Raw genomic sequence first — 72,089 nt, forward strand, 5'->3', positions numbered from 1 at the left:
CCAATTTCCCGGCATTTTACTTCTAGTATGACGATTTACAGCAAGAGTCTCTTATTTCCATATTTCGTTACATTGTGAAAAACATGAATATGAACAGCGTTTTTCGATCAAAAATAATGAATATAACAGTTGTACTACAAAGTTGAACATATTGCAGTCGAATAACAATAAATCATAAAAACCTTCACAACATTCAGTTGTTTTGAATAATTATTCCCAAAGTCATGGACAACAACTTTAAACCAACAGAAGATAAATTATTTAAAATTAGTAGGCTATATAATCTTCTCAGAAGAGCTGTGCCCTCTATATAAGTGCTTTAGGGCAAATAAATTATTTGTAGGCTAATAACATTTCTGAAGAAGCAAGCAAAGAGTTCAAATCATTGTCAATGCGCTTCTATTTCACTATTCAAATACATAGGCCTGAATTGAAATCTTACCATCATACAGGAGAAACATATAGGCCTATATTAATCTTCTTGCCGCCCTTCAAAATCTCTTCAAGAGGCTCTCTTGGCCCACGTTTAGGTGGTGTAAGTGGTATGTCTGAGTATTCTAAGGACTTCCGGATAGGCGGACAACACAGTGGAGGCTTTCTTTCGTGGACCAACATCGCCATCAAGAGGCCATTTTAGGTGTGCCGCAGGGATTTCAGGTTATTACCAGTTCATGATTCTATGAACAGGACACGTACACCCACATAACGAAGGTATTTCACAACTAAACATTGAAAGTATAGGCCTTATTTCGAAATAAGAAAACATATAGGCTACAATGGCTGTTCCTCTGTCTATACATAGGCCTAATACCGTCTAGTTTAATTAATATTGCTAAAAATGTGTAATTATGTAGGTCTATTTAATTGACAACACATTATCAATTGAGGAATATCTATATGTAGCATACAAACATATTTTTGTAAGAAATATTCGCTGCCGTACATGGGCCTACATATTGTGGAAAATAATATAATACATATTTGTTTCATTTAAGTTGTTACACTATGAGCTATCTACCTAATAGAAAGCATACCTTATTGTATTTGATAATATGCAGACAACAAATGAAACATGTCATTTGAGATGCAGCAAGGAAAAAAATAATAACACAAAAATGTTAAAATATTTATGTAACTTTGTAATCATATGGCAAGTGAGGTTATTCATTATTTCTACAACGAATGACGTGTAAACACGAGGGTAAATTATGCTTCAACCATTTTCGAAAATAAGAATTATCCGAATATTTATTTTAAGAACTTTGAATCAAGCTCATGCTAGGAAATTATCATTTCCATACTTTTGCCAAAGTTGATGGAAAAACATAATCAACAATGTGAATAGAAACACTCATTAGTACACATATCTGAGAAGTCTAGCGTGCCGTGATTTAGAAGTCAAAGCAATTTAGAGACAATATAATATTCATTTTGCCCATATGAGTTATGCGACTTTCCAGATGAAGACTGTATTCTCTGCCCCCAGAGTACTCCTGGCACATTTACTCATATGATCTCTCGACTACATGGTGCAAAATTAGAGAATATTAACTTATGGATTACAACACTTGGCAGTAAAAAGTCATTATTTTAATATATGTACTTAAGTAAGCAGGTCCTGTGGGTTTGAAGTGGAGGGGGTGGGGGGATAAATGAGCATTTATGTTATTTCTGTTGGTTTTTGTTTTTTGTTTCACCTGTCAACCAATAATAATAATAAAAACTTGATCACAATAAAAATCTATATGGATAGAAACATTCATTGACTATGCACATATTTGAGAAGTGTAGCTTGCAGAGATTTAAATGCTAAAGAAATTCAGAGACAGCATAATATACATGTTTCTTATTACTATTCGTACATCTCTGGTTATTATTGTTGGGCCTAATTGTAGCCTATAATTCTGGTAATTTCTTTGAAAAGTGTCGTAGAGGTAGGCTAATTGTAGGCCTCATAGTGGTAGCAAATAGTGACGAGTGGTGATGATTGTCAAAAAGAGGTTGCAACGATCATAGTAATTTCAGATTTGGTATGATAATCTGGCATATGATAAAATTGCCATGATACATTTTATTTACTCTATCCAGGAGTTTGCCTTTTTACTCAATGAATGCCTGCAAAATCCGAGCATACTGTTATACAACATAATTACAAACTGAGAACATGGGAAAACAGAGCTTTAAAAAGTAAGAGAGCTGACCACCTATTATAACCTATTCCACGACCTAACAATGTAAGGTTCTGCCACAAAATGGCCAGCCTAGCCTGGGCGCGAGGTTGTAAACAGATTAAGGTTCCCCTATGTCAGACGTCTCGCCAGAATATTTTTCTGGCGTTTTATGGCACGGCTGTAGGGCGGCCAGGATGCGCTCGGAAGTGAAACAAAGGGAGGCTGCGAGAACACTGGACTCCGGCGGTTCATCTGGAAGTCCAGACCTCGCCACGCAAGCCCCCCCACTCCTAGTGGAATCCGTAAACAACAAACGCAGCAAACAATAAACGACAAACGCAATGGAACAACGTAAATCCCCAGTCTAGAACGTGGATTAGGCCTACCCCACGACACCTCGAAACAGCTATTAAGGAGGACTTGAAACTTTTCCTTCTCCCGGTGTTTGCTTTACAGCCGTTTAGTTCTTAACCTTCAGAAATGTATACCCTATAAAGTTTTATTGCAGTCATATTATTTTATTGCGGCACACCGCATTGAATTTTCTTTCTCTCTTTTATGACAGTCGGCTTCCCCATCTCCTCCTCCCCAAACGAAAGCCCACATCCTCTTTGCTGTTTGTTTCCTCCTGAAAAATATCATAACAGGCCCAGGGTTGGGTGGTACAGAGCCGTAATAACCAATATTGACCCCCTAGCCTACTTAAGAAGAAATAGGCCTTTCATTCACATATGCTTGGCCACGCAAAAAAACTTCAATGTCTCAGTTGCACATCTGCAAGCCAGTAGTTCTGGTTGGCCCGAACTTCAAGATATATTTTAATTACTACAGGCTGCAGGGATTCAGAGAATAACACCCAACAATGTTATTGTACATTCAACCTCACGTAGCCTATATTCAGTCTCCAGAGTTCCACGCCCATGTTGTTATTTTCCATTTCTGAAAATAAATCGATTAAACATTCAGCATAATAGTTTATTATAGGATGTGACAGGATGATATAGGGTGTGAATTGTACCATTATGCAACACATTGTACCAAAATACGCGCAATATATCTATAAAACTATTTCATCCAAGTTCATGGATAGACTGCTTTTTAGTTAAATATAATGCATGGACTTGTCATGCAAAGGGTTGGGCATTTGCTGGGCGTGCCATTTTTGGAAAGACGCATTCAAAAATCATACAGTTTTCTTTGCGTTCATCTTTGGGAAAAAAGTGAACATGGGCCTTAGAATCATAACCTACCTCACTAGTCATGTGTCACAGGCCTCATGAATAGTATTTTCCACGCACAATACAGCACAGCCGATTGGTTTCATTCCACGTCCTTCTCTAATTAGCCCCTTCTCGGGTTCTACCCAGAGTGGCACATTTTAAATACACATAACCAAAACTTTTAATTTTCATAAACGTATTAGATGAAGACTTCAAGATAAATATTGCCATAGGTTAATCTTAATGGATGCTAGGGTCTAGGGCTATCTTCTTCAGGGAACCATGTGCATACTTGGCCAAATTGACTCCTTTCCTTCAAGTACAATTCAAGACAAATGCTCCGGCGCACGAGACATATTTTGAACACATGCTCCTCCTAAAAGATGAAATGAATTTGGAAATATGAAAAGGCTCAAACTTGTTTTGTTCTCACTCACACGCAGAGAAGGCGCATATGCGCCCTATTTTGCGCGCTCTCGAGACCTTCTCACTGTCTAAAAGGAACTGGCTATCATAAATACAATTGCTTTATTTTCATTTTGATCTCATATCAATTCCATTAATTGGTATGCAGTAAAAAGTAGCAGTATATAGCAGTAAAATAGCATAGCAGTAAAAAGTGCCGAGACATTGTTCTAATGTAAACTATTTTTTAATACGAATCCAGCATCAACAGTTCTATCTCACAGATAAACAACACAGGACTGAATACAATTTACATGAGAGACACAAAAGATTAATGTGATATAAAAAAAAAAGACAGAGTGGGTTAGTAGTTTCTGGAGTCGGTCCTTACAGCGTTGTTGTTATTAAAAATGAAGGGTCCAACTGAGATGACCTGAAGGCCTCTATAATGAAAGCTGCGAGGCTCGAGCGCATGGAGAGACAATAGGGTCTAATGCTCCTTAGTATTCCGAATGAAGAACAGCCATGCGCGCGACTCCAGAAACGCCACCCATTTCATATCTCACTGAAAATGCATCATTAGAGTTTCCCAGGATGTTTGTAAGTACTCCCACAAACAAACAAACAAAAATACATGTACACCAAATAAGTACATCATTCCTTATTGTTTCGACAACACGGTTTAAATCAGTTAACGCTCAATACATTCTGGACAAGAACATGTAAACAATATCTAAAACTGGAGAAACGACGTCTGCTCATTCAACTCCGATGTCATTTCCCAAAACACCAATTTGTAACATATGCAACTCATTCCAATTAAAACCGTCGAGGTTATTCACCTAGGCCTATTTACAATCAATTAGAAATATTACCATCCAAAAACTGCTTTTCTTCAGATAGATTTCATTTTCAAAACACACAAACGTAAAGAAATAAATTACATTTCATTATGATATTAGGCATGCGCTAAAAATGTAAACATTTGTATTCTTAGACAATGTAGGCTTGTTTTTCTTCGACAGATGTTATATCCTGTATTTAAGCGCATATGAGTAAATCTTTTTATGGCATATATCAAAACGAGAGAAAGTGTAAACGGGCGGGTTATTGAAGGCCCTTTCATTTCCACGTAAATGTTTAAAAACGTTCCACTGTTAGAATGCACAGTCATTAGATGAATGCAAGTTGGCTACAGGCCAATGGGTCTTCTGACCTTATATTGGCAGACCGAACTATATAAAACTAGGCTTAACCCCAGTCGCTAACAAGGTTTCATATTGAATGTGAACTAACATGTTGCATATGATGCTTCAATGAAATATACCATGACGCGCTATTTACCCGAAAACACGTATTCCTGATTAATTTCCACATCAAAGTAGTCTAAAAGATTTACTCTCAGTAGCGGCTTAAACTCTTTAAGTTGTGTTTTTAGCAATTACACAACGAAATAGTAACATTGGCCGCAAGGAAATGTTAAAGGATAAATACCCCATAGACCAGGTTCATCCAACCCTGTTCCTGAAGAGCTACTGTCCTGTAGCTTTTCCCTCCAACCCTAATCTACCGTACCCGATTCTAATATTTAGCTGGTTGACAAACTGAATCAGGTTCATTACAACTGGAGTTGGAGTGAAAACCTACAGGAGAGTACCTCTCCAGGAACAGGGTTGGAGAGCTATGCCATAGACCTTTCCATATGAAACCCTTATTAGGTTATTACGCACTTTTACGCACAAGGAACTTGAAGGTAAAATGATGCACATGTAGAAAAAATAGATACATATAAGAGTGTACACATACCTGTTGAGTTAGTATTTAAAGGGATTACAACAAATACATGGAACCCTGATATTTTGCTAAATACGAGCCAGTCAAAGGGGCTCTGGGGGATGTGACTCTACAAGGAATTATAAATAATACACTAATAATAATGATAATAGGCCAACCCCTTTACACTAGCTTATTAATCGATTTACAATATAACATAATTGGGGCGACTGACTTGGGGAACTGCTGCTCGAATAATAAAATCATGTATTTTTCTTGAAAGACCAATTATGTACGGCGCATCTATGGAGCTGAAGAGAGGAATAGAGCGAAAGAACAAAAATAGAAGAATAAATGCAGGTCGCACACTCCCTTTAACTACAACCGTTCCTCTTATGTATTAATGACCACATGAAACCGACGTTTCAGCACCTCCGCGCCTCTCCTGATGAAGCGTTGGTGTCATGCGTAAAGCAATAAATACGTGATACAAGTAGTGCTTGAGAAAGAGCCGCGTGAATCCACCCTCCTTTCTACTGTATAATGTAATATATGCTATTTAGCAGACGCTTTTATCCAAAGCACTTACAGTCATGCGTGCATACATTTTATGTACGGGTGGTCCCGGGAAACAAACCCAGTACCCTGGCGTCACAAGCGCCATGCTATACCAACTCAGCTACAAAGGACCATAAGAGTTTTCTCTATTGGTCTGCGCTTCTATAATGTCAGGGGGTGTTTTTCACATCGATATGGAAAATAATAAAAACAAGCCTCCTGCACCCCCACTTTACCCATGACAGTCCATGTATGCCTCTTTAAGGAAAAAGTCACACGAAAGCAGACTCTTTGTGATGGTGGTATTTTTAATATAACTCCCTTTTTTTCTTAATCCTTGGGTTGGTCCTTATTCATTTTCTTCATTTTCATCCGTCGGTTTTGGAACCATATTTTGACTTGTCTCTCGGTCAAGTTCAGCGAGCGTGCTACCTCATGCCTTCTGTCCCGGGTGAGGTACATGTTGAAGAGGAACTCTTTCTCGAGCTCGAGGGTTTGGTATTTCGTGTAAGGGCACCGCTTCTTCCTGGAAGACCGGGCATGCAACCAGTTGGCAGAGGGGTCATCTACAAGGGAAAGTCAGACGGACACCTTTAGTAAATGGCAAACAAACACAGACCAGAATAGGCCCTAGACTAGCAAGCCTAATAACATAACTAAATACAAACATGCGTGCGTAATAACAAGATTTCCATGCCCATGCGATACATAATTGAGTTAAAGTGATATCAAAAGCCAAGTCTCATATTGCTCCAAATGGAACAGTGTTCGGTAATGTAATGGAGCAGAGGAGAGAGGAAAGTAGTCCATCACCTCCCCTCAGGCCGAAGGTGACCTTGGTGGGTCTTGTAAATGGGTTTAGAGGACAGGCAGTTCCTTCACTGTACATGTTTACCATGAAAGTACTTCCTGGACCACAAGGTGTCTTCTCATGTTACCATAACAATATCATACATGGGAAACACCAAGAGAATGGAAAAGGTACTCGTGTTCTTCACCCCACTAGACCCTGAAAATCACCCTGTTTCTGAGAAGTGCACTCTACATGGATGGAACACTTGGAATGTGATGTTATCTCGTAAACTATGATTCTCCGTATCCCGTAGTTTTTTGTTGTTGTTGTCAAAACCTCCAATCATTGCAATGCACTCCACCCTTCAGCTTGGTTAGCAGGCCTCAGCCGAATGCAATTAGGGAAGAAAGCGCAGCATGGTTATGAGAAGAAGCTACCCTCCCCCAACAGAGCCAAAAGCATTCGAACCATGAGAGACCTATAGTGAGCAACAGAGGCTAACCCAAACAAAAATGCAGTCCCCCTCAAATGCGGTTGCTTTGGAAAGTGGATTATCTCCTTTTTATGGGAAATGTTCCAGGGGAAACATTTCTTGCTGTCTCCGTGGAGACGCCTCTCCTCTCTGGTGGCTTTCTCGGGAATGCATGCTATGTATTTTCATGTAGGCCCATCTACATTTCTTCACAGTTGCTTTTGGTATAACATCACTGTGTAGAGCCTGCATGTTGGGCTACCATGGCATTCAAATGGCCTAGAAAAGATTAAACTGAGAATACCGTGATTACTCATAAGGCCGTGGGGATATAAATCTCCCAGGCATGGCATTGGAACGATTGCATCTGCAAGTGGACACCAATACCTGTTCCGGGGCACTGGAGGTAGAAGTGGGCTTTGTGACACGCAAAGTGGTGCTTCGCATTCCCCAAGTACATAATCACCTAGTGTCATTCATCCCGTGCAAAGTCCGGGCTTTTCCTGTCACTGCATGACAAACCATCCAGTGCTATCCCATAACGCGTATGGATATGTGAAGGGTTATAGCTTTGGACAATGGATCTGGGCATTTCTACAGATAAAAAAAATCTGGGCTCATTGGAGCCCATGGTCATTTCTCTTAGCCTACATACATGTAACCAATGTAGGGAAATCCAATCGGCCCATGCCCCTAGACACGCACTTTAATACCACATCAACTGTCTCCAATATCCTAAATCGTATGATGCAATCCTATTTTTATCATGAAAGGAAATAACCCCCCGGGGATGATTGATAACCCTGTAAACCTATCCGTTGCCGGCGGACACGTCGGAGATAGAGGTGTGCCATCTAAATACTTATGAGACAGCTCAAAGACATGATCTGCAACAATGCACGTTTAAGAGAGTATTGTCGCTGGATGATCATGGGGTGGGGGTCTGTTTTGTGACGAATGTTGGGATGGAAACACATAATGGCTGCAGACCGTTATAATACCATCGTGTCTCTTTGCAATTTCACCTTAATAGTCTGAGAAATTGACCTTTCGTATATGCCAAGAGAGATTCGTTATTGCATTTCTCTACGATAAGGTTGCATCGTATTTTATATATATTCTTTCCCGAACTGTCCTAGGGAGCCAACATACAACAATTAATAGTGATGTTGGCTGGTCTTATAACTTAATAAACTTCAGAGGCAATAACTTTTTTTTCACTCACGAGCGGCTGCTAGCACAAAGAGGGACGTGTAATTCCCAACTTCATTGCCTTTGCACGTAGTTTATTCTGGAATGCCGCCCAGGGCAACACAAAGGGGAATTCTGTTGCGCACCATCCATTACAGAGTTCACGTTTGCGTGAACCCATTTTGTGGATTAAAATCAATGTCCGTCTCCACCATCAGTCCATGCTACTCGAAAATGAGCATCAGTCAGAACATTGACCCATCCAATTAAGGTTAGGCCTCAGATAGCCTATATTTATGGTATATCTCTCAGTTTCCCGGTGTACCAAAACGTTACCGGGCGAGCACGCACAGCCTATTTCAACAAGACTGTGCTTTGCAGAGTAGCACACATAAATAGGTTTCTACTCCGGCTCGGCTCCAGGCCTGATTAATAGCCAGCCTGATCTTATGAGGCAGTGTTGGTAAAGGACAGAAAATTTATTTTATTCTGTCAAGGCAACCATAGGCATGGCAAGAACAGTGAGTCAACTGAGAGTAGTGACCAACATCCTCCACATAATGTCATATAGCAGACAAATGAGTCTGCTAGTAAAAAAAACAACAACTAAGAGTCTCACTTGGAAAATGTTTCAGATTCATTTTCTGGTGATAAAGAGAAACTCTTGCCCATTCAACAGTCCTAAAGGCATCAATAAAAGTTGCTTTCCAGAAAATGTCGTCAATGCGGTTTCTTTGCCAAAATAATAATTGCAAAAACGAACATATAGCCCAATCCCCCACACTCCACCTTCTAAACGACATTAAACGTCTACAAATAGACGAATGCCAACAGACGTGAATAAAATAAAAGCACGTTTCGCCTTAGAGAGGATATTTACACTCAAATATTGACTACAGTTAAGAGGGCCTTGCCCTGGTAACCCCTAATTTTACATTGGAGTGACTCTTGGCACATAGTTCAATAGAGGGACGTTTTTCTAGAGGTGTTGTTCAGTTATTACTGGATTAAAACAAGCTGCTGACAAAATGAACTGCACTAAAGTGCAATTGAGCGCAGAGAGCCTGTTCTCAGAGACTGTGTGCCAAAACTTACACAACTCAGTGTGAAAAGGGCTGCAGTAAAATTATATTCACTACCAGTTGGTCCCCAAAACTAAGGCAGGACAGCGCAGAAAACCGGGCACGTGAAATATCGCACTAATCCAAAACAGAGTATCATCCATACCTTGACCTGATGTATGTATAAATGTATGATAATAATTCTAACGTAAACATACATAGTAAGTTAGACGCACACTACGGGACCAGATTTGGTAGTGAGCCTCTATGACTCGCAATCTCTTTGTTCCTGTTTTATGACAGCATTAAAAGCTTTACAGACTGTTCACTTCCTCGTTTTATAACTTACTTTGATCTGGCCCGTCTTTGTCTTCGCTAACTTCACAAATATCCTTATTGTCCTCGAATCCGGAGCCCTGGCTGGAATTCATCTCTCTTGCCGAAGAGGATTCCAAAATGTACTCGTGTCCACCGATTTTGGGGGGTTCCCCGAGGTGTCCCAGTAGCGGCTCCATCTTGACCTGTCCCTGCCCGGGGAGGGACTCCGAGCGCGGAGCGCAGTCGAGCCAAGTGCGTATGTATCGGGTGTCGGTGGAAGGCACGGGCTGAGTCGGGATGTATGGATGGTAAACCGCTGGTAAGCCATTGGAGGCATGGGGGCTGAAAGGGCTCCAGGACGAGCTAAAAACTGGAGGTTTAGGCTGGAAGCTACAAGAGGGGAATTCGGGATGCTCGCCATGTCCCCCCGGTTGCCTGGAGTTGGAATACTGTACATTGGAAAACCTGGCTGAAGTCGGATCTTCGCTCTCGTGACTTATTATAGAGTCCACATAATAGTTGCTCAGAGTTCCAGAAATTGACATTCTCGGACATTATACAAAACACGGTTCATTGAATTCAAAACATGTAGGATAGAAGTCGTTTTTTTTACGCGACTCCCCTTCAACGAGCGCACGAACAAAGTAGAGCTGGGTTGCTGGGGCTGTGCGCTCGGAGCGAAATGATTGGTCAGACTTTTTTCACGACCCTGATAAAGCTTCAATGGGGCGTAAATCAATCCGCCAAGGGGCTGCACCTCTCCTAGCACTGTACATATTTTCCTCTCTAAATAAATGGTCTTGTTTATGCAATATGCAAAATGGGAGTGCGTCCATATATATGTGGGTATCTATAGGCTGTCGTAGAAATATCCAGTTAAATTATGGATCCCAAGGACATTATAAATGCATATTGGAAACAATGGACGACAAATAAGCGACCACATTATTTTCTTAATCAAACTGATACATGCATGCGTCTCATGGAACAATGCCATTGAATACAATAAGCCTTATCCAATATATTACGTGTTTGAATGCCCAATACAGCATCAGAATCAAAGTAACATCACAATACTATTAAGGCGCCATTATTTCTCTATCACTTTCATCTCTGGATGTCAAATCAAATGCACCTCTCTTGCCTATCACGTTTTATGTTTCAAATCTTCAGGTTTTAGACCTTTAATAGTTTGTTTTCTTCAAACTTCCGTCTGAGCTTCCTCTGGTGTAGGAAATGTCTATGTTCATGCTTTATTGGCAGATTAACAGTCATGTTTCTTAACGAGCGCATTAAACACTACTGCGTGCCAATCCCCTGTCTTTATAGAAGAAACTACTTGAACTTTTTTGGTCGTTTAATACTATAATAAAATGCTACATCAGGCAGCTTTGATTTTTATAGACCTGATATATCGCCTGTGGCGGGGACCGTAAACGACTCTGCTGTGGCATTCCTGCCACTGACAAAAACGCTCACTTCTCACTCAGACACAAAACGTAAACACGGAGGAAATGAGACTAATGAGACTACACCAGGATATTCTAAAACCCAGCGGAAGATAACCATTTTACTGATACAGGGGAAAGCAAAGAAGACTCGTAAGTTAACGGTTTGGAGACAGTTCATATTTATTTCTGGCGGCTTTCCACGTATTGTGCATGACTTGTCACATTCAAGCGGGTCAAAGCTTTGGCCTCGGCCTTCACTGCTCTCTCGGCCATCCATTGGCTCCGGTGCTAGCAACTAATGCATTTCAGCATCAGAACAACTTCTATCAAGTGCAAAAAGAACAGCAATATAGAAATACCTACGGCTGATAAAACTTTGCCTTGTGTTCGCACTCGAAAATATCTGCAGATTTATTGAGCACTAAATAGCCTAACAGCTGTTATGTTAAAAATATAGGCTAATTGCAAAACACGAAAACATGCGAAAAGGGAATTGGGTAGATGAGATTCATATGTAAGGTGATTTGAATGTTTTTCACTACATAACTTTGGGCCAGTAACCGAAAGGTTGCTAGATCGAATCCTCGAGCTGACAACGTAAAAATCTGTCGTTCTGCCCATGAACAAGGCAGTTAACCCACTGTTCCTAGGCCGTCATTGTAAATAAGAATTTGTTCTTAACTGACTTGCCTAGTTAAATAAAGGTTAAATAAAAAACACCATTGCATGTAGTCTTCCACTGGCTTGAATGTTGCAGTGATAATTTAACGAACTCCACCAAATACCCGCTGTGCAAAGTGCCAACAATTTAATTAGATACATTGGAGTAGTAAAACATGGAAAACATTATCTGCAAACCGCACGAAATGTAAAAAAATATGTCAAGAGCAACGTTTCATTAATTGTTGTAGACTATCGTAGTAGACTATAATGCATCGAGCATAGAAATGTACACACATTAGACTCAGACTCTTCTTAATTTATTTTGATAAGACATATTGGCAAATACAATGTAACATGGCAAATTGAGAAATACAGAAATCGTAACAAAATGTAATCATTGGTAAGCAGATAGGCCTACAAGTTACAATAATAAGGATTTGATAACACAAAATGGTTAAATCAACCAACCATGAAACAAACCATATTTATCCATACTTATAATTCATCATCAGATATTTCTTTCTACTACAGAGGCACTCACTTTTCAATAAGAAACCTGATATTGACAGGAGTTATATCAACTATCATGTAGCCTCTCCAAAGCTATGGGCAACACTAGTGACGTGGAAATTAAATGATACCTTATGATTATGCTCAGGTTCTTTATAACTGTTTAAAGACACTCATAAAGTCTCTTAAGTGGATTTCCGCACCAGAGAGCTAATCAAATACGTTTTGTGAGCAGCCTAAACTCGTAGAAAAAAGGTTCTGGATAGAACCAAAAAGGGTTATATTGCTTGCTTCATACACGGCACCCCTAAAGCTTACATGTAGAACCCCCGTAAGGTTCCATATAGAACTCTTGGGTTCCATTCCATACAAGGAACCAATTTTCTTCAAAATAGAACCTTACGGGGTGCCATATATGAAGCAAGCAGTAGCAGCAGTAGGCCTATATAGGTTAGTAGTAGAAGCCTCAGCATTAGTATAGCATGCAGCTAATATTAGCCTATATGCTAATAGTATGCAGTCTGCAGTTCTTTCGGGGATTGTTGCTACTAGCCTAAAGCAGTAAACAGTAACCTACACATTTGAGCAATAACTAGACACAATAAATCAGCGTTACATTTCTGTGGAATGTAAAGTACCAGCCTTTAAGATATTGGACTGCATTATCTATCCTGATCAGATAAAACATAATGACAAATAATATATATATATATATATATAAATATATATATATATATATATATATATATATTATGTATATATAACGCAGTATCATGAAGTTGTAGTTGAAGTGCAAATGCAAATGCCTTTAGCCTTTTCGGCTAGCGTCTGAATAAGGGTCATGTTTTCGTGAATACTTTGCTGAAATAATATTACAGATGTGGAAGTTTGAAAGTTTAACATGACTGCATACAAAGACACTATGTCTGTTAATGACCGCTCTGACATGCATATGTGTTATACTCTGTCATCTTTCTGCGAGCCCCCTCTGGATAAGCCTTAAAGGGATACTTCAGGATTTTGGCAATGAAACCCTTTATCTACTTCTCCAATGGCAGATGAACCAATGGATACCATTTTTATGTCTCTGCGTGCAATTTGAAGGAAGTTGCTAACTAGTGTTAGTGCAATTGGTAACTAGCATTAGCACAATGACTGTAAGTCTATAGTAACTGCTAGCATGCTACTCGAAACCATAGACTTTCAGTCATTGTGCCAGCACTAAATAGCATTGGCTTGCGAAACTACCTCTAACTTCCTTCATAATGTACGCAGAGACATACAAATAGTATCCATGAGTTCATCTAACTCTGGGGAAGTAGATAATAGGCTTCAATGCCAACTGAAATGCAGAATGCAAAGGCAGATAGGGCCTAACCTGTTTTAAATTCATTGCCATTGAACGTGTAAGAATCCGCCTTCAGATCAAGTTAATGAAGTTGTTAGGTTTCATGATGACAGATCTCTCTCTCTCTCAAACACACACACACACAACACAGAACTCACACACACACACCCCCCTGAGGGCCTCACTCTTTGTGCCAGTCCAAAAAGTCTATACTCTCACATGAAATCATCAAAACAAACAAGAGAAAGTCTATCAGCCATTCACATGTAACAGTCATATCCCCAACAGAGACATTCATGTGGTAATATTCATGGTAACTCTTAGGTTATATATGAAGATGTACTTACAGAAAGATTATTTACACCCCTTTACTTTTTCAACATTTTATTGTTTTACAGCCTGAATTTAAAATGGCTAAATTGAGATTTTGTGTCACCTGCCTACACAATACTCTATAATGTCAAAGTGGAAGTATGTTTTTAGAAACATTTACAAATTATTTAAAAAATGAAAACCCCATTGTTATGACAAGCCTAAATAAGTTCAGGAGTAAACATTTGCTTAACGAGTCACATGAGTTGCATGGACTCACTGTGTGCAATAATAGTGTTCAACATTTTTGAACGACTACCTCATCTCTTTGCCCAACATAAATAATTATCTGTAAGGTCCCTCAGATTCAACCACAAAGACCAGGGTGGTTTTTCATTGCCTCGCAAAGAAGAGCAACTTGTTAGATGGGTAAAAATAAATATAAAAAACATTGAATATTATTAATTGCATGTTGGATGGTGTATCAATACATCCAGTCACTACAAAGATACAGCGTATTTTCCTAACTCAGCTGCTGGAGAGGAAGGAAACCACTCAGAGATAGAAAATAACTCAGGATGGATCAACATTGTAGTTACTCTACAATACTAACCTAAATGACAGATTGACAAGGAAGCCTCTACAGAATACAAATATTCCAAAATATGCATCCTGTTTGCAATAAGGCACTAAAGTAAAACTACAACAAATGTGTCAAAGAAATGTACTTTATGTCCTGAGTACCACTCTTCATATTTTCTAGCACAGTGGTGGCTGCATCATGTTATGGGTATGCTTGTCATCTGCAAAGACTATGGAGTTATTTTTTAGAATAAAAATAAACGGAATAGAGCTAAGCACAGGAAAATTCCTAGAGGAAAACCTGGGTCAGTCTGCGTTCCAACAGACACTGCGAGACAAATTCACCTTTCAGCAGGAAAATAACCTAAAACATAAGGTCAAATATACACTGGAGATGCTTACCAAGACAACACTGAATGTGCTGAGTGGCCTTATTACAGTTTTGACTTAAATTGGCTTAAAAAAATCTATGGCAAGACTTGAAAATGGTTATCTAGCAATGATCAACAACCTGATATAGCTTGAAGAATTTTTAAAATAATAATATGCAAACATTGTACAATCCAGGTGTGCAAAGCTCTTAGAGACTTACCCAGAAAGACTCACAGCTGTATTTGCTGCCAAGGGGGATTCTAACATGTATTGACTCAGGGGTGTGAATACTTATGTAAATGAGATATTTCTGTATTTAAAATGTAATAAATCTGCAAAAATGTTGAGAATATATGTTTTTACTTTGTCTTTATGGGGTATTGTGTGTAGATGGGAGAAAAATAAAACATTTAATCCATTTTGAATTCAGGCTGTAACACAACAAAATGTAGTATGTGAAGAGTATGAATACTTCCTGAAGGCACTGTATATAGAGTACATACCATCAATAGTAATGCTGTAACATTTATCTGTAAGAAATAAACGCATTTATCAAAAGCATATATGGCTTCTGAGTTTGTTTTTGTTCATTGAATTTTATTGAGAAGTTTGTGTTCACAATGCAGAAAATATTTTTTTAAATTGTGAATGATATTTGTCTTGTATTACAAAGTTAAAACAAGATAGAAGTTAGAAAATGTATTGTAGACGGTAAATGTTAATGTGCTATTAAATGGCCTGCAAATTATATGAAAGCCTTGCCCCTGACGCAAAGTAAAAACAAGCTGGGGTGAACATGAGGTAGAGCATGGTGCTGGTGTCTTTTAATAGAGATGGTTTACAGCGTCTGGGCATGCTGTACTTCATAAAATTTATTATTTTAGAAGAAGCGTTCATCACACCCAAGTGTACGCAGGCATTTTGGGGGAGGCCTAAATTAGCCATTTAAATCTCCACACGCCCATGTGCAATAAATTGACTCTTGGGACGAAATACATGTCAACAATAACAACTCTTTTAGATAATATTGAATGCATTGTTTTTGTGTGCAATTACAAAATGTAGGGTAGTGCGCAGACATGTGGAAACGGCGTATTCTCGTTGTTGTTGCATTCGTCCATTACGCAAGAGCGTTGATGTGCAGTACTGGAGTAACTCAGGTAGTTTCAGGTTCCTGTGATACACGTCCAGCCCAACAACTTGAAACTACCTAAATCACACAACAGCTTGTCTCACATATTCTCTTCAAAGACCTTCAGAGAACCTGGTTGAGCCACTGGACAAGTTCCCCATAGCTTATAAACGTGGATGGCCATCCATAAACGTTATTCTTCGTTCCGCAATATGAATAACATAAACAAAACTGTAGCCTTTATTACATATACACAAGCCTACTGAAGTGATCAGCAGTTAGAAAACGAGACAAGATACAAACTGCAATACAGTCGGAATAAAGAATAGGAGCGGAAGTAGCATGCCCATGCCATTTCAATCATGCACAAAAAGGCCTATAACGCACGTTAGGACGTCTTTGTTAGCCACAATACCAGGCAATAACATTGGAGTGAAATGTACAGTACTATAATCCATGGGACACATCTGCTGCCTTGACTTCCTGAGTCTACAATAAATGCCCTGTCAATTGCCCCTGATAAAATCTGGAGGCCGCAGACAGCGTCACTAAAATCGTGCGCTCCTCAACATGGCGATGCTAGCAGGAGACGCTACACAGTCTCCTTTTGAGATAAAAGGCCAATAGCTGTATATTCAGTGTCCTGTGTGGGGAAGTTGCGGCATGTGTTTTCCATCAAATATTCATATTCAAACAATGTCAGAGAAAGTACATGCAGAATGAAACCATAGATCACTTCAATAACGTCGAATGAATACATAAATCTAGATAAAAATGGAATCGATTGGGATTAAATAATGTTATGTACACACTAAATACACGCACGTTATTAGTTTATTACTACGTGCAATGGTTATCATGATGATCTGGCATAAGGCTATACATTGCTTCTTATTTTTAGCCTATAAATGCCACAGACCAGGTCATAATTCCAGCTCGACCAATCTCTAACAATCTGGAAGACAAAAATAAGAGGAAATTCGATGTGGAATGCATGTAGGTCTACGCTGTTCCCAGAGGACGTGAAAGACTGGCCTGTGTGTTGGCTGACAACCCGCACATCAGCGGCGGAAACTCTGGCATCTGCAACTTGGCTTCTGTTGTTCTTAAAAAGGGGGGGGGGGGGGGGAGAATGTATTTTGAATTCAGAAGGTTGTCTACAGTAAATGGTGGCCACTGAACCCAGCTAGTGAAAAAAAGGGGAAATAAAGTTAAAGGCACAAGATACATGTGGGCTAACCTCAAAAAAGTATATTATATACATTATTCCTTTTTACAATGAATCACTCCTTAATCAGATTAAATTGTTTTCAATTAGACCTTGCATAAACCAAATATATGCATTGACATTGCTTGTTAGGATAAGGAAATTACACCATACAACTAGGCCACTGCAAACCACAAATACTAGCGTAATATTAATAGTTACAGCAATTACAATCATCATTACAGGAAGAATAATCACATTACTGGAGCTCATATGACCTGGTAGGAGAAGGCTACTAGGAAGAGGGATGGACTTAGCGTGGTAATAGGTGTCTAGAACTAGTAATTGTTGCAATGGGATGTACCCAACAATTACACTAAATGTAATGGGGGGAAAAAAATATTTATTTCAGTAGCTGTATGTTTTTCTCCATCTATCTACACATATCGAAATTGCAAACTAAGAAATATGGGAACTGGGGAATATTTATTCAAGCAGAAGTGATAGGCGAAACTATATCAAAACAAACATTGATAATACAAGACAAAAATATATATTCTATCCCAGGCTTGCCTTTTGGAACGTCAAGGGCTCATGTGCGGAAGAAAACGTTTCCCTATTTCACGGAAAGAGTAACCTTTAATTCAAATGCTCTCATTTAGAAAACAATTTTAGTTTTTTATACATCCAATCATGCATTATTGTAATCAACACATTCTTTGTTTCAAGTCAAGCTATCTGAAAAAGGACTCCGTATAAACAAGAAATCATGTTTTAAATCCTTCCTATTTTACAAAATTGAAGTTCAAAATATTGTGCTTACTGGTGCACATTTTTCAGAGCTTACAAATACAATTGCGTCCGCAAATAAATAAAATAGTGCTCACGTTATAAATAAAGTGATCCTTTCAAATTGGCTTCCCATAGCCTAGCATGAACTGTAAACAATACTCTTCGATTCAAGACAGTAGCCTATGCTGGCAAAAATACAAATTAAGCAACGTTGCAATCATTCTATTGAGCTATCAAGAAACAACTACAAGACAATAATCAAATAAAGTGCTTTTATGAAGGGTGTTGCGGGACAGGGGTATGGAGAAAGAAAAAGCTTCCCCGATATGTCTCCTCCATGGAAAAACTCAAGTGTAACCGGTAACAGCCACCATATCCTCATGCAAAGTGTATAGGACATAGACAGTACTTTCATCCAGGCCATCCTTCAGACCAGGGCCTCTACTACATCCTTCAGTATATGGTCCATCCTATTATTGACGTTGCGTCATCGCGTGCTCCTGCACTCAGTCACGTCCATGTAGGCCTGTCTCTGCGCACCATGTTTGTGAGGATTCAGATTGGGAAATGTGTGACCGAGTCCCTGGTTCTGTGTTCCCGTGTCATCTTCTTCATCTTCATGCGGCGGTTCTGGAACCAGATTTTGACTTGACGGTCAGTGAGGTTGACACTGCGAGCGATCTCCAGGCGGCGATCGCGAGTCAGATACATGTTGAAGAGGAACTCCTTTTCCAGCTCCAGGGTTTGGTATTTGGTGTAAGGACAGCGCTTCTTCCTCCCCGCCTTCGCCCACAGCCATCCACTGGTTGCATCATTTTCGAATGTTGCATCCTCTGTCAAAACAAGAAAAAACATGTATTTAGTGGTAGACTGGCCGCACGCAAATGATTTGTTCCAGGATATGCACATTTCTATAATGGTTCCGCGGGCATTACCTGGCTGAGAATTTCAGTTTACGACTGGATATAATGTCACATGGCATGCCTCTCTCCCCCTATGTGTGTGTATGTGCATGTGTGTGTATGTGTGTGTGTGAGAGAGAGATAGAGGTAGTACAATTGTTTTGTGTTCTATTTTCTCTTCTAATTCACTGATTGCTAGTTCTCTGGTAGTTCTCTGGAATGCAGGGTTTGTTATCACGTAGGCCTTAGCTAAAACGACGTACATTCTACTTGGGCGTGAATAGGGTATTATCAAAAGAACAAACTATTATCAAAAGGACAAATGGAAATTATGTAGGACTACAAATGCATAGGAGAGGCATAGGAATAGGTCTTACAAGTATGGTACTGAATCTAACGACTGTTGTGCCTACTGGAGTAAAATCAATTTGCCTAGCAACCCATACGTCAAACAAAAAACGATGCTAGACCCATGTTTGCATCAAATCTACTACACATCTCAATATTTTCCTATGTTTCGTTTGTAAATGGACAAAATGCTAAGTAGTAGTCTATCTGAATGTAGCAGATGATGAGAATGGTGTGTAGCCTTACAGCGAGGCATAGGCTATTGTTTGGCTAAATGACGCTAGCCTACTCCATAAATCATTATATGACAAAGCTCTATTCTGAGTAGGATGTAGAAATCAGAAGATTTCACACAAAAATGAACAAATTCATTGAAAATCTTAAGTAGAAATGGGTTGTTGTTGACCCATTCATCTGTTTCACTAGGCCTATAATGACAATTCATTTTTAATATGCCAAATGCCGTTGGACAACTTCTTTCGACATTTACTATTGACAAACATGGTATAGTTGTAAAGAAAATAAGTATTATTTTGAACAAATTACGTAATTTTTGGAAAATATTGTCATGCGTGATGACTTTACAACCTGAGTTGGAATATGTAAATATTTGGGTCATTGGTTAACGTCCGTGTTATATGACCCCCCTTTTAAATTTGATATTTTATGGCATCTCTCCGTGCTCATTTTACGAAACTATATACATGTTAGCTATAGCATCTAGCATTGCAACAGGCAAATAGAAGCTAGCATTAGCTTTAGCCTATATTTTATTGTGAGACTGAGTCAGTCGGTTATAGCCTACCCTCACATAAACCTGGGCCCACAGTCAATTGTAGGCTACACCTAGCTAACTGTCCCTAAACACAAAGGAGACTTCCGCTGTTTTGATGTTCAAAGGAGCGCACAGTAAAATTTAGTGCAATTTAGCCTGGCAGGGTAGTTCCGTGCAATAAATTCATTTTGAGCAATGGCTCCCTTTGTCCTCTCCCCTCTCTTCCCTTTAACAGCCTTAGTAAAAAAATCACCTTGTCTCGATTGACCGGATCATGTTTTCCTGTGGCTATTGCCATGGTCGCGTTCTATCTTTTCAGAGCTTTTTTACTTTTCATTCCATTTACCCACCTTGCGACTCCTGTCTGGGACCTTTATCGCCCTTGGGTAAGTCTGATGGGGGCTTGTCTCGCCGTAAACCTATGACTAAGTCTTCCGTGTTGGTCTGACTGCTGGCCAGGGTGATGCTGCTGCTATCGCTTCTCTGGGCTGGACACTCACTGCTGCCCAGCGCTAAGTCATCAATAACGCGCTTGATGTCCGTGTCTGGATATGGCAGCACCGGGAAGCTCAAGTGGTACAAATGGCTCGAGACTGAGTGGGGAGCGCGCGGTGGATTGGTCGTGGGCAAACCGTGCACGCTGTTGTTGTACTCCTGGACTTTGAACCCGGAGTATGACTGCTCCGGGCGGAAGTAGCCCTGAATTGGACCAGAACCGCCCGTCATGGAGCCCATCTCTGACATTAGTCTGGTAAAGGCAGACACGTCCGGTAACGGTTTTGAGTGGTTGTCTGGTTCCATGAGCAAATAGGAGTCGTCTTTTCTGTTTGACGTGCTGTAAGGGCACGCACTGACCTGCGGCACCCGGACCGGGCTCAAGTGTGGCTCGTCCCAGTTCAGTATTCCCTGGTGGTATTGGTATCGAGGCTGAGCCATAGCTTCTTGCGGCTGCAACGGCTGGTGCTGGTTCATTGTCCCTGGTATGGCCGTGTTTGGCACGGAACCCCAGTTATGTTGGACTCTGCAGTCCGGGTCAGAGCGGGCGGCGTGCTGGTGAGGGTGGGCGACAGAGGGGGGCTCCTTTGGACGGCAGTCCACGAAAGAGTTAACCAAGGACGCCGTGAAAACGAATCTCTCAGAGCATGACATTGCTAGGACATATTTTCGCGAAAAGAGTCTGGCGAGCAGCTTCCTGCAAGGGACCCAATAGCGTCTGGGGTTCACGGGCAGGCTCCTCCCCTTGCGGTGCTGGTTAATTCAAGCGCCTAAATCTGCGATTGCCAGAACTTCCTGTTTAATTGATTTCTGTAATAGGTTGCAGATTTCTTATCCATTCTCATATAGCCATAGCTTATCTTTAATTAAATGAAATGCATATCGCCAATGTGTCAATGGAAGTAGCAGAGTTGTTTTCAAAATGGCTTTCAAAATGGCAGAGATTGACATGTTGTTCACTGCTAGATGGAATATCTGCATTAAATTATATTTTGGACACAGTGTGTAATTCACTCACTCGGTTTAATAATATATTTACGCCTGGCTTGCCTCTATTCCAAGTTGTATGAGCATATTCATATCCGTTCCTAGCGTGTATGATTTTATAGGATTAAAGCTTTCAAACCTGTTGTCAAAATTAAGCAGCGTTTCGCTTCGGCTACAATCCTTTGTTAAAATGGCAAATTTATCAGTCAGATTTATGCCTATAAATTCGACGAAATGTGCAGCAATGTCATATACATAGCAAGAGTTATTAGCTCAAATGCACGCCTAGCAATAGCCTATCACTTACATCATTATGCACAGACATAATGACCACATATCTTATTTTAAATGGATGATTACTTCATACTTTGTACAATCACACACTTATTTCTGTTTTAGTACAGGTTATATACAGTACCTTAGCCATGGCTCCTTATAACCTAATGAGTCATTGCTGTTGATTATTTATATTCTGGTAAACTTTGTTTATTGTTTGTACATAAACCCCCCAGCTTTACAGACAATCTTGAATTTTTCCAACAATGGATAAAATATATAAGGATTAATCTTGTAAATGTATTTTTTTTAACGCTGTATTGTTTAGTAATAATACAATAATGATAACAATAGTAACAACTAAAGCCTATAGCTATAACAGCAATAGTTATAACGTTCTTACCTTCTTAGCGACACATCGCAAATCTACAGTTGTTGTCATTTTTAAAGAAATGTAAAGTACCCGTCACACACATTCCTAAAAAGTGGTGAAATTGCTTTATTCATTTATGTAAAGGACTATTTAGGTCACACCTATAGACACTTCAATAAAACAATAATTTAATGCTGGACTGTCTTTCATATTTGGTTAGAGGATAGGCCTATTCTGGGCACACGAACGAGCTGAAGTAAAAACTAATTGTAGAATTTTCGATATAGCCTACCTAGTATTGCATGTTTGAAATTACAAGAAATTAAATGTCATGGCCCATAATCAGGGTTACAACTAAGCCTCAAGTTGTAATAGTCTTGTATTTTTTTAAGCAGCAACATTTGACTGCATTAGGCAATATGGCCAAAGAAAACAGCTGGCATAGCAGGCATGTTTAAACAAAAAATCTAAATCAAATCAAACATTATTTGTCACATGCGCCGAATACAACAAATGCAGACCTTACCGTGAAAGGCTTACTTACAAGCCCTTAACCAACAGTGCAGTTCAAGAAGAGTTGAAGAAAATATTTACCAAATAAACTCAAGTAAAACATAAAATAAAAATTATCATAAAAAGTATCACAATAACATAACAATAAAGAGGCTATATACAGGGGTTACCGGTACCGAGTCAGCGTGCCGGGGTACAGATTAGTTGACGTAATTTGTACATGTAGGTAGGAGTGAGGTGACTATGCATAGATAATAAACAGCGAGTAGCAGCAGTGTACAAAACAAATGCAGGGTTTCATTTCGAAACACGTGCGTAAATTCTACATTTAGAAACAAATGAAAACACCTGTGTGTCTCAACGATAGAATTATATGTGCTCTTTGATGCCAAGTATGCGCAAAATATGTATCCTAAATAGACAGGCCCGGTGTTCATTCAACAAGGACCAATCAATGGAGAAGTCTACAGCATTGATGTGAAAGATTTGATGAAAAAAAAAAAAGTTAAGGGACAATGTGCATGTGGAAAATTGACAGAGAATACAGATACTTGCTGAATGCAAGTAAAGGTTATAGTTAAAAACGAGGTTTACTAAAACAAAAGGAAATTGGAACGTCTTGGAAATCTCCCCGAGTCCACATCCTTTGTGGCCTCCAGATGTCACTGTACAGTTGAATCATTCCAAGGGCTCATGACACGTTGAATGCACACGTTGAATAGTGGGCACAGATATAATATTGTGAATTTGTAAGGCATAGAGGTTTATACACCTTTGTTGATGCACTACATTTACAGGCTAACTAATACCATATGTTGACTTTGGACAGACAACAAAGACTGCGTGCAACTAATACATAAATATGTAGCCTACTTCTTACATTTCACTAAATTATAGACTAGCCAACTGATCAAAACTAAAAGGTCCGTATGCTATAACGACATTTCGTACATATGAAACACATAGCTAAGAAACATAACTAGCCTACATTCCAATCGAGTAACAAATAGTTTTCTTTCTCGTAAACCAATAGGCCCTTGCAACTGTCCATCCGATAGAAATGATAGATTCGTTGCAGGTAATCGTTTTGCTAAAAAGCACATTGGTCAACACAAGCACTATTGCAAACTGATAGCCTAATATTTCATGATAAAGTCTATTAGCCTACACATGTTAAGGTCAGACTTCGACAGAAGAATACATAAGCACCATGTCTGAGGACAATATAGCCTATATTTGAAGAAAAACAACGTTAAAACTGAGAAAGATGTAGACGGTTGTATAAAACGTTTGCATGTGCGCAGAAGGTACTACGGCTACGGCGTTAGTATTGCATAGGCCTGCACATGTGTCATTAACATAGGTCTATCTATACAACTTTTAAAGCATCACCTATATTTAAATTGTTTATATTCTATATAATGTACCTATTCTACAGTAGGCCTACGCTACGTCATTCAATGTAGCTTTAACTTGGACTGCACACGTAGCCTCGTGGGGTGAACTGTTCCCATATTTTTCTGTAAAGCCTGCCCCATGGGATGGTAAATAATAACAACAATAAGCAACAACAAATGGGAAGACGTATTAGCCTACAGTAAAACTACACTCAAAACAGTAACCAAAGCTTACCAGACTTCGAGGATATTGACGTGTGACAAACATCCTTGGATTAAAGCTATATGCCTCTTGATCCAAAACCAAACGAATTTGTATCTTCCTTTGCAAAAACTAATCCAATCGTTTCCGGCGGGCCTTTGGCCTCGTTTGTATTCCAGACACTGCAGTTTTGACGTTGACAACCCCAGTCTCATGCGGCTGTTTACTTTTTGTCTCGCGGGCTGCACTAAAGCAATTAAACATTTGTGGGGAAACTTGGAATGATGGCCATGTCCTAGGAGCCCAGATAGAAGACTATCTTATATGCAAAGTACAATTTTCGACCCAACTTTTTTTTGTGCAACCAAGGAACGACAATTTACATATTCCGAACATTCCTTTTTCATAATCACCAAAGAATTGCTCTCCAAATGGTGAGAGTAACGACCGCCAAACTCGTATAACTGTATCCATGACTACGGAGCCCCCAGATTGCTATAAAGTTTTACAACTGATAAAGGCTCTAAATACTATGCCGCTGCTCTGGAAGGTAATGGAATCGATCTTATGCAGATATTTCCTCTCAAAGCTGGAATGCTGTGCTTTTTTTAAAAGACAAACCCACGGGGCTGTCCATGCATGCATGAGTCGTTATCTATATAAAAAAGACTGTTTTTTATGAAAATAGAATTGTGAGTGCATTGCTTGCTGAGAATAGTAAAATACTGCATTAGTAGAATTAAACCATATTATAACGAGCTGATTAGCATATCTTATAATCAGCACAATGCAAAAGTCTAACCTTGAGGTTGGAAGGTCGAGCACGTGCACTAAAGAGTTGAGTGCACGGGCTACATTACTGGAAATCGCTATTCATAGGCTATGTGCAACACACTGCTTCCTCAAAGGAAAACGAGTCAATATTTTCCAGCATGGGGCCTTTGCCAAATTACCAACACAGGTATTGGTATACCTGTTTGTCTGGTATAGACGAAATCAGTAGCCTATTCGTAGGTCAAGGGTTGAAACAATTAGTGTAGCATAGTAGTCTAGGCCCGTGGCCAGACTATGGCTAATTTTGACAATAAGAGTTACAAATATTTTCCAGTGTGCTTACCCACCTCACATTTTTTTTGAGAATTCAGAATCTCCTCTGTTTATCTTCGTTTCGACTACTCACGCAATATATACAAAACAAATGGCTATTAGAACTGAACGTTTACCTTCAATACTGTAAAAAATCTTCAGCGGTGCACACTTTTGAAAGACTATCTAGAAATCGATGTAGCATCCTCCGTGCAAAATACAAGAGAAATAACCCACTAGGCAAAAATTGGTAGAATCAACGTTGTTTCACGTCATTTAAAAAAACAAACAATGTGATGACGTTGAATCAACGTGGAAAACTGATTGGATTTGCAAAAAATCATCAATGTAACGAAATTTCATATTTCTTTCACCCAACTTTTAACCTAAATTTAATGACGTGGTGACATGTTTTGTTGATTTCACGTTAAATTCAAGTTAGTTGACAACGAAACCTAATGTAAATGAAAATTACACGTTAAACTGACGTCTGTGCCAGTGGGAACGACAGTAAGTGGTTAACTTTGGGACATACGGACATGGACAAACCCATATGCAAGTTCTGCTATCAATTATACGTTTCCTGTGCCGTAAACCAGAAATGGAATGGCACATTTGAACTTTAACAAGTCTTATCTGGCAGACGACCATTTTGGCATCTAACGCATGAATGGAAGTGCAGAGCAGTCGTTCAATATGAAATCCTCATTTTATATTTAAAAAGCTGAACTAGTAGGGGGAAACTAAACAACACGGAATAGATTGCCTTGTGCGTAATGCAGGCTGTTTCACACATTATGAACATTATATTACATACCATAGTGCTATGTATTTCATCATTTTCAAACAGAACTTAAACAAAGTATCAACCTTCTGCAAGGACCGAGATACTTCAATATCCTGCGTCTAGTCACCAATAGGTTTTAGAGCATGACGCAGACGTGTAGCCTACCTTTACGTTTCACCTATCTCTACTACCAGATACCCATTAGTATTGTTATCACTTGTATTGTTGTGATACATATTACAATTTGAAAACAACAATAATAGCATTGTTGTTGATGTTAGTCGTATTGCTGGCTGTTTTTTTAAGGATCATCTTTATTGTTGTTATCGTCCTTATTCTTTTCTATTATTATCATAATTACTATTGTCATAACTCGAAAACGAGGAGAGGCGAGAGAAGAAGACGGGTAAATTGATTGATATTTGTTATTGTTATTTATTTATTATTAAGTTGCTTGCTTCTTGGTAATGGGGTGTTATAAGACTGATTTTGTTTCTTTTAATTGCATGTTTATGAGTAGATTTCAGAACAGCATGCTTTAAATCATTTGTATCGCATGATGAGTTATCCTTTCAAAAGTCAATGGATTAATTCTAGAACATTTGCATTGAAGACATCCGTTAGCACCATCAAAATGAGACGCTCTCGATCTAAAAGTCTTGTATTTCAAAATCGCTCTGTATTTTAGATTTTGTTGAAACCATCTTATTTATCCCACGAATATATGGACAAAGAGCAAAGAGCTATGCCTTTGAATTAATAGTTTGAGTTGAAATACTGTTTACCAAGTAAACTGAATGAGACGTGACAGTTGGAGAAAACGTCTGCCTTCGGTGTGCAACACTATCCTATGACCAGAAGGTGACAGTGTTGCCTAACTTTGACTCCTGTATTTATTTTTTATTTAACCTTCATCTTATCAGGGAGTCAAACTGAGACCAAGGTCTCTTTTACAGATGAGCCCTGAATTACATAAATGACAGAAAATACACAAATCAATATAAATACAAAAATGCAAGCAGAAAAACACGGTCATAAAAAACAAACACATTCATCAGTAATACGGTCCTCAATCAGCTTGCGGAATTGCCAGAGGCACCAGAGCATCACCTGTAAGAACATTTTGAAGACTGTTCCACAAATAAGGTGCAAGACAACTAAAAGCTGATTTATGTATGCAAAGGTCTGCAGTGGAGAGTACTGGTGTCTGCCCCAAAACAACAAGGCAGTGAGAATCTACTCTGTCTTTTCATTGCGACATTACTGATACATTTGTCACCATTTAAAGTTAGAACCCTTAATTGAAACAATTAAAAAGCTGTTACCCCGCCTCTGTTTTAGTAAAAAAAAACTTAGGGATGTGCCTGGAGAAATTCTACCACTATCAAATTCATAGACAGAGCTATGGATGCAAGGACTGACCATCCATAATATCAAAATGATTGATGTAACCATGTTTTAAAGCTATACAGTGTTTATTTACATTTACATTGTTTACAAACGTTGGAGTAAAACAAGCTCATATTTTGGGTTCTGGTGGGATACAACTGTTGAACAAAGCTCATGAGGCATTTCTTATATTTCTTATTTCTTATTTCATATATTCTTCAAGAATCAATGGGTATATATCCTCAATTTCCTCAAACCTCAAAAAGTCCAAAAATGGATGTAGCAACTAAGGATACTAGCTTTAATCACAAATGCCCAGATATAGACATTTAAGTTTCACTGCAGCATCTGTCTATAATGGGACCTATGATGGACACAGTGTACAGACTGTCCATGGAGAATAACAACCAAACATTGTTTTACACAAGAAGAAATGTGAAAAGCAGACTCATCACAGAATGTGTTTGTCTACTCCATCCAGGGCCGGCTCTAGCCTTTTGGGGGCCCTAAGCGATGTTTGGTTGGGGGATCATTTTTTTGTGACAGCAGAGAAAAATGTATGTTTAAAGTGAATTTCCTGCAATTCTACACCTTTTGCCATGACTTATGCCATGAGTGAGAGTGACTAACAAAATCAATGGGGCCCCCTGGAGGTAAGGGCCCTTGGGCACGTGCCCTGCATGTCCAGTTGGTACTCAGCTATGATTACTACAACTTTAGATAACTGGCTAGACTAACTTATCAATCTAAAATTTGTAAGCTGAAAGCTAATTGAGTGACTGTCAGTGACTGACAAAAGAGAAAAACTGCTGATGCACAACCAAATTGACTAGCTTACATACTTTTGGCCCAAACACTGATGATTTGGATGGTCTGCTTGCAATTAGCATATTAATCCCATTAATATGGTCAAAATCTGGCTTAACAATGACAACCTGTATAGAGTCCCTCTTCCAACATGTTGATATATCCGACCACAATAGACATGGTTTTATCAAGAGCACTTTCAATGTCATCCAAAAAATCTTCCTCTTTCCATCATTGTTCCATTCTCTATACCAGTCCACAGCCGTTAGATGTATTGTTCTGCTGTGCCCCTCTGCAGTGGGACAGAAAGATGCAATGATGGGTCCGCTATGCACCCTTATTCACGATCCCTCTGGAATCCGGGAGACGGAGACGTTGATTGGTTATTACTTCAGCCTAAAAAAGCCTGTGAGGAAATAAACATGCTGATAAGAGCATATTCATAAAGTATTTTCCTTGGTTTCCACATTGCCTACTTGTCATGCATGCAGTATATTACATGGACATGCTTTTCATTTTAACAAAGGCCCAATATCAATTAAACTGCTTTCTGAATGGATACTGTGTTTTAGTCATGTTTAACCTGTTGTGCAGTGTTGTCTCACACGTAAACATCAATGAAAAATGATTGAAGAACTACACACTGTATAGTCTACTGTACATGGCCTACAGTAGGCCCTACCAGCACCTGTGTTAAGCAATCAAACCTCGATATGTAAAGATGGTCGATAGGCAACCCGTGATCTCATGATGGATGAATTAAAAACTACTAGGACTGACTAACATTGATATTTATAACGAAGCCACTAAGCCAGTTGATTAATTCAAAATCATGCAAAACGCACGTAGGCCTACTTCTCAAAATGGAACCAAACTGCACAATGCGAATAAGTATTTTCCAATAGCTCCTGAGTTGTATTTTTTATTCATATATATTTGGTGACAGCCAATCTAGATCATTGGACAAGGGTGAGGTATTTTATAGATATGTATTTCAGTGACTGTATTGCCTCCGACAGACAATTAAGATGGGGAACACACGCTCAATGTCCCGGGTGCCTATCAGAGCGAGAACAATTCAATAAAGAGCCTTCTTGTAAAACGAGCAGCCTATGTCGTCACTGGGAAGGACCGCCGGGTTTTTCGGAATCGTAAAACACGAGGCCGTTCTCTAATCAGAAGCTCTCGCTTCAAGATCGCGTTTGACCTTGAGTGACCGTGAAAGAGGACAAAACCAAGACATTCGCTTCTGTCTGTGTAAAGTATCGTTTCTATAACTCTCTTTATTCTATTTGATGTCAAATCCCGATCTAAAGATTTGTATATTTGGTTTGTGAGTGCGGTCTCTGCACAATCCCCCTTGAATGAGAATTCTTCCACCGACTTCATGGGTAGCCTACTAGTGGACGTTTAATGCAACTAGCTGGTTGCATGTCACTCTAAACGACGCAAGATGGCAGAAGAGAGCGGACCTACTTGAAGACAAGGACGTTGCACAAACGTGCCTGTCTCTTTGACTATGCATACGAATTCATATCAAATGTACCAATCATATTTTAACACAACTATATTCTACAAGTTTACAGTGCAGCCTAGAAGTGAATAAACAATTTTAAATACTTAGGCTACACCAACAAGAAGTCCAAATTATACCTTCCTGCTTTACTAAGTCATGGGAAATAGGCTATTAACCAAATATGAATACAATTTGAACACATTATTTACTTTTTCATGTCAATCATCAAGCATCACATTGTACAACATCATGAGTAGGCTAACTCATAGCAAGGCTAGTAAAAATATGTCGTTCTGCCCCTGAACAAGGCAGTTAACCCACTGTTCCTAGGCCGTCATTGAAAATACGAATTTGTTCTTAACTGACTTGCCTAGTTAAATAAAGGTAAAATAAAAAATAAATAAAAATGATTCATGAAGATTAATCGGTACGTGCGTGAAACGAATGATAACTTGTTGAATGTCAGAAAATATAGGCCTAAACTCTGTGTCTGGGAGCACGAAATATACTCATATGATTTGAGTATGCAATTGCAAAATCATATTTTAAAAAAAGGACAATTAAACATCCATAAAATAAGAACGCTTCTGTTGTATACTTTTTCGATAGTATTATTGCTGGAAAGTACTTTTTACAAGGTGAACATGGTAGAGAGAAATTCAGCTCGAGGTAGGTCGACTCAAGAACATCTCAGACCACACGTAAATACGTTTTTACCATTCTCATCTGATCCTCTTGTATTGTTCCGAATAGATTACGTAGGACCAGATAAAATCCAACATTTTAATCAAGATTTGAAAAGATAAGCCACAGATGAATAGCAAAAATCTAAATCGGAATTGTATACAATGCATATTATTGTCTTGGTTAAAAAGTAATAGGATAAACAAACAGCTATTGTCTTTGAACGGCTATCAAGGCCTCTAGAGATACTTCATGCGACAAAAAGAGCAAATATTTTTTATAACACAAAATTACAACTCAGTATTGACATGTTTTCTAACGAAATCTAAGGTATTGACATGACACAGCATATGCCTATGCATAAGAATAAATTGCTAATTTCGACGGATACACAGGGACCCGCATTGCAGTATTTAGGCAGTAGCTCTTTCAGTAGCCTAGATTTTTCATTATAAGAAGTGTGTGCGCAGTAGTTATTGATAAGTCATCATTTTATTGCTCACTGTAGCCTATCGTTTTCTACATTCAGGCTAAATGTATAAACAGTTCAACAACTTTCAATTGTAATCGATTGGTCATATTGAAGCATGCATTTGCGAGACTCTCTCTCTAGAACTAATAGGTTTAAATTAGTATTTCTTTACGCACTTATCGAAATAAATAAATTGGTAGCATATTACGTTTAGAATTTGTATCACAGAACCACTAAACGTTTTGAATATTGTCAGAGGTCAAACACAGCAGGTCTGATTCATATCTCCAAATGGGAATGCAATAGACTTGTATCAAACATGTAACACAATTCGGATTACAAAGATTGCATTCGTTTATCCATATCCGTTTACTTTGTTCACCAGATGTTACTTAGGCTATATGTACCAATACAGGTTACAACAGTATATATAACGTTGTCTATATATTTTAAACCGGTACAATTCTGAAGTCCCACAACAATTTGTATTCCAATTTAGGCAAATTTAAGGACTTTTAAACCGGGAAGCTATTGCCTACCGAAAACAAATGTGATCAATTGTGGCTGTAGAGAGTTAATTAACCGAATTACAGGTTATTGACGATGTTGTGTTATTGTTTTGGAAAAACGTTAAAATATACAATGGCCTGCAAAAAACACGATAAATAAATCAGGCTATTTTGTGAACTGCGGTTTCGCTGACACCTGGCATCAACACTTGTCCATCATAGGCTACGCCTACACCACTACCCCCGAGAGCAATGTCTGGCGTGAGGTGTTGACAAACCACCCACGTCATGATACAAAATGCCCTTTTTACTGGCCCTCAAAATATGGAATCGGCGACCAGAAAATGCGAGTGAGGTCAATTGGGCCTCGGCTTCTAACACGCTGCTGATTCGTGTAGGGCACCTCTGCACTCTGGCGCGGCCCAACACATCTGGACCACATCCACGCGGTGCCAGCGGGTTAGTGCACTGGGCTGCTAAAAACATCCACGCCTTTCATTACGATCCTAGCTACACAACTCATCCAGATGTACTGAGTCCGATTTTAATGCTTGTGCAAGGCATGGAGCAAGGTTAAAGCGATAGTTTACTCAAATTACAAAATGACACATTGGTTTCCTTACCCTGTAAGCTGTCAATGGACAAGGTATAACAACAATCCATGCTTCGGTGTAGTTTCCCTGCCACTGTTTCCACATGCTAATGTCTTTTAATTTGTTTCATGGGACCGATATTAGCATATCTCGCGCATCATGTCCAAATCATCCAAAGTATCTTAAATTATTTGTGAAGATCAACAAAGTCACATTTAGATGTTTTGAACAAAATCCGTCCCATGAATTGAATGGGATTTGTGCCACAAATGCTAAAACATTCGCATGTAGAAAGGGAAACTAAACCAAAGCATGGCTTGCTGTCATATATAAGGAAACCAATATGTAATTTTGTAATTGTGCTGAACTATTCCTTTAAGGAGATCTCCACGCAACAGGTCAAGGTGAAAGATGAAGGTTGTTGCTTACCTAATTAAACATGGTAGATATAGCAATGTTTGTGCTATTCGGTCCGATACTGAGGACTTGGGACATTTTTACAATTATTTTTGTAAATTGTAGGCCATGAGTTAACCTGTAAAGCCATATATGATTATTGACAATATATTCAGCATAATGTTATTGAAATGAATTATTGGTGGGCTAAATAAATCCAAATGTAGCTAACAGTTCTAACATAACTGGACTCTACGACTGGAGGTCAGCATGTAAATGATTTCAATGACAGGGAAAATAATGGAACCAATAGTTAGCCCAGCACAATGAGGAACATTGCCTCACTTTTTTCCAAAATCAACTCCGATTTATAAGGTCAACATAATTGTAGTGCCCCGTAAAATTTCACAGATGAGTTGTGTGTTGCATGCCAATACATTTGGTCATTTTACAGCGTAGTCTTCAAGTTATGTTGATCTCGGTTTAAGTAGGCGGGCTTTTCCTCTCAATCAGAACGATGCTATGATGTGGTTTCATTGTGCGCGGATGGGCTGGTGATCATTAGCGCGCTCAAGAGTTCCAACTCGTGTTCCTGTTTGTCAACACCAACACCTCTCCCGCTTCTCCCAGTTCCCCTGGCGACATAAAAAAAGAAAGCACAAACCTAACCGGATTCAAGATATACACTGAGTAGCCTAGCGCATGGCCAAAAGGCAGGCCAAGTCCATGCTGTCACCCTTTAGTATAATTTCCTCTCATATTATTTTCAGTATAGTCTTTATTCATCTTTAATATTGTTCATTTCTATCCCTGTAAGTAGCCTAGCCTTGTCTTCCAGAGCCTCATTTATTCAGCCATATCCGGTAGCTGAAAATACAATAGTCTAGGCCTGGTTGAATGCGTATATCCAAAAGTCCCTTTGCTGGCGTATGGGCCTATCAATAACTTTTGGCATGACACTATACAAGGAAGGTAAATAACGGCATACGAATACATACCAAACATGATGAGAGCCTTATCAATTAATCTTAATGACTCTCCTTTCTCAATGTGATGTCAGTAAGTATCCAGCTATTGGCTATACATTTGGTAGCTTAATGGTAATATGTACATTCGAAAAGTTTGTAGACATAAATATTGGACACCTAACTGTGCAGTGTTGTGGAGGGCGTATGTGACATAAAACAAATATATACAACAGTTTTAAAACAGGGTTCTTGGTAGCATTTATATTGGACACCTAACCGTGAAGTGTTGTCGAGGGCATATGTGACAAAAAAATATATAATATATAAAAATTAAAATAAATATTCAAGATTCAGACATACAATACACATTAGAATAGCCTACAGTTTTTATTTTTTTATTTTTAAATAGTTATTACAGATCTAGCATGCCTAATAATAATAATAGTATGTTGGATACATATAGGGTAAACAGATAAAGGTTGTTGAAAACGATAGGCCTATGTGACTTTTGAGCATCTACACAGTGCAAGGCCAACAATTTGTTTTGCTCAACAACAACAAAAGACATTTCAGTTATTTCCTCCGAGTTTTCGATCCTAAAATGTGGTGTAGCCATATTATAGTGAGCCGTTCAAAATAACACATTTGACCACTTGTATGGGCAGTAAGCTTTAGCACGTGCACCGCCAGAAAATATTTACAGTTGCGCTCAAGACCTATTGGAATAGTGTTGGCACCAGCTGATGTGGTTGTAAGAAACATCATTTGTTTCTACAATCTATATGCTCTTTATAAAAGCACACATTTGGGGAAATTCTAGCTCAGCTACAGTTTAGCTAGGCTATTGGTGTTGTGCCTTTTTAAATGTGTCTTTCGGTGCGGATTTTCATCCATGATCTTTTCCCACAATATCTTCTTACATGTGTCTACTGTTCATCTTTGTAAATATTGTATATACATATCGTCTATGTTTTCATGTGATTTTGACCTTGTCCCCATATATACTATATGGGAATGCAGGTCTTATTCTCAATTCATTAATCCATTTAGGCCTATGCGTCACCTTGCAGCTCAGGGAGCTCAGACTGAGCTGACTACTAATTCTAGGTGCATCGTTGGAGGCCTGGTGTGTATAGTAATTTACTCTTCCTCCTGCATGCAGCGAATACGTTTTGAGCCTCAGGTCTATTGACCACCTCTGTCCAGACAAGGGCCAGACTACTTATTGTTTACAAGATGTCTCAAGTTCAACTGCAAAGTCCACCGTGTAACAAAAGACTGTCCGCAATGCAGACTAGGGGGAGGGGAGTCTGCAAAGGGAAAGAGTGTAATAAACGGGGGAAGGGGGACGGGGGACTGGACGTGAACTTGAGAGAGAAGAGTTTGGCATTCTTGAAATGAAGCATGCTCTTGGAACCGGCCAGTTGAAGAGATATTGACATGGAAGACATCGCGGGATAGATCTTGGACTCTCCTGCTTGTCTTCAAGCAAGCCACCAAAAGAACTGTCAAAATATTCCTATTTTAACATCGACAGATTGACATATTAATTATCAATCTGCCTTGTTTAAAGAAAAAAATACATATTTTAAAGTACACTCAGGAGTTTCAAAGATTAGCCTGATTGGCCGAATGTCTCAAATCTAGAATATGCCTAAAGTTACCATGTCCAAAACATTTTATAGAATTAAGCCTATTCAATAGGTTAACAATTATTAAACTGCTTTACCCCATTTAATTGTGTGTAACTTTCCTATCACAGTAGGTCATGTTTTCATTTTCTGAGAAAATACTCAAATTGAAAATAGGCCTACTAAAATCTATATTTTAAATTTGCTTCCATATACCCGTCAAGTTTCACAGACATAAACATTGTCCCTGTCAAATGTATCGAATAAAGTAAAGTAGGCCAAACTATGATATTAAAGCATAAATGTATAGCCAATATGTGGCAAAGCCTGTCCTATCAATAAATTAGTTTTGAGCGTCACACTTTGAAATGGCACTTTATTTCTTCAGAGTTGGAATGCTGTGTGATGACGATAAGATCTGTTGCCTACTTTTAAAAGCCACGACATGCTATGCTTTGTGGTTATGTTACAAGTTACACCTCCGTGAATCTTGAGCAAAGCTATAGGCTGTACTCCTAACCCTGATATTGTATTGGTAGTTGGGTATCAAGCACACTCAAGTCCCTGAGCGTTTGAGTTACGAGAATATCTTAAATTGACTAAAGACAAAATGTCGATCACAGTGAAGACAAAGATCAACAAAAGCCAAAATATTGCTTCAGTACTGTGGCACTATAGGCTACAGCGTCAATCTTCCGTCACTCCAGAGTGGGATAGGCCCAGATGCACGTAAAAGGCCTTGAAGTGGCTATAGGCCATACGAAATGCGAAATGGCTATATTTCCTATACACTGATAAAATATCGACCAATTACAATTTACTATTCAAGAGTAAAACAATTAATTATAGGGTCTGGTATTTCAACCAAAGGAAAATTGCAGCTTTATTGTATTGCTGGTGGAAAGCTACTTCCGTGCTTGACGCTCATATTGTGCGTTTTCTAAAGGAGGAGAATGAACTACCATTAAACCACAACGTAAACACAAAGCAGACGCGCCGTTTGTTAGAATGCTTTTGTCAAGTTCAATGTTAACCAGCGGTGGAAGGAAGGGTATTCCGAATGTATTGCCTAGCACAGTTAGGTGCAAGGCACGTCTAGCCTACGCTTTGTTGGTCTGAAAAGCAGCACTGCACATGTCGTGTAATCTGGACTGAGAAATGACTAGTCCATTCAAAATCTCCATGAATTGGCTATTATAGGCCATGTTTATAATCATTTCGTCTAATGCACAAACTTAATCAATAAGATATACTGGGGGGGAAATACATCATTCAATTGTATTTAAAACAATGAAACTGAAATAACAACATGACAAATTAGGTTTCAAATGGCAGGCATGGCTATTTACTGAGGCTTACCTGAATAGAAATGCTACGGGGCACAAAAAGCTGCACACTCGAGCCCATGTGTTTCTTTGCCAGCAAAAAGTGATACAAGCGCCTTAGGCTGTGTTGAAATAGGCCTATGAGGTCTAATAGCTGTTTTTATCGTCTTATTTTAGTATCGTATGTCAAATTATGTCTGGTCTGAGAGTAGCACCAGGATAATATCATAAAATATATGGGTTTGGGTTGGAATACTAAAAAACTCCAAAAGTCTCTCGCAATTCGCAAAGCTGGATAAAAAGTGTACAGTGTTGAACGGGCTTTGATATCGTTCCTCTCAAATTCTGTCAGAATCCATACCAAGCAAAAACCTCCCCAATCAAGGTTGGCGCATTAGATTAGTGCTTCAGCTCGTCTTTGTAGTTGTTGCATTTATCAATGGTAAAGGGAAATAACCTGTATTATTATTACATGACTATGCTGGCTGTCTGAGCGTTGCCTAGGCTACAAATGGCACATATTATGGTACGCCTATGTCATAATCAATGCGTCGGGTAGTGTATGTTTTATTCTGAAATGTCGCTCCGCAAAACGTTTCCATTGGCAACATTCCCCAAAGTGTCTATATTTAACCAACGAGCGAAATACATACCTATGTGATGTGTCGACTGCCTTTAAAACAGAGCACGGCAAAAAGGAAGCAACAGGACGATGCAAAGGTGATGATGCAAAGCCTTTGAATAACGACGCACCTTTTACACCCTGACTAATCTAGACCGGCGTTAAGTGCAGTATGCAGCCGGGGCGCGCCTTAGCTCTGCTCACTATCTAACAATTAAACTGTTCGGAACCAGACAGATGCGTAAATCACGTCTCAGAAGACTGTTAAACAGACTATAGTGCGTAAATCTGCTTATCCAAACGAGCGAACATTCGGATAATAATATTTCATACAGTTACGCAGGAGGATAGCCACTATGAGATCCTCTGAACACGAAGGGAAGCTTGTGTGGGACACCAAGGCTAGAAGCTACTTTGAGGACCTTTTCCATAACAAGAGTGACACAAAATAATGTTTATGTTGTGAGATTTACTGTATATCCGAGATATGGACACCTGGAGATAATCAGATGTGGCATAACGGTGGCTATAGGCTATTCATAAGGACATAGAAACACCCCGTTCCCCGAATACATATTCATGATTAGCGTTATTGCTGATCTGGTGAGCACGTGACCCTCAAGGTCAAGGTCAAGGACGGATTAAGGAATTCTGCAGTTGCCTCATGCTCTTTTTTCTTCTTGAACATAAACATTCCTCGTATCCACCTGAAACAGGATATATAGACTAACAGCCAATATTGAATATGCAACTAATTTCTTGACGCTTGAAGTGAATTTCATTTGTTTTAGTTTGCATATAAAGGCCGACATCTGAAGTAAGTTTAATCTTTGTAGCCGTATTTGACTGATTTCGTATTGAATAGGCTAGTAATTATGTTAATTTTAAAATAAAATAAGTCTACCAATTATCAAAATCCTGTCTAAACCATTCATATATATTTTGAGGTAGCCCATTGGCCTAGGCCTGCGTAAACGTCCAAGGGTTCCAAGAGTATTAATGAAGCAGTAATAAGAGCATCAATAGCTGATACAAGTAAGGCTAAGTATTAACATACAACACGTTATATAGCTAGCCATTTCAAATATGGCTGTGTTTGAAGGCCTTCAACTTTCAAAGTGTATTTAAGCAATAAGGCCACAGGAGGTGTGGTATATGGCCAATATACCACGGCTAAAGGCTGTTCTTATTCACGACACATTGCGGAGTGTCTGGACACAGCCCTTAGATGTGGTATATTGACCATATACTTTAAACCCCAGAGGTGCCTTATTGCTATTATAAACTGGTTATCAAAGTAATTAGAACAGTAAAAATAAATGTTTTGTCATACCCGTGGTATACTGTCTGGTACACCACGGCTGTCAGCCAATCAGCATTCAGGGCTCGAACCAGCCAGTTTATAATAAATTATATATTTGGCACAATTGGCACAGTAGCTTTTACCCATCACCAAAATCATTGGCCCCAGAAAGACTGTTATTTGGCACGAAAAGCATGATATTATTTGTAAAGGGTATGGATACTTTAAAATTAATATTTTTTCAAGTTTTGATGCAGCTTTCATGATGGAGCATAATATGTCAAATTAATCACCAATGTGCGTAAAACTCATATTTCAAATATACTATAAACGGTTTGAATGTAACTTTACTGGAATTTCTGAACTCCTTTTTTTGGTCTTAGACCATCCCTATTTCAATGTGTACATTTACCAATCATTATTCTAGTTCATCTTTAACTATCCCTATATAAACAGGGTTTGCAAACATAATCACATATATAATACATATATTCCACGGAGTAACATTTAATGTATACAACATACTGGGATTAAAACAATTTATTAAGCATTACGCTATATTTTTAAAAGTACTGTTTCACAAGCGTTATAAACAGTACAGATTGGGAATATGATTGCATAATACGTTTCCTATTCTACTGCAGTAACAACATTGACATACCTAGCATATAGCCTATATATACCCCCATGTATAGCACGAGTTAAACAGTTAAGCAGATTTAAGTGTTACATTAAAGCAGGCAAGTGCTGTATTTACAGGCCTCTAAAACATTGTCTTTAGAGGGCTTGGTTCTTGTTTTATTTCTTCTTTTCAAAAGACGAATTGGCGATGCAATTGCGCAAGCAAAATAGCACACCAAATCCCAATCCAAAAAAGGTACCACATCGACGTTTTCTTTCCTTCATTTTTTTGTTCATACAGCAAAAACAATGTCCCTCGTCCAAATCGTCTAGGTCAAGCCTGACTGGCTACGGCGTACTGGTCTTGACTTTGGCCACGAACTTCTTCTCTTTAACTCTCCTGTTTTGAAACCAGATGGTAATCTGCCTTTCCGACAAGTTGGTTCCTGCTGAAATCTTTCTCCTCTTATCTTTCGTGATGAATTTGTTGGCGGCATACTCTTTCTCCAGTTCCTTTAGCTGCACCTTGGTGTACGGAATCCTTTTCTTTCTACCGCGACGAAAGGAGTTGCCATCGTGTTGGTGGGCCACTACATCTGCAATGGACAACAAAGAGAAACTGGAGTCTGGAAAATGTGCATTTAATTCTATCATTCAGTCTTTCTCATTGCAAGGGATAACCCATGCTGCGTTTTTGAGAAACGGACGTGTATAACTGCCTACATATTGATGAACTAACACTACAATGAGGTATTCAGAAACTCAGAAAACCAGGAAGACTACAACGACCAAAATGGTCGCTCATATGAACGTGCGTGGCTATACCGAGACACATATTACAATTCAATACTCAGCCCAAACATGCGATAGAATAAGGGATTTAAAATTATAATGCATTCGATGGCGTGCGATTAATGCACAGAATGAAAGGTAATTATATTGCGTAATCATGCATGAGAAAAAAACTTGAATTAATTTGCCTCATATAGGCTATCCAACCCATGTCACAATGTGTCCCATTACAGTCATCTAATAATGTACTAAGACAGTGTGCAGAGCATATGTTTTTACCTGCCAACGCAGATTTCCAAAGGTGTCCGGCTTGACTCTGGTCTTTTGAGCAGTACATCTGGCCGCCCCATCCATTCGTCAGTGCCCACGGCTGATAGCTGTCCATTGGAAGCAGCGTGTCGTGACGGGGCTCTCCTGCCCCGAGAGTCTGCACCACCGACACGTCCAGGTAGCTCGCCATGGACTGGTAGGGGCTTGGGTACCCGTGGTAGAACGCAAATTCTTTAGCCCGGCTCGGGTATTCTTCAGATGTCACCGGGGTGTCCATGTATTTTTCCGCAGAGTAGCTGAGCGCGCTGGGCTGGGTGCAGGACTTGAGCGAACTCCGCCCCATTCTGCAGGGATAATAGCCGTTGCCAAAGTACCCATAGGGTAAGGGACCTGTGGATGAGCCTTGAGGGACCGCGGGGCATGGTGTGCACTGTTTGCCTGGTTCCCCGGAGCTTGAGCCCGATACATCCACCGCGGAGTAGCCGGAGCTGTGCACCAGGCTAGAGGGGTGACCCCCCAGAGCGGAGTGGGCCATCAGATTCCTGCACTGGTTGGCCGCGAAATTGCCGCTACCAACCAGACCCTCCATGTTCTTGTTCAGCTCATCCAAGTTGTTGTCATACACAAACATAACCGTGTCCGCCCAGCGAGGATTCAGGACCAAGGAGGTGGTCATATCACGCTCAACATTCGGACGGAGAGTTCTGTTTCAAAGACCCAAGTCCAGAGTAGGACACCAGGTTACATCCACAGCTGGATTGACGCAACGGACCAAGACATGGAATGGCGCGTTTCCATTGGATGAAAAGCTTACCACGTGATAAGTACAACAAACCCTTGTTGGGGATGTCAGTCAAATATATTATTTCTATTGCTTTGGAGAAATGGCACGAGATACTCTTCCGCGTATTGTTTTGTCATTTTCTATTCCCCAATTGTTGTGTTTTCTGCGGTTTCCATAAACACACTGTCTGGAATAAATAATACAATTCAACCTCTGACTACAATTCTGAAGCACAGCATTTCAATAAAAACGGTGTACAAAAGCCTTTCTACATGCATTTCGTACTGGATTTTTAGGGTGAAAAAAGCTTCCCAAAGCTCAATGCGCCTAGCTCTCCAAAGGCCAATGGAAGCAGACCAACTAGCATGTAGCCCCTAAGATAACCATGCAAAGGACTACCTATGTTAAGGCACGTCAAACAATGATGGCATGAGGACTATTTTACCCATGACATCTATTGAATGCGCAGAAATTTGGTGAATGGATCACTTTGGCAATCACTCCAACAAAAGTCTAGTAATAATGTAACCTACTTTGAAAAATGCTGTTTGCTTGTTTTATTAAATGATTGCATAAAAATCATATTGGCTTCACATGGGGAAATGATAATTCAAAATGAACACTGTTAAAACATTTTTTTTTTTTTTTACTTTCACACAAAATGACTATTAATGTAGATTTTACCACAAAACCCAACAGATTATGTTACACTGTTTGCCTTTTTGGTTCGGCTTTAATTAGATCATGTAAAATGCTGAAAATTTCCCATTGGTTATGGAGATATTTAAAGACGTATAATCGTCCTTGCCAAATGCATGAAGACAGTTTATCGTTGTCATAAAAGTATTCTTTAAGCATAACATGAGATTGCATACCTGGCACATTTTTGGGGGGGATTTATAAATTAACTGCTTTGGACGTTTAATAGTAAATTATGTGAGCTTTTAGAATATAATGCTCAATGTTCATGGCTAAAAACATATTACTGAAGGAATCGTAAATATCATTTATTAACGGGATTGGAGGTCTTACGATTTCTAAAATACGGGTGAAGTTCAAATAGATTTAGTGGAGTTTTGAGGCACTTCAGAGTAATATTCTTTGTGTAATCATTATTTCTGTGGTTATGACTGTAGTTATGAATTTTAGTATTTTATGCTCAAATGCTCAAATAGGCCTATTGCCATTATTCCAGATATAGCTAAACGTGTCTAAAGTATGTTGGGGCTCCGGAGTGGCGCAGCGCTCTAAGACTCTGCATCTCAGTGCTAGAGACGTCACTACAGACCCTGGTTCGATTCCAGAATGTATCGCAACTGGCGTGATTGGGAGTCCAATTGGGCGGTGCACAATTGGTCCGGGGTAGGCCGTCATTGTAAATAACAATTTGTTCTTAACTGACTTGCCTAGTTAAATAAAGGTACAATATAAATAAAACATGTTATATCTCAAACCTGACATGAAGTGTTTCAAAAAAGCAAAGTACGCTTTCATTATGCCATGAAGTGGGTATTGGTTCGGAAAATCTGTGTATGCTATGCCCGTACGTAAAATGATACACATAGTATCACAGTTGTAGAGGACGACATGAAAAACACAATTGATAAATACATTGTTACAGGTTTCTCGTATAGCTTTTTCAAATCTCTCTCGTGTTCACAAATGTGTTGAGCGAGAAAGGATTTGGGGCGGCAGGTAGCATAGTGGTTGCTGGATCGAATCCCCGAGCTGACAAGGTAAAAATCTATCGTTCTGCCCCTATAATGTTCACTGGTAGGCCGTCATTGTAAATGAGAATTTGTTCTTAACTGACTTGCCTAGTTAAAGAAAAAATAAAATGAGTGGGCAAATACTCATGTGCGTAAAAGTGGTGTTTTATCTGAAAAGTAGCCTATATGCTGCAAATAAAAATCATTTACCTCTCCGACTCTGCTATTTTGAAGGTAGGCCTGATGTTATCTAGTGTTATGAAAACACATGTCAATCTTCTTCTGGAATTGCTATCAGGTAACGAAATGTACCTTTAGCTCAAAGGCGCAATTATGCATTTTATGGTTGATTTGCGTCAGCGAGAGACGCAAAAGGTCCAGCGATATGGACAATGTTTCAAACAATATAACTATAATCAAAACGTTTCAAGCAATAAAAATAGGTTAAACTAGTGGCTGATTCTTCTCATTAGTCAGGATTTGTACATTGTGTTTAAATGGGATAGGCAGAAAGACTCTCTCTCCATCTTTAGCCTCTACCCAGATTAGCCCCTCACTCATTCCAACCCTCACCACACACACACGCGCGCGCGCACACAACCCCCAGACAGTAGTCTTTACATAGGGATCAGAATAGGCCCTCAAGGTCAAGGCCAAGTTTAAAGTGAGTCTGGCCCTCCCTGAAGGCTCTGTTTAGGCCGCCACCGACCAGACCAGACCCGCCCCTGCCTGAGTAAATGCTCAAGTTCAAGGCTGCCTCTGTCTGTGTGTCATCATCACAAACACACAAGGCACACAAATACCATATAACGTTTGTAACCAGCACCTTCCTTTCATTTCAATCAAAGATAGTCCTACAGACCACAGGGCAAGTGACTAGGCTAGCCTATATACGCTCAATTAATACATGATTTATAGAATCATTTATTAAGAATTCAATCTACAGTTTCCAAACGTATATTGAGATTAGTCTTGAATAATTGTGCAATAGTGCAGTATGTTATGCTGTATTTGGCGCGTTTGTCTGCTATGTCATGTCTCATGCGTACCGCGTCGATGCCACGCGCCTTGGCTCCTGGAGGTGCAAAGCCTCCGCCTAATGGCACATGTTGTACTTGCGCACAGAGCTACTGTACGCAGGAAATGCCTTAATAACCCTTATTGTCAAACTTCCTGCCCAGTTGTCGAGGCTCATAATGACTTCACAAAGGGTTCGGTGCATTTCCCGGTTGTCTCGCTCTCCACGAAAATAAAAGGCATTTTCCTATACCCAAATCCAGGAATAAGGAATGGTAAGTTTCAAAACTGATTTGTAACCTAAGTAATATTAACTGTGCGTAATTGTGCAACTAACAAGGGGAGTGACTCGGAGGGAAGACAATAGAAAGAGTGGTGTACACGTGCAAATAAACTCAGGTTAAATATTTCCTAGCGGGGTAAATAAAATGTACTACCAATGCTTTGAAAACGGTAATATATTCCATTTCAAACGACTTGTCCATAAAACATATTCAAATCCCAAATCTATACAATAACTAGCGTTATTTGGTATGAGTTACTTGCGAATACAGTAGGCTATACAGTTTGGAAATAATACATTAGACTATTAGGCTATATCGTGGAATAAGTATGATATCATGCAGTTACTAACGCTTTTGAGGAGAACGTGTCGTGCGTAATTATAATGCATCACTAAACACGAATAGGCCTCACCAAAAAAAAATTGCACAAAAATAGGTGCATGTAGCCAGGCAAAAAAATCGGACTTGTGCGTGTGGATTCGAAATGTAGATACTAGACATGCCAATAACTATTAGGGTAAAACCCTGCGCGTTTTGAAATGTGCAAAAAAAATTTTTTTTTTTTTACCAAAACCATATCTTGGAATTTAAGTGCTCTCTGGAATTTAAGAGTTCTGTATTCAATATTTGAGAATGATAAGGTCTTAAAAGTGTGATGAAACTAGTAGCCAACAGCCCAACACAATATGGCTGTGTGCTATTTATTTGTTATGGCAATTCATTATTTACATGTGTTGCCATGGCCTCCCATTTAGCCCCTTGTGTGTTTCTGCGCCTGCCCCATTTGGCTTGATTCTGAAATATTTCCAACCCTCTGTACTGAGAAGATACGTAGCCTATAACTTTTCTTCCTGATGAAAATGCTGGATCCCGAAATGTAGATTTAATTTATGTGAACAATGGACATAAATATGGCATCAACATTCTGAAAACAAGACCCTAACAACGAACCATTGGGTGAATTACCGACGAATACTTTCCATATAGTAACAGTTCCTTTAAATATGAACCAGATGTCAAAGCAGCCTTTTACACTATTTGCAATCTCTAAAGAACCACCATTTGGTGCAGAGGACAGGTTGGGCGTTTCACCTCAAGTCACTACCGCAGGCCTGAGGCTGAACAGTTTTATTAGAGGGGCCACTCTTTCGCCATGAGGTCTAAGTCCTCAATGAGACTTTCGGGATACATTCAATTACCTAATAGTAGGCTATTTATGTTTTCTAACGTGGATTCGTGGAGCACAATACATACTAATCAAAGTAACCAATTCCATTGTTATAAAGTTGTTCTAGGTCTACATTTTGTCAACTGAATATTTGCAAAAATGCAAATGCAAGCAACATGCTTTAACTTACAGCAGACGTGGTTGCAGTATTGTAATAGCCTACGGTTGTTGGACACTAGGCATTTTCACGTTATTTTCTATTTTCCGTGTAAATATATCTTCACCATACTGATCTACCGCGCACGGAAGATTAAACGTTTGCCTAAATTGAACGTCATATAATATTATGCACCATTTTAAAGTATGGTAGAGCCTGTCTATTCAGTTGAAACCCTAAATAAAAAGATATTGACGACTGAGAAAACATAGACATAGCTGTATGGACTAGCCTATAGTTTAATTATTTTGATCATTTTTCTGCCCATGAAACATTGTCCATATATGAACCTTGCATGCTGAGTCGCCATTATAGAGGAGTGAGTATAATAGGGAGGCAAAAATACATTTTCCTGTATAGTAAATTAGTCGAAAATCTATATTTTTTAAAGCAGATTTTGGTTGAGCTTTTAAGTGACATTTTCAAAGAGCTGGTTTGACAGCCTGACATGCATGAAAAAAGAAATGTTTTTATTTGTTTGTACTAAAAAGCGTGAGCTACAGCCGTGTAACTTCCATTTTCACGCTTCACAGCCATTACCATCAATACTTAAGGCTTAAATTCTAATCTAGAGTTTTACGCAAGGGAAAAAAAGCATGTTTAATCCTATTTGATCTGCAGCATAATTCATTTCACTGCTCTATCGAAACTACTATCACATTTGACGCTTGCTATTAATGAGAATCAACACCATTCAGCCATTTTGCTATAATTTCCGACAGAATGTTAAGCAGCATGTGGTTACTAATACATAACAGTTGTCAAAAGGTCAAATTGACAGACCAGATCAAGGTCATTTAAATGAACATGAAGTCAGGCTATTTTTCAGGCTCAGAATAATGCAATATTATAACTGCAGTGTGGTAATTAATGTAGCTAGATGAGGTTGTTAATTAAACCACCAAAGGTATCAACCAAGTATCAGCAGCAGCAGCAGCCCCAGCATCACCCCTATAGTCAAAGTGTAGCTAGAATAAATAGTGTGAAAAGTTTGAGGAAACGAAACCATGTTTCAGCACTGAATTAAAAAGCTTATTGGTGCTGCTTACTAATGGGCTTTATAACTAGTATCCCTACGTAATCATCATCAACAACAACAAATCACCATCATCCTAATCATTATAGCCACAATGGTAACACAAAGTACAAAAATCTAAACGACTTAATTACTGTTACGGAGCTTGTTAAACTCAGTGAGTAAACAGTGGCAGTATTTAACATGAAATCAAGTTGTGAAATATACGATATTGAAGTAGCCTGATGGCTATTTATTCCAAATGTCCTTTATGTCCGCCAGCACCAAAGAAAGGAGTGTGGGGTGTTACAACACTTTAGTAAGATAGAGAGGCTATTATGTGGTTATATAAATGTCTCTAACTGCTTCCAAATGCACCGCCATTAAATGGTTGGAATAATGGTAAACGAGTGCATGCTTTCTTGAGCTTTAGCCTAGATACAAAGTCGGGAAGAATCTTCAGATTCCTTAACAAATTGTTTTACCATTTGGAACTATTTGAAGAACTTTCAAATATATTCCAAATGATGTTCCCTGTCTCAGATACATACTCAAAAAGGATGAAAACGACGAGGGTAGTGTGACGCATCACACACAGGCAGCCTGCCATTGTATTCACATAAAGATGTTATGAAAATGACCATGCTCCTTCGAAGGGAATCATAACGGATCATTAGCACCAACCCTATAACTCTGACTATCATAAAGCCACAATAGAGATCATTTCAATGTCCAGTTGTCACTGTTCTGTGGCGTGTTATTGCAGTGTGGTGTCAGTTAATTTCATTTCAACCAGTTCACATCAACATGGGTATTGTTGAATACCAATTTAAGTCCTTCTTTGCTATTTATAATGGAACTGTTATAACAAGTGGATATAGTTGACATATGACTGGTAACATAAGATGTACGGTAGTAAGTGTGTAATTTGAATGGCATTCTGTAAGAACAAACTAGCAGATGAAAAACTGTCCGCTAAAGAAGATTGACTCATTCTAACTGGAATAATTGTCCTACTAACCTGAATAATTGTCCTACAAGACAATACGCAGTATGCCTTCTTTCAGAAAAGCTTTGATCGTACAGGAAGGAGCATAACTGCGTAGAACAGGACACTACACTAAAAGCACATGTTTAGAATTAAGATAAGGCATAGACCCCTCATTATGAGTGGATGTCCTTTACTTTGTCAGGGAATCCTAACCCAACAAACATGCATGTGTAACTAGCAGTGATGTCTGCGGGAGAGTTGGGAGGAAATTTTAGTTACACATCTAAAGTTAGGACTCAGACTTTAGATTGTGTGTGTGTGTGTGTGTGTGTGTGTGTGTGTGTGTGTGTGTGTGTGTGTGTGTGTGTGTGTGTGTGTGTGTGTGTGTGTGTGTGTTTATACGTGTGTGTATGTGTGTGTGTATACGTGTGTGTCCGTGCAAGGCATTATCTACAACCATGTGGGCCCATGAAGCACAACCCACAAAAAACATACCTGTCAATCTGGCGACTTTCAGGAGGCTGGGGTTCATTTTAACAATGTACTGTACAGTATTATCTGGGTAACTTACACCCGAGACTTTAGTTCTCAGCACAACATTTCATTCAATAGTTGAATAATTACAAAAGTCAATTCACCACAAAACCAGGCTGCCATTTGATTCATAACTTGGGTCCCACAGACTGTTATGGAGACGTGCCATAATGTTGACAAGGTTTGTTCTCTGAATATACCCTACACTGAATATACCCTACACTACTCTACTGTACACCATTCACTGTTTTTTCCGGGATGCCTGCATATTGGCCTTGTTGGGCACCTTCCTTGCAATGGTTTAGGGCAGGGGTACTCAACTCTGACCCTACGAGGTCCGGAGCCTGCAGGTTTTCTGCTATACCTGAAAAGTAATTGCACACACCTGGTGTCCCAGGTCTAAATCAATCCCTGATTAGAGCGGAACAATGGAAAAAATGCAGTGGAACTGGCTTCAAGGTCCAGAGTCGAGTTGGAGGGGTTTAGGGACTTAATGACATATATACACTCAGTGGCCAGGTTATTAGGTACACCCATCTAGTACCAGGTCGGACCCCCCTTTGGATCCAGAACAGCCTGAATTCTTTGGGGAGTGGACTCTACAGGGTGTGGCGTTAAGACATTGCTCAGTTGGTATCAAAGGACCTAACGTTGTGCCGGGAAAATATTGCCCACATCCTTACACCACCAACACCATTCTGTACCGTTGATACCAGGCAGGATGGAACCATGGACTCATACTGCTTACGCCAAATCCTGACTCTGCCATCAGCATGACGCAACAGCAACCGGGATTTGTCAGTTTGGGGTCCACCTGTTAGCTCGCACGGTTCTTGCCATTCTCCTTCAACCTCTCTCATCGACGAGCTGTTTTCGCTCACAGGACTACCTCTGACTGGATGTTTTTTGCTTTTCGCACCATTCTCGGTAATCCTTAGACACCGTTGTGCATGAAAAGCCCAGGAGGCCGGCTGTTTCTGAGAACCTGGAACTGGCGCGCCTGGCACTGTCAATCATACCACGCTCAAAGTCACTTAAGTCACTCATGTTGCCCATTCTAACGTTCAATCGAACAGTAACTGAATGCCTCGATGACTGTCTGCCTGCTTTATATCGTAAGCCACAGCCACGTGACTCACTGTCTGTAGGAGTGAATAATGTTTTTGAATGGGGCGGTGCACCTAATAAACTATGTTGAGGATATAAGACATGGTTCACAAGCATAGTGAGGGATCCGTCCATTAGCCCCTTAGTGGTCTTGTCACCAACATGCAGATTTTGCAAAAGACTTAGCACCTAAGCGAAGGGCATAGCATCAGACTGGTTAGGGTACTTATAGGAACAGTTACTGTACCTCTATAGGCAAATACAATAGGTACTCCATCAGAGGCTGGCAGTGGGGTTCACTGATTTGGGTCAGATTTATTAGAGCCCTACACTGTCAGAAAAAAAAGTACCGAATTGTACTTAAAGGGGTACAAATGTGGTACCCTGTAAGGTATGTCCTTTGTATCATTAGTTATAGGTACATAATTGTACCCTTGCAGTTTGTACTTTAAAAGAGCCAAAAGGTACACATTTGCCTTTTTAGGGTAGTACCACAGTGAAATACCACAGGCTGTTTGATCCTTTTAAGTGGCAAAAATGTACCTATTGTGATGATGTCTCATCAAATTGGACATAGTGGTAGTATGAAAACATGCCAACAGGATATGTATGCGGTCAAAATGACCATCTGCTTCTGTAGTTATTGACAAAGTTGATGGAACTACTGTTAGCCCACATATACTGTCAACTATTGATCTAACATAATACAATCCCAAATTATGAGACACCATCATGGCAACTAGTAACTAGGCAGGCAAGTTGAGCCATGACTGAAATAAAACATATTTAAGTACATTGTTTTAGACAGATGGCAACTTAGGCTATCCTCCTCAGAAAAATACAAAAAACAATCAAAACAATTCTGTATCATGCATATCCCTCATTTGAAAGATCTTTATCTAAAATGTTTGCCAAATATGGACCATTACAGAAACCTACATAATTAGATAGTGAATATCATAAAACAGATCAAGTGAGACTGAAAATATTACTTCATCGAGTAAATCATTAAAAAAGAAATCGATATTGCATACAGAAAAGTAGAGTTGAGCCGGTCTAGAGTATTAGAGAATAAACCCCCCCCCACAAAAAAATTGCTAAATAAGACACAATCGCATGTAGACTATCACTTTAGCCTATTTAAATCATTTATTGTTTTTTTTTTATTTTGAGAGGAGGAAAATGTAAAAAGAAACCACCCGAACTGAAAGTCGAACAGTACACATTCTCAACAATAAACCTACTAGTATTCTGCAATCTATCGAAGTTATATATAATAGGCCTCCATGCACCTGACCTGCCTTTTGTAGACCTACATATAGGCCTACACATGTACATTTTCAAGGACGATGAAGGAAACGGACACAAAAACGAATAGCGGCCCATGGAATGTTATTACTTGTCATCTATAACATAACGGCCAAATAAATTAAAACAATGAATACTTCTCCCTGTGCCGTTATATGCCAGGAGTCTAAGGACTCTACAGAGCTAATTTCTCTTAACATTAACTAAAACTTGGGTGGCTGTTTTAAATTAGGATAGGCTGGATAAGTTGTTATTTAGGAAATCAATCATGACTGAGATGCACGTTTCAATGATTCAGTTTCCCATGTCTAATAGATTCACCATCGACACAACCCAAGGTTAAGCTTGTACTGTAAAAGTTCTGAATAATCAACTCAATTTTGTTTTGAGTAACGGACAGAAATATATCTGTATAATGACCACTACCCTTGCGACCGAGCTGCAAGAGACACCGGCGGCCATGTCGGATAATTATGACTGGCGTTTAGATTTCAGTCCAGATAATAAACTTAGAGGAATAAAAGCGTTTATGGCGGAGAATTCCCACACAGTTCCAGGCAGTGCCTTGCGTTCTGTTTCAGCTTGAGCACAGTAATACCCGGGCTCGAATCATTACACACTTTCATCTTCGTTTTATAATGGCAGTCTGTGCAGTCGTTCAACCAACCTGAGTTAATGGATGCGGAGAGACGAGAGCCAAGGCAAGTAACAAGAGCCTTACCTGAAAACGGCATGGGCCGTTACGCACAGTTTATGCACCGGCCATTCTGTCGACTCTGAGCTCAAGACATTTATCGTAGACGTAGCCTACATGTTCTCGTTATCAGTTGTATGACTCAAATTCACTTGCTAGGACGTCTTGACAATGTGTTACGAAAAGTGCCTAAAACAAAACTGTACTATAACCAAATATCTATGGTCATGACACAGAAAATACGTTTTGGGTTCATATGATAATGGCGTTCTGACGCAACATCTTGGAGAGGGAAAAGCAATAGTTTTTCCTATTAATGAAGAGAATGCATTTCCAAGAAGGCCTACTTTTAATAGTTGTGTGAACTCCAACAATGTCCATCGATGTTCCAGTCGTCATGTTTTAATAAGAATGATGTGTACTCTACTTTTAATAATACAATATTGTGCTTCTGCTTTGTCTAACAGCAGTGGGGCTATATTCTTTGATTGCGCTGGGTTGGTTTGACAATGATATGGTGGTAGGCAAAAACAAAAATAAGCAAACATTCAAATCCGAAGCGGTTGTCACAATGTAAGCTAATGTACAGTATACATAACAGGAAACATTTCGGGAACAATGTATTCGATAAATTAAAAACGAGGTGAACGTTTAAGATGACAAGTACACTATCCATAAGAAAACTCATAGGCAACACGCACGGTTGTTTTGTCGCCTCACAAGAAACAAATGTTTGGGTCAAATTATAGGCCTAAGCTTACTAATGAATATTGAAATGACTCTCATTAGGCATTTTTTGTAGTAACCTGCACACGTGATCGTGTTAATAGAGGCTGTGCGCGTGCACTCCTTATGATGTGTGGTCCCGTGTGGCTCAGTTGGTAGAGCATGGCGCTTGCAACGCCAGGGTTGTGGGTTCAATTCCCACGGGGGGACCAGGGTTCAATTCCCACGGGGGGACCAGGATGAATATGTATGAACTTTCCAATTTGTAAGTCGCTCTGGATAAGAGCGTCTGCTAAATGACTTAAATGTAAAATGTGTGCATTACGCATTTTTTTCACCACTAGCCTATCCGCACCTCATCTGCACTGTAGGTAAGCTTCAAACCCATTGGGGGGGGGGGGGGGTACACCTGTTATTGAATATTTTGACAAGTACACACTCATTAATTGATTTACCCACATTCATTTCAAGTTCACAATATTACTTAAGGCAGAGGGAAATACACATTTGAGCAAATGCATTAACGTCGATAAAATATGTACGTCCACTTGGAAGCAAAGCGCAATGTCTGTTATTGACTGAAAAATGTACAAATTGAGAATTGCAGTATAGGCTACTTTATCTATATGTTTAAATTGTTTTTCATAACTGAATAAATACTCACGACCCTTGCAGGAGGATTACAGTGTGACGTTCAATTATTATTAAAAAATAAATAAAAAAAAAGTAGTACAAACTGAGTAATGTAAGCAGGTCATTATAGTGCATCTAACTTCAGGCCTAAAAATGTCAATGAATTAAAATGTTTGTCCCTATGAGCAGCACCATTAGTAACAGTGAAATTGGGTTGACATATCAACTTTTGATGACACATACGCTAAAACGACCCGTCAGAGATGAAGCAAAAATAAATAAATAAAAACAACAGATGACACAGTGGCAGACAAACGGAACCACCGAAGCCTATATTAATTTTTTTTAACCTTTATTAAACTAGGCAAGTCAGTTAAGAACAAATTCTTATTTCCAATTACGGCCTACCAAAAGGCAAAAGGCCTCCTGCGGGGACGGGGGCTGGGATTAAAATGAAAAATATATATAAATATAGGACAAAACACACATCACGACAAGAGAGACAACACAACACTACATTAAAGAGAGACCTAAAGACAACATCATAGCAAGGCAGCAACACATGACAATACAGCATGGTAGCAACACAACATGGTAGCAGCGCAAAACATGGTGCAAACATTATTGGGCACAGACAACAGCACAAAGGGCAAGAAGGTAGAGAAAAGTGTAGGTCCCTCTTGTACTGTACACAGACAACATCTGCTTCGGGCTTGACAAAGAGGGCAAGGGCCTTTGCCAAACGTCGTTAAATTAACAAACTCCAGTTTCAGTCAAGGGAGAAGGATTGGCATCGACTCACCGATCTCTACAGGGGTGGTTGGTTTATTTAGGTCTCAACAATGAATAAGTCATAATGAAACGCACAGGACAGCTTCAAATGGCATAGTGGTTCGTTCTCTGGTCCAATATGGCAAAACGAATGTTAACGACACTGCAATATGTAAGAAACATGACATCATCAATACACACCATCATGGGGTTGCTCAACATGCACGAACGTTTATTTAATTTTGTTATTCTTGGGTGGTGACATGGCTGGTTGATCCATCATCACTTTAATAAATTAGACTTGAAAAACATAGGCTGACTCAAATGTTCGTAAACGTTAAATGAACACAATAGGCCTAGCCCTTGTGCTAATAGCCATTTTTTTTCCCAAGACAGAAAAATAGCAAATTAATAATTCTAGCATAACTCAATTGATTGGCGAACTGAAAGAATATACGTTGAATCATAGCCGCTTGTTCCATAATATCACGACATTTCGTGACATAGGCCAACGTACAATATTTAGGCCTACGTTGAGGACAGCAAGGGATGCGGCTACAAATAGTTGAATCAAATTATTTTGTAAATTGGCCTAATTATGAAATGAATGCTATTGGAATAAGTTTGGTAGGGGAAATCTATAATCTAAATCTTCCATTAAATGGTGCAACAACAAATCAGCTATAGGTTACCTATGCCATATGATGAATTCCATACAACTTGACAGACAGTCATTTGTCACTTATATATAGGCTAATATTAATTTCTGCAACAAATGCCGATTATTTCCAAATGTAGGATATGTTTTGATTGTTAAAACTAACGAAGACTGTGGCATAAGCCATCATGGTTGGAAAATATTCGGGGGAAGGAGACCTGGAATGAATAAAATCCGAACAAATATAAACTAGATATCTAATATAGCCTTATCATTCATTTGGCAGCAATTCATATGTGCTTTTGATCCTCTGACCTGAAACTAATATTGACAACAAAGGTCTGCGTTTTACTAATTGAATGATAATTCCTTCAACGAATATCGGCCAGGACCTCATTTCCCAGTTGGTTTGTACCTTAAGCATTATGATGATCGTACCAGATGCATCTTTATTTATGGGTCACCTTTTTAAGTTTCCCAAACAAACATGTCGAGAGAACGTTCGATAAGTGCGTCGTTAGACCATGTAGTAAAATGGAAAGAAAAGCAGCACTGCTCTCGGATAAGCTTTCTCCATTCAAATGATTCCACAATACTTACGACGGATCAGATCCCAGAGAGATAATACAACCTATTGCAGCATTGGGCTATTGAAGCTTACCAAATAATAATGCACAAAATCCCAGATCGGGCACATCATTGCCCACAGGTTGTCACACACCATGAAACACTTGGCAAAAATTACAGACAGTATTCTAGTCGCAAAATAGAACTTCATTGATTGAACATGATCTTGATTTCAATATGATTGAAATAGGCTATAAGCCCCTGGTATCATAATGCAGTCAACTTGTGGTTTTTCATTTTTAGAACCATTTTATCCTTCACTTGTTTGTAACAATTACAAATACTATGGCAACTTTATATTTGTAGTCAACTTGGTTCTGAAATTATCTGCAGTCACATACTTTTTTTTATGCCGCGGAAGAGCATTTTGTGTGCACTTTGGCTGATACCAGTGGTCAGGATCACTCGTAGATGTGAGAATATTTTTAAGATCCACGTTACTAACGAAGAGTCTGAGAAACACATCGGCTCCTAAAGATATAAGGTTCCAACGATGATCGGAACGCCAACGGAAACGAGGATCAGCTATCATTGTTTTAACTGGGAACGGGAAATTAATATTTCAAGCAAGTTTATCAGTCCTCCCTATTAATTAGCTTATTGCTCCATCCTCTATAGATTTCTATCTATATACTCCTCCATCTAAATGTTCCTCTTCAACTCGGTGACGCAAACACAAGTGGTACTCTGCACCCTCGTTCAATGACAGCCTTCCGAAAGTGGGCAGTTAGTGGTCTGATCATAAGGGGGCGCTCAGTGCCTAAACCCACAAACCCTATTCTACCCCCAAAACATGGGAAGGTATACACTATGGGAAGCTCAGAGGGTAGGCCTATATTTTGTCAATATAGCCAAATAGCAGAATGCATTCATGTGACCTATTGAATTGGATTTAGAGATAGGTCATTGGAATCAGAGATAGGTAATTTAAGCATAAACTGTTTTGTTTTTAATTTTTTAGTCTCTCTGTATAATACTCGATAGAAGTGTGTGGTTAACATCTATATTGGGGTAGAGAATAGGATCCAGATGTCCAGAACATCAATGTTCCCCACATCGAATCACATCCAAGTTCTACATGCATTTGGAAAGTCTTTTGTAGACCAATTTTGATTGAATAGCGGTCAAATATGACTCTGGTTATTCGATCAGTCTGAATGTCCCGGATGATTGTCAGTTAATTATATACAGTACCAATCAAAAGTTTGGACACACCTACTCTTTGAAGGGATTTTCTTATTTTTTTTTACAATTTTCTACATTGTTGAATAATAGTGAAGACATCAAAACTATGAAATAACACATATGGAATCATGTAGTAACCAAAAAACTGACAAAAAAAATAAAATATGTTTTATATTTGATTCTTCAAAGTAGCCAACCTTTGCATTGATGACAGCTTTGCACACTCTTGGCATTCGCTCAACCAGCTTCACCTGGAATGCTTTTCCAAAAGTCTTGAAGGAGTTCCCACATATGCTGAGCACTGGTTGGCTGCTTTTCCTTCACTCTGTGGTCCAACTCATCTCAAACCATCTCAATTGGGTTGAGGTCAGGTGATTGTGGAGGCCAGGTCATCTGATGCAGCACTCCATCACTCCACTTCTTGGTCAAACAGCCCTTACAGCCTGGAGGTGTGTTGGGTCATTGTCCTGTTGAAAAACAAATGATAATTCCACTAAGCGCAAACCAGATGGGATGGTGTATCGCTGCAGAATGCTGTGGTAGCCATGCTGGTTAAGTGTGCCTTGAATTCTAAATAAATCACAGACAGTGTCACAAGCAAGCACCCCCACACCATCACACCTCCTCCATGCTTCATGGTGGAAACCACACATGCGGACATCATCTGTTCACTTACTCTGCGTCTCACAAAGACATGGTGGTTGGAACCAAAAATCTCCAATTTGAACTCATCAGACCAAAGGACACATTTTCACCGGTCTAATATCCATTGCTCGTGTTTCTTGGCCCAAGCAAGTCTCTTTTTCGTTTTGGTGTCCTTTAGTAGTGGTTTCTTTGCAGCAATTCGACCACGGCCTGATTCACGCAGTCTCCTCTGAACAGTTGACGTTGAGAAGGGTCTGTTCCTTGAACTCTGTAAAGCATTTATTTGGGTTGCAATTTCTGAGGCTGGTAACTCTAATGAATTTATCAAATCAAAATCAAATCATATTTTATTAGTCACATGCACTGAATACCAGGTAAACCTTACAGTGAATTGCTTACTTACGAGCCCCTAACCAACAATGCAGTTTCAAAAAAATACAGATAAGAATAAGAGATAAAAGTAACAAGTAATTAAAGAGCAGCAGTGAAATAACAATAGCGAGACTATATACAGGGGGGTACCAATACAGAGTCAATGTGCGGGGGCACCGGTTATTTGAGGTAATATGTACATGCAGGTTGAGTTATTAAAGTGCCTATGCATAGATGACAACAGAGAGTAGCAGTGGTGTAAGGAGGGGGTGGGGGTGGGGTGCGGGGAGGGGGAGGGCACTGCAAGTAGTCTAGGTAGCCATTTGACTAGATGTTCAGGAGTCTTATGGCTTGGGGGAGAAGCTGTTTAGAAGGCTCTTGGACCTAGACTTGGAGCTCCAGTACCGCTTGCCGTGCGGTAGCAGAGAGAACAGTCTATGACTAGGGTGGCTAGGATCTTTGACAATTTTTAGGGCCTTCCTCTGACACCGCCTGATATAGAGGTCCTGGATGGCAGGAATCTTGGCCCCAGTGATGTACTGGACCATTCACACTACCCTCTGTAGTGCCTTGTGGTCAGAGGCCGAGAAGTTGCCATACCAGGCAGTGATGCAACCAGTCAGGATGTTCTCGATGGTGCAGCTGTAGAACCTTTTGAGGATCTGAGGACCCATGCCAAATCTTTTCAGTCTCCCGAGGGGGAATAGGTTTTGTCGTGCCCTCTTCACAACTGTCTTGGTGTGCTTGGACCATGATAGTTTGAAGGTGATGTGAACATCAAGGACCTTGAAGCTCTCAACCTGTTCCACTGCAGCCCCGTTGATGAGAATGGGAGTGTGCTCGGTCCTCTTTTTCCCGTAGTACACAATCATCTCCTTTGTCTTGATCGCATTGAAGGCGAGGTTGTTGTCCTGGCACCACACAGCAAGTTCTCTGACCTCCTCCCTATAGGCTGTCTCGTCGTTGTCGGTGATCAGGCCTACCACTGTTGTGTCATCGGCAAATTTAATGATGGTGTTGGAGTTGTGCCTGGCCGTGCAGTTATGAGTGAACAGGGAGTACAGGAGGGGACTAAGCACGCACCCCTGAGGGGCCCCTATGTTGAGGATCAGCGTGGCATATATGTTGTTACCTACCCTTACTGGGGGCGGCCCGTCAGGAAGTTCAGGATCCAGTTGCAGAGGGAGGTGTTTAGTCCCAGGGACCTTAGCTTATTGATGAGCTTTGAGGGCACTATGATGTTGAACACTGAGCTGTAGTCAACGAATAGCATTCTCACATAGGTGTTCCTTTTGTCCAGGTGGGAAAGGGCAGTGTGGAGTGCATTGGAGATTTCATCATCTCTGGATCTGTTGGGGTAGTATGCAAATTGGAGTGGGTCTAGGGTTTCTGGGATGATGGTGTTGATGTGAGCCATGACCAGTGTTTCAAAGCACTTCATGTCAACAGACGTGACTGCTACAGGTCGGTAGTCGTTTAGGCAGGTTACCTTAGTGTTCTTGGGCACAGGGACTATGGTGGTCTGCTTAAAACATGCTGGTATTACAGATTTGGGCAGGGAGAGGTTGAAAATATCAGTGAAGACACTTGTCAGTTGGTCAGCGCATGCTCGCAATACACGTCCTGGTAATCAGTCTGGCCCTGCGGTCTTGTGAATGTTGACCTGTTTAAAGTTCTTACTCACATTGGCTGTTGAGAACGTGTTCACACAGTCTTCCGGAACAGCTGGTGCTCTCATGCATGTTTCAGTGTTATTTGCCTCGAAGCGAGCATAAAGGTAGTTTAGCTCGTCTGGTAGGCTCGTGTCACTGGGCAGGTCTCGGCTGTACTTCCCTTTGTAGTCTGTAATGGTTTGCAAGCTCTGCCACATCTGACGAGCGTCAGAGCCGGTGTAGTACGATTCGATCTTAGTCCTATATTGATGCTTTGCCTGTTTGATGGTTCGTCGGAGGGCATAGCAGGATTTCTTATAAGCTTCCGGGTTAGAGTCGCACTCCTTGAAAGCGGCAGCTCTAGCCTGTAATCCATGGCTTCTGCTTGGGGTATGTACGTACAGTCACTGTGGGGACGACGTCATCAATGCACTTATTGATGAAGCCAATGATTTATGTGGTGTACTCCTCAATGCCATCAGAGAAATCCCGGAACATGTTCCAGTCTATGCTAGCAAAACAGTCCTGTACCTTAGCATCTGCTTCGTCTGACCACTTTTATATGGATCTAGTTACTGTTGCTTCCTGCTTTAATTTTAGCTTGTAAGCAGGAATCAGGAGGATAGAACTTTGGTCAGATTTTAAAATGGAGGTCGAGGGAAAGCTTTGTATGCGTCTCTGTGTGTGGAGTATAGGTGGTCCAGAGTTGTTCTTCCTCTGGCTGCACATTTAACATGCTGATAGAAATTTGGTAAAAACGGATTTAAGTTTCCCTGCATTAAAAAGTCCCCGGCTACTAGGAGTGCTGCCTCCGGGTGAGCATTTTCTTGTTTGCATATGGCGGAATATAGCTCATTCAATGCTGTCTTAGTGCCATCTTCTGACTGTGGTGGTGTGTAAACAGCTTCAAAGAATACAGATGAAAACTCTTTCGGTAGGTAGTGTGGTCTACAGCTTATCATGAGATACTCTACCTCAGGCTGGCAATAGCTTGAGACTTCCTTAGATATCGTGCACCAGCTGCTGTTTACAAAAATACATAGACCGCCGCCCCTTGTCTTACCAGATGCCGCTGTTCCATCCTGCCGGTACATCGTATAACCAGCCAGCTGTGTGTTGATGTTGTCGTCGTTCAGCCACGACTCCGTGAAGCATAAGATGTTACAGTTTTTAATGTCCCGTTGGTAGTTTAATCTTCCGCTTACCTCGTCGATTTTATTGTCCAAAGATTGCACGTTTGCTAGTAGAATGAAGGGAAGTGGGGGTTTATTCGCCTACAAATTCTCAGAAGGCAGCCCGACCTTCGCCACCTCTTTCTCCGCCTCCTCTTCACGCAGATCACGGGGATCGAGCCTGTTCCAGAGGAAGCAGTGTATCCTTCGTGTCGAGCTTGTCAGAGTCGTGAAAGGAAAAAGAGGATTCTGCTAGTCCATGGTGAGTAACCGCAGTCCTGATGTCTAGAAGTTATTTTCAGTCATAAGAGACGGTAGCGGCAACATTAAGTACAAAATAAGTACAAAAATAAGTTACAAACAACGCAAATGAAAAAACACAATCGGCTGGGGGCATGTAAAACGTCTGCCATCCTCTCCGGCACCATCTTATCCTCTGCAGCAGAGGTTAACTCTGGGTCTTCCTTTCCTGTGACGGTCCTCATGAGAGCCAGTTTCATCATTGATGGATTTTGCGACTGCACTTGAAGAAACTTGAAAAGTTCTTGACATTTTCCGTATTGACTGACCTTCAAGTCTTAACGTAATGATGGACTGTCGTTTCTCTTTGCTTATTTGGGCTCCCGAGTGGCGCAGCGTTCTAAGGCACTGCATCTCAGTGCTAGAGGTGTCACTACAGACACCCTGGCTCAAATCCAGGCTGTATCACAACTGGCTGGGATTGGGAGTCCCATAGGGCGGAGCACAATTGGCCCAGCGTCGTCTGGGTTTGGCCAGTGTAGGCCGTCATTGTAAATAAGAATTTGTTCTTAACTGATTTCCCTAGTTAGGGAGGTAAAAATATTAATAATGGAGCTGTTCCTGCCATAATATAAACTTGGTATTTTACCAAATAGGGCTATCTTCTGTATAACACCCCTACCTTGTCACAACACAACTAATTGATTGCCTCAAATGCATTAAGGAAAGAAATTCCACAAATTAACTTTTAACAAGGCAGACCTCTCTAGGGTACGTGAGACGGTAGCGTCCCACCTCTTCAACAGCCAGTGAAACTGCAGGGCGCCAAATTCAAAACAACAGAAATCCTATAATTAAAATTCCTCAAACATACATGTATTTTACACCATTTTAAAGATACACTTGTTGTAAATCCAGCCACAGTGTTCGATTTCAAAAAGGCTTTACGACGAAAGCAAAGCAAACGATTATGTTAGGTGAGTGCCTATTCACAGAATAACACAGCCATTTTTCCAGCAAAAGAGAGGAGTCACAAAAAGCAGAAATAGAGATAAAATGAATCATTAACCTTTGATGATATTCATCAGATGACACATTTATAGGACTTCATGTTACACAATACATGTATGTTTTGTTCGGTAAAGTTCATATTTATATCCAAAAATCTGAGTTTACATTGGCGCGTTACGTTCAGAAGTTCCAAAACATCCTTTGATTTTGCAGAGCCACATCAATTTACAGGAATACTCATAATAAACATTGCTAAAAGATACAACTGTTATGCATGGAATTTTAGATGCACTTCTCCTTAACCTGTCTAGGATCAGCGTGGCGCTAGCGGCACCCCCCCCCCCCCCCCACTGAAAAACCAGTGCCGCGAAATTCAAAAAAAATATTTTTTTAAAATATTTAACTTTCACACATTAAAGTCCAATACAGCTAATGAAAGACACAGATCTTGTGAATCCAGTCAACATTTCCGATTTTTAAAATGTTTTACAGGGAAGACACAATATGTAAAGATGTACATCTATTACCTAAAAACACATTAGCATAATCCACCATCTTTTATTTGTCCACCAACACCAGTAGCCATCACCAATTCGGCTAAACTAAGATATTTATAGCCCCTAACCAACAAAAAAACTCATTAGATGACAGTCTGATAACATATTTATGGTATGGGATAGGTTTTGTTAGAAAAAAGTGCATATTTCAGGTATATGGCATAGTTTACAATTGCACCCACCATCACAAATGGACTAGAATAATTACAATGAGCAACGTGTTTACCTAACTACTAATCATCAAACATTTCGTAAAAATACACAGCATACACGAATCGAAATACACAGATCCTGTGAATACAGACAATATTTCAGATTTTCTAAGTGTCTTACAGCGAAAACACAATAAATCGTTATATTAGCATAGCACATAGCACATAGCAGCCCAGCATTGATTCTAGCCAAAGTGGGCGATAACGTCAACATCGCCAAAAATATATTAATTTTTTCACTAACCTTCTCAGAATTCTTCAGATGACACTCCTGTAACATCATATTACACAATCCATATAGAGTTTGATCGAAAATGTTTATATTTAGCCACCAAAATCATGGTTAGACAATGTGAAATTTAGCTCAGCTGGTCAGAAAATGTCCTTGCGCCACTTAGACAGTGATCTACTCTTATACATAAATACTCATAAACGTGACTAAAAAATATAGGGTGGACAGGGATTGATAGACAATTTAATTCTTAATACAATTGCGTTATTACATTTTTTAATTTATCCTTACTTTTCAATACAGTTTGCGCCAAGCGAAGCTACGTCAAAAAACATGGCGTCCTAAGCCACTAAAATGTTTCGACAGAAACACGATTTATCATAATAAAAATGTCCTACCTTGAGCTGTTCTTCCATCAGTATCTTGGGCAAAGGATCCTTTCTTGGGAGAAATCGTCTTTTGGTGGAAAGCTGTCCTCTTGCCATGTGGAAAAGTCAACTGCGTTCGGGATGAACTGAAAAGCGTGCCCAACTTTTCACATCGTTGCAAAAATAAATGTCCCAAAATCGCACTAAACGGATATAAATTGCTATAAAACGCTTTAAATTAACTACCTTATGATGTTTTTAACTCCTATAACGAGTGAAAAGATGACCGGAGAAATATAACAGGCTAAACTAACGCTTGGAACAGGTGCGCGCCGGTGTCCACTTTGCTCATGACGCAGCTCCCAAAGAATGACTAGCTTCAGGGTTTTTTCATTTGTAGGGCCTGTGAACGTGCAATCGACCCCGTTGGAATCGTCATCACGTAAAGGCATCCAGGGGAAGACGTAAGAAGTGTCCGTATAGTCATAGCAACGACAGTGCCCTTTTAAATGACTTCAGAAGAGTGGCCAACATTTCTCAAATCTGACTCCATGTCAGGGAAATTGCTGTAGAATGGGCTCTGTTCCACTTAGAGACAAAATTTCAACTCCTATAGAAACTATAGACTGTTTTCTATCCAATAATAATAATAATATGCATATTGTACGATCAAGGATTTTGTGGGAAGCCGTTTAAAAAATTAGCCACATTAGCATAAGTAGTCTAAACAGCGCCCCCATCCCCAACAGGTTAATGCAACCGCTGGGTTAGATTTCAAAAAAGCTTTACGGAAAAAGCAAACCATGCAATAATCTGAGTCGGCGCTCAGAGCCCAATCAAGACACAAATATATCCGCCATATTGTGCAGTCAACATAAGTCAGAAATAACATTATAAACATTCACTTACCTTTGATGATCTTCATCAGAATGCACTCCCAGGAATCCCAGTTCCACAATACATGTTTGTTTTGTTCGATAATGTCTATCATTTATGTCCAAATTTCTCCTTGTTGTTCTAGCGTTCAGTACACTTTCCAAACTCACGACGCGTGGGCAAGTCCAGCGGAAAGTACGGACGAAAAGTTAAAAAAAGTATATTACAGTCCGTAAAAACATGACAAACGAAGTATTGAATCAATCTTTAGGATGTTTTTAACATAATTCTTCAATAATGTTCCAACCGGAGAATTCCTTTGTCTTCAGAAAAGCAAATGGAATAGGAGCTAACTCTCATGTGAACACGCAAGGTCAGCTCGTGGCTGCTGGCAGACCTCTGACTCATTCCCCTCTCATTCGCCCCCACTTCACAGTGGAAGCATCAGACAAGGTTCTAAAGACTGTTGACATCTAGTGGAAGCCTTAGGAAATGCAACATTACCAATATCCCACTGTATCTTCAATAGGAGCTGAGTTGAAAATCGACCAACCTCAGATTTCCCACTTCCTGGTTGGATTTTTTCTCAGGTTTTTGCCTACCATATGTTCTGTTATACTCACAGACATCATTCAAACAGTTTTAGAAACTTCAGAGTGTTTTCTATCCAAATCTACTAATAATATGCATATTCTAGCTTTTATGGCTTTGTAGCAGGCCGTTTACTCTGGGCATGCTTTTCATCCGGACATGAAAATACTGCCCCCTACCCCAAAGAAGTTAATTGAAATGCATTCCAGGTGACTACCTCATGAAGCTGGTTGAGAGAATGCCAAGAGTGTGCAAAGCTGTCATCAATGCACAGGGTGGCTACTTTTAAGAAATGTGTTTAACACTTTTTTGGTTACTACATGATTCCATATGTGTTGTTTCATAGTTTTAATGTCTTCACTATTATTCTACAATATAGAAAATAGTACAAATAAAGAAAAACCCTTGAATGAGTAGGTGTATCAAACCTTTTGACTGGTACTGTATATTTTTTAAGTAAAGAGAGAATGTGCAAACTTCACAGATGTTTAATCGCTGATATCAATAATTTCGAATAATAGGTCAAGTAACAGACAGGCCTATATAGCAATATATAGGCGTACCAACATGCTAACCCTGTATTACAAGCGCCATTTGACCTGGTTTGACCCGGTTTTCCCCCAGACAGAATACAAAAGGTCAGTCAACGTGGAGCCACTCGGCCATTTGTGATCAAAGAGTCTATGTATAACAATACAAACATCAACTTGGGTGATATCAGTAGCTTAAGCCATCTTTCAGCGCCATGTTCGCTGATTAAACCACGTAGACAGGTGGACCACTGCGCACCCAGGTTGCCACCCTCTCCCCTCTCCCGCTGGTCCCCATTTCCATGACCACTCCGCTGGGGCTATGCAACGTTTATCAGGGCAAGGAAAGGTTTATACGTTGGGGAGCGTCACAAAGAGATGCAGAGGCTCTTCCACCAGTCGTATAGCCTACCCGGAGGCCACACTTTGGAATTTGTTCTTTTCTTTTAAATAAGCCTACCCTATTTGCCGAGCGAACCTGTGACAACTAACACTTCCTATTCAAATCAAATCGTATTTATATATTCCCAAATTAGACAAAAATTACGTTTCAATTTTAGATAGCCTATCTAGAATGAGGGCGACGCATCGATTCAGCCATCTCTGCAATTCACTTTTCACAGTGACAAATCGATGAGAATTAGGCGGCTATGCATCAGATTTTGTTTAGGTCTATGATAAACAAATCTACTCAATAGAATATATAATCGATCCCCTCAGTGGAGTTAACACTCTTTAATCATCGATGGGATCAGGACTGGATTAAGCATTGTAACAGTGTTCTGATGGAACATAATCCAATGATCCCATTGATCAGTCAACTAGCACCCCATTTACAAGTGCGCACTAGGCGCAACTGTATTGACACATTAGTAAGCACTTAAAGTAGAATATTTCCTCTGATTTTAAAGGTACCAACTCGTATTTCAACGGGGGTCTCTGATACATTTTGGAACCATATTTCATTTCAAATGTGTTAAATGCATGTAGCTACGTTAATATTTAGGTTTGACTCTGTAGCCTATCAATAATATGTTTTTAAGCATGCCTCTGTTTCAATAATCATTAACATCATCATCGTCACATGTGTTTACATAGGCCTAATTATATCAGTGTATGAGTTGGTGTTTTAAATACTATTTATGCCAAACTATACGTCTAAACTGTATTAAATCGGTCTACAATATCTAAGAAAATTTAAAATGGCAAGTTTTGCACAAATTTACGAACATTAGGGTTCTAATGATTGACTTCCAAAAAGACAAACATCAAACGACACAGAACAATGAGGGTTGGACTATTTCGACATGGAAGCTTCTGTGACAGTAAGAAAAGGGAGGTCGATCTTAATTCTCCATAACAAAAGTACAAAGACTGGTCGGAGACCAAAGACAATTGAACACCTCCTTTCCCTCCTTGCGCCTAGGCGGCGCCTTGGCGGATAGACCGTGTCTCTCATTAGCAAAAGATGTCTCGACCAGGGAGATATAAAAGCCAGAAAGAAGGAGAGAAGGAGGGGGGTTCAAACGGGGCGACAAAAACAACTAATCCCATCTATGTAAACGAACTTGGCTTGAGTCTGCAGACAGAGCGTCAACAAGGCATGGAAAGAGACACCATTTTTGGATGATACAGTGAGTGGCGCACGCATTGGGAATAATTTTTATTTTAGGCGAACATTTTTAAAGGAGTAAACTTGGTTTATTATACTTGAAGCCAGGACACAAATAAACTACAAGAAACGACATTATGCGTAAGTAGTCCTAAAGTATTCTCAAATATCTTAGTAGACTGTACGTAGCCTTGGCTTCCACATGCTGTGGAAGCCAACCGATAAAGTGCTCTCAGGCTATTAATTTTTAGGCCCGTGCTACTTTAGTAATGTACGCGTAATTACGCATGGACAATACATTGCCAAATAGTATAACTAAGGGTGTTGTATCTCGACTAGACTACAACGACCGTGACAGACTTCTGTTTGGTATTCCTTTCGAATAGTAGGCCTACCCTATCCTATTGAGAAGTTTGGATCCAACCAGTTTGCAACAGACATCCACTTTCATTTCTAAAATGAAATAAAAACTGTTCTTTTTCATTTAACTTTACTTTCAATGTTTGTATTTTCAGTTGCAGAGGGCAGAGAAACGCCGGTCGCCACAGTGGTTAAAACAAACAGTGGACATGGAGATGAGCCATGCCCGCGCAGCTCAGTCAATTTTATTGACCACAGTCGGCGACACCGAACTGCCTTTACCCGGGAACAACTGTCCCGCCTGGAGCAAGAATACCTCAAGGAGAGCTACGTTTCTCGACCGAGGAGATGCGAACTGGCGACAGCACTGAACCTTCCCGAGACCACAATCAAGGTAGCTTACCTACTGTCGAAATGTCAAATTAGTTTTTACCTCTCATTCTTGATCATTTTGAGAGTTAAGCCCACACTTGGCCCTGACCAATTTAGTCACTTTGATATGCATATAAACGACTTTACCTTTATCTAAACTATTTGAGGATCTTTTATGAATGACAAGGAATGCAAGGCACGACTTCATAAAAGAGGGATTTGAGCAACAGCGTCTGGCATTTACTTTTTTAATAGGTAGGGTGTGTCGGTTCAGGTATTCGAACTACCAGTTTAACAGTGATGGTCCAACCTTACCTGAATGTAACCTAAACAAAGCACATTTGTGATGTATTATAGTGTGGTTCTACTGTAATTTATCATTGAGAAATGTGAAGCAGCCCAGGTTTAGTGGGCATCTCGGTTGGTCACTCCTTCCTTTCTCTCCTCCTCAACCCCAGGTATGGTTCCAAAACAGGAGAATGAAGGACAAGAGGCAGCGTTACTCTCTCAGCTGGCCACACCCCCTGGACTCCAACCTGTGTGCCCTGATGGTGAGCCAGGCTGCAGCAGGCTTACCTTACCCCTTTCTCCCTCCCCTCCCTCCCCTCCCCCTGCACCTCTACTCTCACCACGGAGGGGGGGCAGGTGCCCCCTCTGTTCCCAGCCCCTTCACTGCTCCCCTCAGGCCACTGGATCCCCTGCGCCTCTCTCATTCCCCCTACCCCAGGCCGGGTGGTCTACCCCCAACGGCCCTCTACCCCCATTCCAATGTGATGCACCATCCCGCCACTTGCCCCTGCCCCCTCTGCCTCCACTGGGGATCAGACCAACTGTTCAAAGCCAGAGGGCTGAGCGCTATTGGCCTGAATCGACCATGCAGTCCCAAAACTATGGCTGCCAGCCTGGACAGGAGGGAAGAGGTGCCTTTGCCCAGATGAAGTTTGCTGCAGTAGCTACCAGGAAATGACGATATGAAGTCAATGGTGGTGACGGTACATTGAGCACAATCACACACCTCACGATCAGATAAAACTGCCCTCCCTGGAGGAGTGCAATTTGATCCAGCTTTCCATGTTGTTGGAGCTCTAGATTTATCTGTGTCTGTCTGTAATAACACAGCTGGGGATGTTAATACGGTTTTATTTATTCATGTGAAATGCAACGTTCTTTCCAGATCGATGATCATGAAACATTCCGGCCTTCACACATACGGTAGCTAATACTGGGGAGGACCTTGAGGCAATAAGAAACGTTCCTTTTGTTGCAACTGCGTTTTCTTATGTGCACGAACGAGAAGTTTCGTTCTAACTGCTGATTCACTGAAAGGCAGAGGAGTTCCATTAGTAGAATGTCCAATTAGACATTGAAGGTAAAACAATATATACAAAAAATCCAGACATTTTCCAGTCATAGAAATTCACATATTTCACTGTTTGCTCTGATAATCAAGTATGAATCTCAACACATGAGAAATGGATTTGCAGAAACTACTGTTGCTCATGTGTTTGTCTGATGTTTGCACTATTCTATTATCTTGTCTAGAATTGAAGAGAATGCATACAGTGCCAGAATATGTGAAGGCGCAAAGTGTACATAAGATTTTCTTTTCCATCTTTCGGAATATGTGATGAAATATTTTAGTTAATACATATTTATGAGAAATCTCTGGTTCAACATTTTAAAGAACAAATTGTGATTGAGTACACTCGTTTGCATCAACAATGACATATATTACTCTGTCAAGCATACTTTTACAAAGTAAATTAAATAAATAAATAAACTCAACACTTCTCAAATCAATCTACATTTTCAATGTACTTTTGAATGGTTCGATTGCACACATAGAACCTACATTATAATCATATGACTGTGTCTTATCTGATAACAGTTCCTTGGTCTAGGGCAGCAATACCTTTTAGTGTAAGTACAGAAGCTGGGAGACGAGAAGCAAGTACAGGGAGTGAACATTTAATAAACAACGGACATGAAACAGAACAAGGGCAGCATCTGGACAGGGTGAGGGGTGGGAGCCCGACGAGCTGGCTGAGGCGTGGGAGCCCGACGAGCAGGCTGAGGTGTGGGAGCCCGACGAGCTGGCTGAGGTATGACTTGGGGTGGGAGCCTGCAGAGCCAACCGAGGCAAGGAAACCTCTCGAGCCAGCTAAGGCGTGGAAGCCTGACGAGCCAGCTGAGGCACCCCCGGTTCCTTTGGCAACAGCACCCGGACCTGACGTCACCAACCAAAACAAAACACAAAACTCCCTGATGCTTCCAATATGGGTGTCAGCATTCTGTAAAGACAGACGCTGTGAGACTAGAAGCAAGTACAAAGAGTGAACATTTAATAAACAAGGGACGTGAAACAGAACATGGACAGCATCTGGACAGGGGAAACAAAACGACATTAATGCTGACACAGGGATCAATCTGAGGAACAGACAGATATAGAGGGGGCAATCAACAAATTGAAGGAGTACGGGTGAGTCCAATGAAACGTTGATGCGAGTAACGATGGTGACAGGTGTGCGTATTGATGGGCAGCCTGGCGCCCTCGAGCGCCAGAGAGGGGGATCGGGAGCAGGCGTGACAGTTAGACTTGTTTAGATTACTGTAAGTAGTTCTTTGTCTGATTCAGCAGTAATCCCAGACAGACTGTAGACACAGAGGCTATCAATTACATTATTGCTATTTATTGACGTTCAGGTGCCCTGTTATTATAGATTGTATTACACATACAGAGACTGCATGTTCTTACCAGGCTAAAAATAGAGAAATTATAGTACAGGCCAAAACATCAACAGATAGGAGATGGGAGGTCAACGATGGACAGATACAAAGAAAGGTCAGAGCGATGTACATAACGGTTAAAATGACGAATAGAAGCCCTCACTGATGTACGCCATAATCAAAGTAATATTATACTGTAGGTCCGGGAATAAAACAATATCAACATATCCACCTCTCATTGAAGCTGAAAACAAATGAATAGCCTTCTGCTGGACACAGTTGCAGCTGTGTGCCATTATGTGAAACTGCAAAGCACAACAACCCTCCACATCTTGTAAATTGTTAGTAGAGTGGTCATAAAATGTTCTGGACAGAAATCCGCAAAACAATGTTTGTAATGAAGCTCTGTTAACGTTGTAAAACACAAACATGGATGAAGAGTTCGCCCTCCTCCGAGACAGACACAAAACCAACCAATTAGAACACAGCTCTGACAATCAGACTTCCAGTCTGGTTTACCAAGTCGACCATCAAGACAACACACTCTGCTCCAACTCAACCTGTGCTGTTCTCAAGAAGAACAACAGAACACCATACTGCCTCTCTATACTGTAGTCCCAAACACTGAGTGTCCATACAACCGTTTCTTTGCAAGTCTGTCATCTCTTGAAAATGTGATAAACTGGGCTACTGGAAAACAGGATAATCCTACTTCGCAAGTCTTAAAACTTGGCGAGGTCACCTGTCTCAAATGTAGATCAAACACTACTTTAATGATTTACCTACAGGAGCGGTCTAGAATATATTACAGTATGTGTAACAATGTTTTACTGCACGCCTTTTTTTGGAAACAAGAACTTTTACAGTGATATGGATACAGTTCACTGAAAAATCAATATGGCACTTAAAGAACAAAAACAAACCAATAACTGCAGCACTATAAGTGCTTGCTACTGTATGGTACATTTTGGGGGTGTATTAAGGTAACCGAATGAAGTTCAATGGAAGTTTTTAACCCTATGTTTGTTTCAAATGAAATCAGTCTAGATTGATTGCTTTTATCTAAGCACTCATAATGACTGGGCAGATGATTTCTAAGTGCCAGCAGTGGCTTAGATAACCCTGCGGTCTCCACACCTGCACAGGTGCTTAACAAAGTATAGGGAGAGATTAGTCTGTCTGAATATAGCTTATGTTGGCGGGACACCAAGGGGAAGAGCAGCCATTTGTGAAGGCTCTTCTGTCTAGGGTTCATCTCTACAGCTCTATTGTTATCATGCGTTTGCCTGACTAAATATGACTGGCTACCGAGACTGTCGAGGACAGGTTATATAAAGCAATAGTATCAGCATTGGGAAAGGAACTCAAATAAAAAGTTGTTTCAACCACAACATTCTATTAGAATGGTAAATCATGTGTCGTCATGAGTGGTCATCGTGCCCTTGGATGAAATGACTGAATACATTTGTAAGCAGTTTGTTGTTGCATAAATTAGTTAGCAATTTACCTTCATTAAAATCGCTTGTGAGAGGCGCAACCTGCTGGAATGGTGTCAGCTTTTATAGGGACCAAAGGGGATGGATAATTACGGTCGTATCTAGGTCGATCACAGTAGCAATGATGTACAAGGTCTCTCAATCACCAGTCTGTCCTCTGCAACGTAGCTGGCGTACGATACAAGTAAAAACCTGTTGTCTGAATCACAATCCCCTACCACCGTCTTGACCAATGCTACTCCAGACCAGCACAATCCCTCAGGATTCAAAGCACAATCTCCAATTCAAAGAATGAATCTCAGAGTTCTGAGCTCAAAGAGCTTTTGTCTTTCATATGAACAGTGACTGCTGAATGAAGGAATGAAGCGATAGGGAACGGCCTCTGTAAATGCCATGGAAACACTAGATGGGAGCAGAGGGGAATCTCTTTCCCTCTGGAAGTCTGCCTGGGTAATAAGATCAGACAGACACCGGAAAGAAAGGCTCTCTAACTAGAGAACTATGGGCAAGCCAAGCAGCGAAAGCAGAGCAGACAGTAAAATCTCTGTTTCCTGCCCGGCGTTTCTGCCTGTGTCTGGGGAACGCCACGGTGTGATATTTACAACATCCTGCTGCTGGACTTGCCAACGACATGCTAACGACATGCTAACGACATGCTAACGACATGCTAACGTAGACTCTGTCTCTTTCTCGTGTTATAATGGCTTCAACAGCCACAATGCTCTGCAACCAGACTTCAATACCTTTATTTCCACATGCATCTTATAGTAAGAGATTGTTTAAGTTTTGGATTGGTTCACAGACCTTAAACAAGTTCTTGAACTGGCATCAAGTTAATAAGGTATACTTTGTAACCCCCCCCCTACTTAATGATGAATTAATAAGTACTTCCAAATATACTTCATATTGTAAATATGACATTAATGAGAACTATGTGACTTGACAGAGATATATTCCACAAAAAGCTGCTGAGGTGCTGGATTGTGTTAAACAACTAACCATAACTACTCTCAATGTAATGTTTCCATATGGAGGCCTACCTTTTTAACCTTCAGCTACCAGACATCGTATTTTTAAAATGCTTTCCCTTGTGTTTTCCACTAACCCTCACAGCCAGCCAGCCAGCCAGCCAGCCAGCCAGCCAGCCAGCCAGCCAGTCAGTTCCACAAATGGGATATAAATACTGCGGTGGATAACCATCAGCGCTTCCGACAACAGGACAAGTTACAGCCTGAGCGTAAGCACCTGCTAGTTCGAGTTGAAATG

At 40.0% G+C, this 72,089-nt stretch overlaps 4 protein-coding genes across 4 annotated transcripts; 1 reads left to right on the forward strand and 3 right to left on the reverse strand.

The window, feature by feature from the left end:
• Positions 1-4,017: 4,017 nt before the first annotated feature.
• Positions 4,018-10,618, reverse strand: LOC129828717 (homeobox protein Hox-B9a). The gene is made up of 2 exons (XM_055889883.1): positions 9,994-10,618; positions 4,018-6,693 (listed from the first exon to the last, which is right to left on the reverse strand). The coding sequence occupies exons 1-2, from the start codon at positions 10,505-10,507 to the stop codon at positions 6,458-6,460; spliced, it is 750 nt and encodes a 249-aa protein (XP_055745858.1). The 5' UTR covers positions 10,508-10,618; the 3' UTR covers positions 4,018-6,457.
• A 7,098-nt stretch (positions 10,619-17,716) lies between these two features.
• On the reverse strand, positions 17,717-21,505 carry LOC129869381 (homeobox protein Hox-B10a-like). The gene is made up of 2 exons (XM_055943745.1): positions 20,707-21,505; positions 17,717-19,164 (listed from the first exon to the last, which is right to left on the reverse strand). The coding sequence occupies exons 1-2, from the start codon at positions 21,503-21,505 to the stop codon at positions 18,887-18,889; spliced, it is 1,077 nt and encodes a 358-aa protein (XP_055799720.1). The 3' UTR covers positions 17,717-18,886.
• Positions 21,506-39,217: 17,712 nt separating this feature from the next.
• LOC129869388 (homeobox protein Hox-B13a) lies at positions 39,218-41,071 on the reverse strand. The gene is made up of 2 exons (XM_055943758.1): positions 40,380-41,071; positions 39,218-39,904 (listed from the first exon to the last, which is right to left on the reverse strand). The coding sequence occupies exons 1-2, from the start codon at positions 41,044-41,046 to the stop codon at positions 39,657-39,659; spliced, it is 915 nt and encodes a 304-aa protein (XP_055799733.1). The 5' UTR covers positions 41,047-41,071; the 3' UTR covers positions 39,218-39,656.
• Positions 41,072-65,665: 24,594 nt separating this feature from the next.
• LOC129869392 (homeobox protein XHOX-3-like) lies at positions 65,666-68,180 on the forward strand. The gene is made up of 3 exons (XM_055943774.1): positions 65,666-66,009; positions 66,384-66,622; positions 67,059-68,180. The coding sequence occupies exons 1-3, from the start codon at positions 66,006-66,008 to the stop codon at positions 67,536-67,538; spliced, it is 723 nt and encodes a 240-aa protein (XP_055799749.1). The 5' UTR covers positions 65,666-66,005; the 3' UTR covers positions 67,539-68,180.
• The last annotated feature ends 3,909 nt before the right edge of the window (positions 68,181-72,089 follow it).

Source organism: Salvelinus fontinalis, chromosome 2, assembly GCF_029448725.1.
Source record: "Salvelinus fontinalis isolate EN_2023a chromosome 2, ASM2944872v1, whole genome shotgun sequence".
Classification (NCBI taxonomy): domain Eukaryota; kingdom Metazoa; phylum Chordata; class Actinopteri; order Salmoniformes; family Salmonidae; genus Salvelinus; species Salvelinus fontinalis.

Excerpts from the sequence above, each read along its gene's own strand:
- LOC129869392 (XM_055943774.1), top strand. Across the intron at positions 66,623-67,058 it reads TTCCCGAGACCACAATCAAG|GTATGGTTCCAAAACAGGAG; the intron begins GTAGCTTACCTA and ends CCTCAACCCCAG.
- LOC129869388 (XM_055943758.1), bottom strand. The coding sequence starts at position 41,046 with ATGACCACCTCCTTGGTCCTGAATCCTCGCTGGGCGGACACGGTTATG. Across the intron at positions 39,905-40,379 it reads TTGGAAATCTGCGTTGGCAG|ATGTAGTGGCCCACCAACAC; the intron begins GTAAAAACATAT and ends TGTCCATTGCAG.
- LOC129828717 (XM_055889883.1), bottom strand. The coding sequence starts at position 10,507 with ATGTCAATTTCTGGAACTCTGAGCAACTATTATGTGGACTCTATAATA. Across the intron at positions 6,694-9,993 it reads CAAAGACGGGCCAGATCAAA|ATGACCCCTCTGCCAACTGG; the intron begins GTAAGTTATAAA and ends TTTCCCTTGTAG.
- LOC129869381 (XM_055943745.1), bottom strand. The coding sequence starts at position 21,505 with ATGTCATGCTCTGAGAGATTCGTTTTCACGGCGTCCTTGGTTAACTCT. Across the intron at positions 19,165-20,706 it reads TCCCAGACAGGAGTCGCAAG|AGGATGCAACATTCGAAAAT; the intron begins GTGGGTAAATGG and ends TTGTTTTGACAG.